The sequence below is a fragment of the Achroia grisella genome, unplaced genomic scaffold (assembly GCF_030625045.1).
Source record: "Achroia grisella isolate CSIRO2021 unplaced genomic scaffold, CSIRO_AGI_Agris_v1 utg8162, whole genome shotgun sequence".
NCBI lineage: Eukaryota > Metazoa > Arthropoda > Insecta > Lepidoptera > Pyralidae > Achroia > Achroia grisella.
In genome coordinates, this window is record NW_026713032.1 from 1,276 (window position 1) to 69,246 (window position 67,971).

Consider the following 67,971-nt stretch of genomic DNA (forward strand, 5'->3'; position numbering starts at 1 on the left):
ACAAACAGTTTTTTAACCAGCTGTTACCAGCGCTGTACTCTGCACATACTTTCATCCTCTATTTCACCCCTTCCCAGATTCTTTTTTTTTTCGATAAAATGAAGCCTATATCTATTATATTAAGATGCATTTGATTTTTTAGTTCTTAAGTGACAAAACAGTTTTTTTACCAGCTGTTACCAGCGATGTACTCTGCACATACTTTCATCCTCTATTTCACCCCTTCTCAGATTTTTCTTTTGATAAACTGAAGCCTATATCCAGTACCTTAAATTACATTTGACTTTTTATTCTTAAGTTGACAAAACTATTTTTAAGTGTCTGTTACCACCATACATACTTTGCATCCTCTATTTCACTCCCTGCAGATTCTTTCATTTCGTAAAATGGAAGCTTAGATTCTGTCATAATAAACTCTACTTTCACGTCTCATTTTATATAAAAGTAAAGTTTATTACATTACCAGTTACATTATCGTACACATAACCTTAAAAAAGAGCTTATTCCAATTATATAACACAACACAGAGGAATTTCCCCTGGTGTTGCGCGTGCTCATAGGCAGCGTCAATCACTTACCATCAGATGAGCCGCAAACACGTTTGTCTCCTATACTATAAAAAGATAGACATCTTTTTTCTTTTATATTATCAGTATAGAGTATCACGTGAGGAGAAAGACGATAGCTTATCATAAGTACTTCGACTATATACCTGTAAATTTCTACATTATGTAGATAAGCGAAATCTAAAATTGGAATTACTGTTCATCTGTCCTGTATAGTCTGTAACTTTATCATAACTTACCCTTTACGTTTAGGAGCGGACACTAAAATTTAATCAGTGCTATTCTACCGTGCGGGTCTTGAACATTGAGATATTATTCACTTACTTAATAGATATCAATACAATGCTGTAATAGCACCGCAATTCACAAAACTAGTTGTTAACAAATACATGTCTTCAAAAACTTACAAAAAGATAATCTAATCGAAACTAAATGACTATGTACCTAATACGGAAATAAACTCTGACGTTTTCAAAATGATCATGAATTACTGTGCGTATTGCACAACCTTTATACCCATTTGAAAAAGTAAGTCATCTTATTTTTAGTGTTTTTCACATAAATGCAATGGCAAACTTGTGGTCCAGCTGACGGAAAGTGACAATGTCACCTACGCAGAACACTAAAATTAATTCAATAAAATCTACAGCTTTTTTGAAATATAATTAGAAACACTATCCACACACATACATATATATAGCAAACTTTGTCTCCACAGATATCACCTGCCAAACAAGGGCGCGCATAGCTTTTTCTCCATATATATCACTGATGTTTTTAAACGTGCTCTAGTATTGTATGTACATAGTACCTCTATGATCCTAACTGCCGAGGCCGCAGTCCCCATAAATCAAAGCTGGCGAAAGTGCGCGATATTGCGGGCTCCGCGTTCAGACCTTCACTTCAGGCTTGAGGGATGTGCAAACATGCAGACACAGCAGTGGTAGACCTCCGCCAGATACATAAATTACGGCCTGTTTATTTATTAATGTGTAATATGCTGAGTATATGAGGATATTTTAAAGTAACGTTAGTGACAGAGAGGTTAAAAATGTTTATTTTGCCTTTTATGACCATGGGTTTGACGAGAGATTTAAATTATTTTTATAGAAAACTAGCCTAACTAATCTGCAACTGCTTCTAAATAAATAAATAAAAGCTGTCTATATTATCATTCTTGAAATACAATCTATTTTCAAGGCAAATATCATTAAGATCCATTCAGCCGTTCAGTCTTGAATAGATAACTGACAGACGTGTTTTGCATTTTTATATTTATATGAAAATTTGATAACACTTTTATTTTAATTATTAAAGAATGAAATTAATTTTATTTAGAGTATTTATCGCTAAACACGATAAAACATTTTGTTCCACAAAAAAACTACATATTATATAATATATCTTACTAATATTATAAACGCCGAAATTTGAGAGTGTGATGGATGAACTACTAAATGGATTTTGATGAAACTTTACGGTAATATAACTTATAAATACATCATAATAACAAATAGACTATATTTTAAAAAGGTAATGTAGATGGGACGAAATATAATGATAAATGTCAAGTAAATGTGATGCAGACAAAGTTGCGCGAGTAAACTAGTTATGTAATACTTTAATTAATTTGGTTGAAACTTTACCCTGACTATTATGAAACCTGTAAAAGAATAACATGTACATATTACAAAAAAGAATTTGCATTTGGTCTATTTCGGTCAAATGAGGACCTCTTCCTTTTTGAACTCGGTTGCAAAATGAGTATTAATTACATGGCTTACTCGAGCGTATATTTATTTCAATTATATAAGTAACACTTTCTTGAAACTTATTCGATCAGAGACACAAGTTTCCTCGTAGAACTTTTAAAACAGAATGTTAACAATCATTATATTGAAAGGAACTTATTCCAACGAGGATGTTGTTGCCAAGTCCTGTGAGATAGGATTGCCGATCGAGCGTTTCTAGATTCCTCGTATAAACGTGGAATTAGACTAATAGAAACACATAAAAGCACAGTTTCACAACAGGTCAATACCTTGGTACAGGGATAGGCATTGAGTAATGAAACTTCTTTATGTCTCGTGCCTCTTGTTTATTCCACTATATTCAATCTAATTCATATTTTGTTTCAGTGAACAGAACTATTCTGATGATGATGGAATGGTCATATTCTCTCGGATAATGATATACGCTGGCGAGACTCCAGTGTACGATATATTATATACTAGCTGTACCCACGACTTCGTCCGCGGAAAATAGTGGCCTTGACCAAATAATGAAAACATATTTAATGACCTAATACAATAAAGGCCAAATAAAAAAGTTTAATTAAAAATGACGATACTGATTTCCATACAATTCAATCAATAGCCTCAAAAATAAGTTCCAAGCGTCTAGCTTCAAAAATGACGATTCTAGTATACAACCTTTCATCCCCACTTTCAATCCCGTTACAACCCTTATCTCACAATAAAAAGTGGCCTATGTCTTTCTCAGGATCTAGACTATCTGTGTACCAAATTTCAATTAAATCGGTTTAGTAGTTTTGGCGTGAAAGCGAGACAGACAGAGTTACTTTCGTATTTATAACATTGTAAGGATTATATTAGTAGTTAAAGATTATCTCAAAATAATGATGATCATATATAATATGACAGCATGACGTCAGGTCATTCACCAGAAATTAACCATAATAAATAAATAACCCTCAACATTTAACACAGCACCATCTACGGTAAGTAGAGCTTGTGTTATAAGTACTAGACAACTGATATAAATAGTCATTGTTGATTTTTTTTAATACATACATAATATACATAGAAAACACCCAGACCAATACAACACACACTCAAACACTCACCAATACATACTCATGTGAGGAATCTCGCGACCAGAAGTGAAGTAAATCGATGTGGTTAACCGCTAATCCACAGAAGCCGGCAAATAAATAATGGTTTCTAGGAAGGACAAAATGGAGGATTAGAATGTACATTATTGAATACAATCACCTACACTCACAAAACCCACAAATATTGTTAACAGGTAAATTTTGTGAGTTTGTAGGCGATAATAACTGGATCTACCGAATTTGAAAATGCATTAAGTGTCGGATAGCTCATTTAACGAGGAAGGCTTATATGCTTATACATTGCGTTACGATTAGTGGATTTAGTGTAACAGACTGATGTAACAGCCATGTCATGTTGGTAGGTGCCAGCAGTTTTCTCTACTACTGTCACTAGATTTTCCAATGATAGTACGCGACACACAGTGCTGACGACATACAGTAAAAACTCGCAAAGTGAGTATTCGTACGGAAGCCGGTACTCCCCACTAGTATAGTTTATTTCCGCTGTTTCCAGTAGGCGGGTAAAACTGACCATTATTATTCAAATCCGAAGGGTGTGACACGTTTTTGTTTGTTTGTCGTTTAAAAACGCTATTACCAGGGTCGTCTTAGGGCCGGACTTGGGGCGAGCGTTTTCATACTTCCAGCGCCTTGATTTATCCTCACGCCTACCAACCTGCCCGTGAGTTATGAGTGATAATTTATTATTTATATATTCTTTGTTTTATTTTCACTCTGATTTATGTTGGATATATTATGTATGGGAATGCGAGGGTGCGGTCGAAGGTGGCCGCAGCGGTATGCATAGAATATTTGGAGATTGATGGGAGATGTGTAGTCGCAGGAAATGCGAAGGAATTTATTTTGACGTTGCTGTTTGAGATTCGTCTTTTCATCTAACATCATTCATATTAACTAGATGTACCCGCGGTTTCATCCTCATGAAATTTGTAGCCTAGGTGTACTATAAAGTTCATCAAAATCCGTTCAGTAGTTTTTGCATGGAAGAGTAATGAGGTTAAGTATGGATGCGTACAATGGCTAGCTTGCAAAAGGTAAAATAAGCAAACATCTTCACAGTTGATGGCTGGAGCGTGATCTCTTGAAGGCTTTAATTCCACCAGAACTGATGCAGAAGCTTGTCTCCAAAGCTTGACTACACTTGTCACTGCCTAAAGGCTAGCCCAGCACAAACTGTTATTAGATATTTAATTTAGTACAGTATCAGTAGAATTGAAACACTGCCACCATTACCGCATCTCGACGCAAAGAAGTTTTGTTGCGTATCGAAAGCGTCTGTGACGTGTAGAGCCGCTGTAAGTCGATGAGGGATCAACGTTTCTTGTAGCACATAGATAGCACCGCTAGTTAGAAATTAGAATACTTGGGAATAAGGAACGCAAGCCAGCACAAGTAACAAACTGGATATGGATGGATAGATGTATTCAGCCATACCTACAATTTTTCGCGTTTATAATACTAGTATGAAAGATACACATCGACGGCGTTGGTGGTCTTGCTGTTTAGCACACCACTCAGCAGAGCTTTTTTTATGGGTACTAGATAATTGATAAAATACTTATATATATATATATTTTTTGTAAACACAGACATAATATACATAGAAAACACATATTCTTCAAGATTGTTGTCGGTCTCGATACAAACAATCTAATTCATGAATACAAGTGGTAGTACCGTGCGACGAATCAAACCCGCGACCATTGGAAAGTAAAACAATATCCTAAACCACTAGACCACCGAGGCCGTCATAAATGGTTATTGATATTATAAAATTCCACATTTCCATTATGGGTATACCTATTTATTTCGGAAATCTAAAAATAAAGAAATAAACTTTTGTGTTAGGTACAGAAGCCAGAAAAGGCCTTAGTAGCTTCATCTCTGAATCATATTTATCCATTCTTGTTACATGATGCGTGGGCTTAAATATCAAACTGATATTCAGCAAGTATTCCTATATATAAGAAGCATTTCATACAATAGAGGAAAGTAAAGGATTAAATTGCGGTTTCACAAGGATTATCTGAGATATGTTTAATATTTATGACTTTAAATGGTCGCTGGATATATACTGTAACTATAGAGTACTAGTAAAGAATAACTCTATATATATATGTATCAAATTCTAGAGTCGCAGTGTTAGTTACCATATTTCTCGGATACGGCTTAACCGATTTTGATAAAATTTTACTTGTCTGCTTAGAAAATTGCTGGATCTTACCGCAGTTTATTTCTTCTAAATTAATTCCTTATATTTTGATAGATAGATAAAATTTTTATTCACGTTAATGGCACACACATACAAGGCATTGTAATAATAAGAACAAAAATAAAAACAGATATACACATTACATTAGTAAAGTCAAACAAAATACAATACACAACAAATATACAGATAAAATAAAATGCACTTTTGGTAGTGTCAGCGTTCGCAGCATAATAAGGGAGAAGATTTTCTGTATTGTATACATATGGACTTTTTACGCAATATATCTAGAGATCTATAACTCTAAATTATGTTTATTTTTTCATATATGATTATACAATGGTGCACCCGCCTGCGCTGACGGTTTGCGCTGACGGGGCACCAGTAGAGGATGTTTTTTTTTTATTTAAATACATTTTTCCACAGACATATTCGTCCGTGCCTTTTTTAATTTACTTTAATATTATAATATTTATTTAATTTCCACTTTTGTACAACTCCAGCCGAGATGTTACAATTTGCCTAACAGTGACACCGAGGCAGACCTTATCCGTCTGGCCCAGAACCACCGTTGGCCGGCCGGGTGAGTTGACAACATGCAGTGTCACCCATCTTTATTAGGAGGATTAGATTTACCAATATACAATTATATAAATCTTACACTACTACTAATTTCACAGTTTTCATTACATTGTGCAATGTAAGAATTCATAATGTAACAATACACATTATGAATTCTTACACTGCATATACAATTATATGAAATCTTATTTTAACACTATGTGCAAAGTTCACTATTTGTTATAGTCCAGGTTTTGTTTAATTATTGATTGTTTAATTTCACAGTTCAATTTTTGTCGTAATTCGGCAATTTTTTTTTCTGGTTCCCCTTCCCCCTTTTTTTCTTTTGCTTTTCTTTGCTTTTTTTTTTTTTTTTTATGTTATACATTTAGCGAGCATGTTCCGGCCTTTCCAGTCCAAAGCGCCCCGATGATGCATCAGCTGTTCCGGTTTTCTATGTGCTGATTATTTTAGCACAATCAGCGCATCAACGATCGCCCTGTCTCTATTTTAGTAGAGAATGTTAAGATGGACGTAGGGTCAGGTCAGTTCGCCCATCGTGGCGAATTGACCAGGAATTTATCAAGATGATTTCCAAGGGGAACCGCGTCGAGGTCAACCTGACATGGTACCATGCTAGCAATGGGGTTATTAGTCCCCATTACTGACAATCCCCTTTCCCCTATGTAATTAGATTACTAATCGTCATTTACTAACAATCTTGTAGGAGGTTTTTATGCTTTTACGTTATACATTTCTCATTTCTTTGCTAGTTTGGTAGAATATACTAGAAAACAATACATTTTTGTGTCTCAAAATAGCAGATATATTGGCAGCCGTAATTATTTACCTAGCACGCCGTACTCCTGTGGGATATCAGATTTATGTGTTAGTCTCTACTATACGAGTGTAGTTTCCAATCGACGATATTACTCTCAATCCATGTTCGGCCTATCGATACATAAAACAAAATTGGAACTAGCATATGTCTGTGTACATCACTTTTTTTAATTATATTTGATTCTCTTCTGTTATGTTTCACTTAAATTGGATATGATTATGTTTTTTACCCCTAGACAATTAACACAGCACCATATAGTCCTACGGTAAGCAGATCTTGTGTTATAGGTACTAGACAACTGATATACATACATAATTTTATTTTTTAAATACGTACATATTATGCATAGAAAACACCCAGACCGCTACAAACAATCATACTCATTAATACAAATACTTGCACCATGCGAGGAATCGAACTCGCGACCATCGGAAGTAAAGCGGTATGCTAAGCCGCTAGACGGCTAGACTACCAGCCGTCATCAACTATTTGAGCCACGATTTAATACGGCTGTACATTATAGATATTAAAAAAAACTAACAGTTGAGTTTCACGCCAGTTCTTCTCAATTCAATCTGTATCCTAAACTAAACAGAGAAAAAATATTAATACAAAAGATTTGACCGTCATGAGCAGCTAAAATGTACACAAGAATAAATGATTTTTGATTTAACTTGATTTGAAAATCTTTAGATAGATAGATAGAATATATGTATTTTATTTGTAACATACAGTAAAGAGAAGTAGAGATGTGTCAACTCGTGTTAACTCGAGTTGCGGTGAATTCGAGTTAACCTTTGAGTTGAATTTCTGCCAACTCGAGTTAGAAGTATTCAACTGGTAAATGAACGAATCAAGTGAAAGAGCGAGGGCATGATTCTGTCGTCGAACCGACAATGACATGAAATTTTCCGATCATTTTATATCATACAATTTTCACTCATCACAAATGTTTCAATATTGATTTGGAGGTCGCCATAATTTTTTTTCGCATATTCGTCCGGTTATGTTGCTAACATTAAAATGATTATGCGTTCTATAAATCCTTCCGCGGCTTTGAAGTGCCATTTCTACTCGCCCCCTATAGTTCGGTGAAGCTTTCAAGGCTAGCTGCGGCCAGAAACATTAGATTTCTTCGAAAAATTAAAAAAAAAACAAAAAAAAAACTGTTTATTCCAGGTAATTCCAGTTAACTCGAGTTATGTTTATTACGAGTTAGCACATCTCTAAAGAAAAGACATAAACAATATATTCAAGAAAACATGTATAAATACAATAAGGCGATATTATTATTAGTGTAACAGAACGCAAAATGACTGTCTGTCTGTATTTTTGTACACATATCACGCAATTTAATGTATGGTAATGAACGCTGTTTTCTGCAAAATAGAGGTATAACTAAACTATCTTATTCCATGACAATAGCCCAGACCAAATAAAACAAAAAAGGGCAGATTTTGTGTAGATATCTCTTAAGATACAACAAAAATTAATAGTTGATTTGAATAGGTTTTTTGAACTACAGAAACAATAAACCAACCGTAACCTTTAGCAATGTATCCGCTAACTCCTAACACGTACATTTCGCCTGATCAAAACTATATTGTAATAGGAAAACTGCGAAATTTGCCAAAACGTATCCCATCTAACTTTACAGCCCAGCGTTGAACTCCCGGGGATGCAAGTTGTACGTTACGGATCCCGGAAATTATGGTTGAAATCCCTCGTTTCACGGAATACTGTAGTATTGGGCAGCTTTCTTCGGTATTTTCGCAGTGTTTACTTGATACAAAATGGGTACTGGATTTAAAAAAAAACGCCACAACCTGTATCTAGAACTAGAAAATAAATAAATTTAAATGATAATAATATCCGTGGTCAATGTACAGAGCAGCATGTAGTAATATATAATATATGTATATGCCTAATATAAGAAAAACTTGTATTTTTTGAGAGATTTGCTTCGTAAAATCATAAATACAATCATGCACATATTATGTAGAAAATATCCAGTCCGATACGAACAATTACAGTCATGAAAAGAAATGTTAACATCGTGCGATGAATCAAAAGCAATTTACACCTCTTTAGTTATCCTACTTCTTACTTATCACAAGTAAAGATGTGTAAACTACTAGACAACCTATACTGTAAAAAATAAAAAAGTAAAAAAACCCTTCATATAATTTGTTAGTGCAATTATTTCTTCAACTATAAAGTAATTGGATAGGCTTTAACGCCTGAACAGATCTTCATAAATTATAGACTAAAGCCATCATGATAGCGTTAGCTTACGAAAAAGCCTCATCAAAGTCGGTCCATTCGTTTTAAAGCTATGAAGCCTCACAGCGGTGGCCGACGCTTGTATCAGCATCGAAATTTCAGGAGCATAAATAACATGATCACGGTAAATATAACATGTTCAATAATATACTATTCGATAGTTTAATTTACTATTTCTACTATGTACAATTTTTTTACGATTAGTTATATATAAAAATAAATAACTAATTAACACAGTTCTACGGTAATTAGAGCTTGTGTTATGGGTACTAGACAACTGATGTAAATACTTAGATATCTTCATGTAAATACATAGATAATTTACATAAAAAACACCCAACTGATAAACGATCATACTCATGAATACAAATGTTTGTACTGTTTGATAGACCGACAGTATGTTTAGTACTTCTTTAATAAAAATTGTTTAAGATTGTAAGATTGTAGTTAATTCAATTCAATCCTTAGCGACCGGGTTAATTCAACAATACACTCGACTTCAGTAGAATTGTGTATTTAAAACATAAAATGACGTTAATTTCATGGAGATTATAATTACAGCCCATTTAGTGTGTGAAACAGAGGTTTAATTAAACGAATGGACTAGCCAAATGACTTGTGCGTAATTTAACCCCGCGTCAACCCGAATATTAATACTTATATGAAAGGGTACAATGTACTCTGGTCTCTGATATTTATATTGATCTAACTGATAAGTCCAACTATAGGCCTCCGGGGGAAGGGATTGTGAATAATGTGGACTGTTGATCCTATTGCTAGCAATGTACCATGTTAGGTCAACCTCTACGGTTCCTCCTGGAAACCATCGTGATTCCTAGTGAATTTGTCATGATGGGCTAAGTGATCTGACCTCCTTTTCATACTATTCAAATTCAAAAACCGTTTATTCATGTAGGACATTTTAGCCGCTTATGAACGTCAATTTTTTTATTTTTTTATTTTTCCCTACCGTCCAGTTCAGTATATAGATCCTTGAGAAGAACTGGCAAGAAACTCAATTAAATTACTTTTTTTTTATTATCCTCTACAGGTGCCCCGCCACCGTAATCCGTTACGCAGGCAACATTCCATTATCATCAACATAACTATAGGCGTCCAAGCTATATCCGAACTCTATTCAATGCCTGATGATGCCTCATTCAGATGCGAAACACGTGTCGCAATATGGGTGTAAACTCAATAACGGCGGAGTTCGATCACCATTAGAGAAGATCGTAACGGCAGTCAAGTTTCCGCATTAAATATTTGTGATCTCATGTGTCATGCTAATTGTAGCGGAATTAAACAATATAATATAAATCCATTAAATAGTGAAATGAACTTCCGTAAAATAATACCTAATTCCATAAAATATCTAGTATGGATATTTACAATATGCAGATATTTATTTATTCTGTTTTTCGGCCAATTGTATAATTAACAAGAGTTATTTATTTACCCAATATTTAGCATGCTTAAACAACATTAAGTAAAGAATGCATTTTTAGTTATCCGACTTTAAACCTAAAACGTTAGAGTCGATGTTAGGAAATATATTTTTAGTAGAAAATACATTTATTTAATATCTGTTAGATAATAGTAAATTAGAAAAGAGATAGAAAAAATCGAACGAAACTTTTTTGTTATATCTAATGTTTTTTGCTAAAAAATGCAGATATGTATTATTTTTATATCTCTACTACTATTTGTCTTCGTTATCTAATCCTGTAAAGGGCCAAACCTTTCACATTTTTTTTCAGTTTCAGCATTAATTCTGCCGGATATTGACCACAATTCGTTCGTAATTGCGGCAATTATTTAAACGATAATAGTCATCGTTTGTTACATGTCGTTATGCAAATTCCAATGAAATGTGACTACTTTGTCAAAGATTCACTTGCTCTCCTTTCGACTCTGGATTTATTAAAAGGGAGGACATATAGTTATTGATACTACAGTTATCAATGTACCCGGTTAGGTTCAATCTATCTGAGATATATATTTATATTAGAACACCCGAGGAATTGTGAAACTGAAGTGGCAATGGCCAGGGCACAATAGCTCGTAGGATAGATGGCCATTTAGGCAGTAAAGTCCTCGAATGGCGACCGCGGATCTGAAGATGCAACGTGGGAATCCTTCCTATAAAGTGGACCGAAGATCTGGTTAAGATCGCTAGAAAGCATTGGATGTGAGTAGCGCAGGATTGATTGTCGTGGAGATTTGTGAGGGCGGCCTTTGTTTAGCAATGGACGTCTTCCGGGCTTAAATTATAATGATGATGACTGACATAATATATCAAAACTATTCATACTACTTCCATCATTGTGTTGTATTCGTTTTACAATGCAATTTTGGCTCAATTTTCTAACGTATACGGATGTACTCGATAAAAAAAATACCCTCCAACCCAATGGAGAAGCTATCTTCATTATAATGACTCCATTCGTTTTGTGTGTCTATGTCAACAATCATCAAATATGTACTCTACAAATATAAACACTTGTGCAGTAATGAGTAATGTAATATATTTTTTAGTTTCTTTAGAAATTTTTCGAAATACCTTTGTATTTCTACGTTCTCAAATCTAAATGGAAGCTATTTGTTTTATGTTATTATTAAATGACACATTCTTTTAGATATTTATAGACCAGCACTTTATAAATAGTAAGGTAAAACAGAACATAATCACACCCTTGAAATTTCCACCAAATGGAATTTTCACTCACGGAAAAAAGTTTTCCCTCACGAGCTAAGAAAGTGTGCAAGTTCCTAAAATTATACTGTCAATGTGGAAAACTGGCAAGTGGAGTCGGCCCTTGAACAACTTGTAACATTGCGCATTCTAACTTTGTAAATGCTCAAACACTTTTTTCTACTCACACATACGTAGAACTTAAGTTTTAGAGCTACGAAATTATGTATTTCGCCATTTTTTCGGGTTTTAACACTGAGTTAATAATTATTAAATATTATATATGCTTATATTATATTATTAAATATACGAGTTTCTTATCAGTTCTTCTCATCTTGAAATCATTCCGAACTGATGGTAGATTTGACATATCATAAGAGTAGATCTACATGAATAAAGATATTTTGAACTTGAATTTGAATTTATACAAATCTTTATGAAATGGAAATAATATTATTAATAAAACTAATAAATATAAAATTTTATCAACTTTTCAATACGCGCTGATAAACAATTGCAATAAGAACTCTTATTATATATGTATGTGCTTAACAAACAGCAGTCTTATCGCTTAAAGCAATCTTTTACAGGCAACGTGAATGCGAAGTGATGGACCACTTAATGGAGAATGTTAACTAGACATATACATAAACATAACTATGGACATCACGTAGTAATTGAAATGAAATAAATTAAATTAAATGTAACGGACAATTAAAAAAATAATTGATTTAGTTGAATAATTTCTTTACTTTTGATATATTGTATTAGACATTATTTTACCAAGAGATTATAAAAAAAAGTCGTCTACGTAGATACTTCTTTCTTTATTTCAGCACCCTAGCAGCTTGCTGTAAGCTGTGTTTCGCTTGAAGAGTGAGATAATGTCATCTTACTTTTTTGGAATTGCAACGCAGAAGTGATACTACATGTTGCATGATAATGTGATGTCCGTAGTGCTGTTCTATATATAGGCGACGGTTACCACTTACCATCAGATGAGTGGGTGACTTAATTTTCCCATTCCGTTTATATCAAAATGTAACATGGGCAGTAATCCGCGTCGATAGCCACATGGTAAATCTAATGATCAATAAAATTAAAAAACATTATACCTATTTAACAGCATTTCTGCGCGGTATTTATGTGACTTCACCTTAAATCCTTTATTCTTCTTAAACCTCAGTGAAATTTAGCAAAATATATTTGGTCAGATCAAGTTCGCTCACTTTATCCTCATTTCTTTATCCGACGACGGTCCTGCAGTGGCGCAACTTTTTCGTTACAAATGAATTCCTTTCTGAGACGCGCGTGACTGGCATCAGGCGGGGCAAATGCTCTATTGTGGCCCCGCCGACAATGTGTACCTACTCGTACCACCCTAACTGAGTATTGTACACCTTAAGACTCTTCCACATCTACGACTTTATAAGCGACTACAGTTAGATCTGCAAAGGGGTTCACTGACAGTTTTCATATGTATTCATATTGAAACTACCGTGTTTAATACACTTGTTACTAATATTATAAACGAGGAAGTTTGGGAGTATAGATGGATGGATGGATGCATGTATATTGGTTACACTTTCACGCAAAAACTGCATCAGAATAAACCGCGAAGGTTAAACCGCGAGCGCAGCAAGTTATTTATAATGTTAATCGATTCTTTACGCGAATAATTTTATGGTAAATAAATAATAAAATAAAAATAAATAAAATCGTGACCAGATGACAACTATCTATTTGACTATTTGTGTGTTAAGGTTTTACATAAAAACGAACGAGTTAACTTAAAAATTTCACACAGTATGTTGTCATCTATGGGTCAACATACAGACTTGGCTTGAAATTCTTAAAGATCGTAGCGGTTTCTCCAGAATTGGACTATCAAATACACACACAAACAAACTTGTACACAAAACTATTGTTGAATTTAAAATAGTTTACTAGTTGTTGCGCCGACTAATCGCATCGACTAATAGCTGCGATTAGTCGGCGCAACTCGTGCGAAATTGTATCGTTTGTGTATGCAGGACCTAATTGTCGCGATTTTACGCCTACACGTTTTGGAATAATGATGGTAATAAGATTTAACAGCAGTGCCGTTCCATCGGAAATCTGTGATATAATCTTATGCCAACTTTATTTGGTACCTACATAAAACTGGCCAATTTTAGAAAGTAACGATTATAGAGTTATTCCAAAGCGTTTTGAGACCGTTCAATCCCAATAGGACATTTGAAAGGTACTAGATTACCTGTAAACGTTTCGAGATCGTTCGATCTGAATAGAGCATTTGTAAGGCCCTAGATACTTGTAAACGCTGATTAAAACGCCTGAGTTAGAACTTCAGGCGCATTTGTACTAAATGTGTGGCCCAAATTGTATTTTTGAAATTGCAACACTGCAACGGCGGATTTTCACTGGGCCAGAGACAAATACGTTAACAGTTATACGTTTATATTCGAAATTCGCTAACGATTGCATATGTATAATACGCATCTATGGTAAACCATTTTCATTCAAATAAAAAACTAACCGAAAATCTCTCTTAATTACACAAGCAAGTCCTCATCTACAAGACGCAAACAAGAATCAATTATAATATTTGGAAAGATACTAGATTCACTAATTCACTTGTAACTGAATTTAAGATGTTTGAATAAAAAGTATATAGGACTCATGTTTTACTTTAAAACATGTTTAATTTTTTTTGCAACCTTTCGGCCGCCAAGTTTGCATGATTATATATATTGGATGTAAGGTCGTATAACTATAAGTATGTATTATATACATATATAGACCTTCCGGAAGAAATTATCTTAATAATAATGAAATTCGTTTCAAAATGAAAACTTAGAACAGATAGATTATAATAACTTTACTTAATACTATTATTTAAAGTTTTAGACATAAAAAATATGGTTTATCGTAATAATGACTCTCTTGCCCTTATTTCTCATGAACGGAAATTTCTTGTAAGTGGTCTGCTCTGATCATTACTAATAATTTATTTTGTTACTCAACAAATTGTACATTATTTTGAAAAGAGCATCGACTAAGTTTCTTATCGAAAGTTACAAGTTAGCAAGTCTTGAATAACTACTCCGTTTATCCGATATGTATATCCGTAATTCATGGATACGTTTCTGAGAAGGAATCCTTTATTATTAATATATTGCAACATATACATTTGAATTTATCATTTCACAATCAGAAACCACTTTTGTTTTAGGCTGACGTCATAAATCATTATATACAGCGGCCAAGTTTCAGTATAATACCGTTGATCAACAATACCAAGTAGATCTAACATAACATCTCACGAAATAATATAAGACTTGTATGTTTATTGTGTTATATATCCCATATCATATACCATATAATAAAATCCCATACCATATAATAAAAAAAAGCATGCCTACTGTAAAAAGGCATATTACAGCGCTGCCTGCTGGTATCATCACTGTGGCTTAATTGTTTATTTATATCTGTCTGTAATGCAAATAAACGACTTACCTACATAATTACTTACTATCAAGTTCATATATGGCCATAATATATTCATTTAGAATTAATTTTAGTGTCTACTTTAGAACCGACTAACAAAAAAGGAAATATAAAATAATTAATTCATTGTGTTGCTGACGTACTGGCCATATACTTTTATAGTTCATATATTGTATTTCTAAAGAATTTTATTATATATTTTTTGTATACAGAACTTTAATATTAAATAAACATTGTGACAGACAACAACGCATTGTAAATTACTTCATAACATATTTCTGTAACTTAAAAATAAAAATATATATTACTATTAAAATTAATACTAACTAAAACTAAAAAGCCTTAAAAAATAAAATATAATAGAACTGGAAATCATCATCATCTTTCGCTGACTCCTATATTTCGAGTCAGTCTTTATATTGAATCCGATATGACAGAAGGCGAACCTACCGCTGTCTCTCGGATTAATGTTATTTCTTCACCGGAGTCACCAGTCAGACAACAATGTAAATTGACACAAAGTTTATAATTCTTTTCATGAGTATGATTGTTTGTATCGGTCTGGGTATTTTCTATGTATAATATTTATGTTTTTACGAAAAAAAATTATCTATGTATTTTTGTCAGTTGTCTAGGACCTATAACACAAGCTTTAGGTAGCTTAACTTGGGTCTAGACGGCGCTGTGTGAATTATCTTGAGATTATTATTATTATTATTATTTTATAAAGATTTTAACTTCGAACGTTGGCCGTATTCTATTATATAATATTGGCCTCTTAGTGTATATCTGGGGTCGGTTCTCATGTACTTGTGTTACACACATACATTTGTGTTATATTACTTTATTTACCTCTTACGAGATCTTACATATGAAAATAATTGGGGACTGTTGACGACAGACCGCCTCGAACTCTTTTGACATTTATAAATTTATATTTTTAGAACTCTTCCTTTTTTATGTCATGTTCCTTTATTCGTAGCTGCATTGTGATATATTTTACCATCATAATCTACGTGTTTTCAACATTTAGACACAAATACAGTCCACTGATCCGTTACAGGTACACACTGCAATACTCCATCACTACCATGTCAGAAATTACTTAATTACGTAAATGTTGTTTAATAATAGAATAAAAATATAATTTCCTTAAAATACAAGCTCACTTTATAAGTGAGGCGCTATTCGCTTACTTGTCATTTTCGCTTCGAAGTCTTCGAGTCATCTAGTGGTATTGTTGATCAAAGAGTACACATCTAAATCCCAGTTAAACGGAATAATGCTCACAATCCGCATTAGTTCCGCGCGATTGCATCCTGGGATTCCTTCCGAGTCCGGAGTTACATCCAATAACCAAAGGCTTAGCTTATTAAACGCTATTCGGCTGAATCTGAATTTACACATCACCTGTTCATTCTACATGCCATGATTATTGGAAATAATGTTAACGGAAATTGTCTGGTTATAGAAAAGCACAGTTATTTTATACTACTATGATCGCAAACAAGCATCGGATGGTAAATGGTCACCGCAGCCTGAAACACCAGGGGTGTACTTGTTACGTGCATTTGGCGACCCTTAAGAAACCTTAATATATCCTTCTTGAAAAACCCCATGCTATAGTCTAGTAAGAAAACCTCGGCAGGTAGTTCATTCCATAATCCACTGATGGATATATTCGGATAGGCGACAGTAAATATATTTTAATCTGATTTTCATCACAGTTTCACGTTAGACATCATTGCATTGCCTTTATCCCATTATTTGGGGTCGGCGCAGTACGTCATTCTCTTCCACTGCTCTCTATCGGTCGTCATATCTGAACATACTCTTCTTTTATTCATATCATCTTTCACACAATCCATCCATCTTTTCTTAGGGCGTCCCCTCCCTTTACATCCATGCACATTCATATTATACACTTTCCATAAGACATGATCCTCGTTCCTCCGCATAACATGCCCATACCAGCTCAATCAGTCACGTTAGACATAATAATAATAACAAAGACACTTATTCAGCATTACAGTATTCTTATTTACTATACAACTTAAAAGCTAAAACATACTAGTAACGCTGAATATGACTCCCACTCAGCATTTATACTGTAGTATAGTTATACCACAGCGCTGATTTTCTGTTACTTAGTTTGTTACTTAATCTGTTTCTGTTACTGTTACTTAGCAACAAGAACACTATTATAAATTTCATAGATTATAATTTTTATTTCACAATCAATGTGCCTAATCAGCACAAGAATTTAACTAAGGTAAAACATGTCTATAATATGGGATGACTAGACGGGAACTGTGTAGTGTTGTATTGTAATATACTGTATTAACTGTGCTCTCGGTTTCACTCGCATTAAATTTCAATAAAAAATATAGCCTATTTGTAATTCTTATTATAAGCTATATTACTATAAAGTTTCAATAAAAGTCGTTCAGTCGCTCTATCCATCCATATTCTCAAACTTTTACGATTATTACAGTAAGATGCTGGACTCTGTTTACCGCAGTTAGCCTCTCTTATTTAGGCCGTTATGCGTGTAGAGCCGAGACTACTAAAGTACAGACAAACCCAGAAGTCCAGAAGCCTCCTGGTGTCTTTGTGATGTTTTCACAGGGTTCACGTAACCACCTCACCGTTCCGAGGATTTAAGTACGTCGATTGACCATTTCCACGCACTCCAGGATCACGTGAGCGGCCGTTGTTTTGGCTTCAAAGCAGCCACATAAAGAGAAATATATGTAGCACCTATTGTGTATAAATATTTGTTTGCTGTGCAGTACATGTGCAATACATGTGCAATAGTGGGCTCGTTCATACATGAACTATATTACTATTCAGAAATTTTAATGAAACCACTAGAAAAGTTACTAAATAATATTTTGCGTGTGTGTGAAATTACATTAGTGCATTAATTTGTATATACAATTTTATTACATTATAATATTGCAACATTATGCCAAAATTTCCGAGTTATTTTTATTGTATAGTATTATATATAAGTAATATAGTATGCGATTTCTTATATCAGATTTTTATTTTATAAACATCTACTTCAGAGATTTTCAGTAGAAAAAGTAGCTTAGTTAAACTTGCTAGCAATTCAAGGTATAATCCCCTTTTCCTATTACAACGTCCACAGATTAAATCTGATAAGCCGATTAAGCCTAAGAGAGACAAATACCTATAGAAGTTTTTATTAAAATTTATAAAGCATGTTCAACTAAATCAAAGGTAGTTATTTCACATAATATACGTATAGGGGGAGGACTGGTAATCGTAATGGAGGGCACTGGTAATTTTTTTTATACTACTACAGTGGCAAACAAGCATACGGCCCATCTGATGGTAAACGGTTACCGTAGCCATCGCCGACGCTAAGAGATCAGGGGTGTTACGTGCGCGTGCCCGACCCTTAAGAAACCCTAATATTCTTGAAAATCCTAGTCTCGTGAAAAAATCTTGTAAGTAATGTAGAATAGTAAACGCAAGCAACGTCCTCAAATTTAGTAATAATAAAATATATACATACCATGTATGACCTCATAATAATGTACCATGCCAGCGTGACTTCCACGCGGTTTCCCTTGAAACTATTATGTTAAATTCACGAGGAATTAAACATAATGGGTAATAACATATGTCTTCATATTTATAATATTAATTAGAGGAGGAGAAAATAGTCAGTTGGTTAATAATTTAATTATTTATTTATATAGATTAACATATATAAATAAATAATTAATTATCAATACCTGTTGAATTTGCTAAAAAGTGACCTGATATCATCTTATCATCCTCCACTGGTTCTCCTCTAGAGTAAACCATTGGCGCAGGCTAGTGCACCATTCCATTATTATCCACTAAAAAAATAAACGTAAATTTCAACCTTTGTTTATACCCCATTGCTCCAAAATTTGGTAAGTAGAATCCGTATAGCTACGATACTTTTGGTAATGGGTAATTTTCATTTTAAACATTTTCATCCTTATACGATTTAGTACGATATTTTGCCCTTCGGAAATCCGTCACATTAATTATAACATATGAGGTTATAGAGCCGAATTAACCCAATATACGATGTTTTTTTATTTTTCGTACAAAACTAAATTTTTTAAGTTTGGCAACCTTGAATAACAAGCTATAATCCACTGCTAAAACAAACAAGTCATGTTTCTTAACAATATCTACTTACACGCGGTGTACTCTTAAGCCTATTAAAATAACTCTCTAAAATATTTAACAAGCCTTAATTAACCAGATTTTCTTAATATGAGTAGGTAGGTAACACGTGTAAGTATGGATAAGGATTGGTTTGTTTTGTTTAGTTTTTGATTGAAGAGGAAAAAGTTTATATTGGATAACAAAGGAATGGTGCACCCGACTTAGCTAACAGTATACGCTGGCGGGCACCGATGGAGGATGATAAGATGAGTATGAGGTCAGGTCAGTTAGCCCATCGTGGTAAATTTACCAGGAATTTAACATGACGGTTTCTAGGGGGAACCGCGTGGAGGTTAACCTAGGGGGAATAAATTGAATTTATACATTCTTCTTAACTAAGTCTGTATAGACATAGAATCATAGAAAGCTACGACCTTAGTGTTTAGTATATAGTTTGATAAAGGATTGTTATTTTATTTTAATTGATTTTTTATATATTAATTAAAACAATATTTCTATTTATTTTTGTAATTAGATTACAGAATACTAATAAAAAAAATGTATAAGAATTCGAATTTCGCTGGAATCGAGTAGAAAGACTCATTATTAAGACGTCTTCATATCATAGATATTACACAATATGAACAATTTTGATCGGCAATTGAACAAAATTTTGAACTTTATATTTAGGAACCTAATACAAAGATGTGTTTATTGGCATCAATTTAAGTGCTTTTCTATCTGATATAATCATATACATTTAAAACAAAAGTTTATCTATCAAAGATCTAATATCTAATGCTGCTTAGTTTCCGACTATTTAGATATGTGTGACCATGTGAATTATCCAGTTAATAATTTAATAAAAAAAATAAGAACATGTATTTTGTTGTCCATACGAGGTTATCCGTCAGACATTAATTATATTTATTTATATAACTTCAATGCACAAAATACCAAGGTAAATATATATAAGTACATATGGCGGACTTAACGCCTTACGGCATTTTCTATCAGTCAACCACAGGTTGTGCAGAAAATAATTGTAGGTGGTGCATATACCTATAATCAATAAAAAAACAATAGTACAAAAAAAATATACATATACTAAAAGCAAACACATGTAAACACATGCATATACATACACAAGTACATATAATATATATCAATCTATAAATAAATATGAAATAAAACATATAAATCAAATATACCAATTATATATATTTAAATCCAAACTATATCTATCAGTGATCTAGTCTTTAACACTACTTAATTTCCATCTATTGAATTGTCACTTATTTATTAAAAAAAATATATAATAGTTGTATTTTGTTGTAAATGCGAGGCTATCATAACGTCAGACATTGTTGCGCGGGAAAGTTTTAATTCCGCATTTTTCATTGGCCATAAAAATACGAGTCAATTTCGAAGCAGAGAGTGATGGGCGCGAGGGGAACGATAATAAAGTGGTATATCGCTTATCGTTCCTAATAATATAATCGCCGTGAAGCCGAAATTACCTTTTGGCAAAACAGCGGCAAATATTCATGAACCGACGCGATTCAAACACCGTGAAGATTACGACTGTTGGAGAGTCTACACGTAAAGCAATGCTCAATAAGGACAACACATACATATCTAAACATGTATGTAAGAGAAAAGATTCATCGTCTTTTGTTTTGGATAAACTTACAGATTTCGACTTGAAAAATGTAAACTTACAACGATTATTTAAAAGAGCAACACACATGTTCTTCTTGTGATGAGACAGTTTTCCGAATGGGCGGTAGATTAAAAGAATTGTTATGACTATTAAAATAAAATTATGTAAAGTAGAATAAAGGATTTTCTATCTTCTTCATACATTTAACACTGTACTACGCAATAAGTTAAGGACGCCAAGGACATTATGTAGGTAATATTGAGACTTATAGAACATAAAGGACACATCGCATGTGTATAAAGTATATGTTATAAGTTAACTTATATAGTACAACAAAAAAAATTTAATTCTCCTAAGAAATATAATATTAATGATCCTATTATTTTCTAAATGTAATATGTTGTTTTTGTTTCGATGCAATAAATTTTATTTGATTACATTTAGGTACTATAAATAAACTATAGACAAAAATAAGTTTATTTTCTTTTCCTTTATATTCCTCGTTTATTTTATTATACCCAGTTTCAATCCTTTTCAATTCACTTCAGTTATGAATACCTTATAGACTAACAAATATATAATCTATATAATCATTTCATCGTGCGAGAAATCGAACCCGCGACTTTACGGTGTGCTAATCCACTAAACCACCGAGGTCCTCACAGTATGTTGTCTTAGTATATACTATTTACTAGGCTGCCTAATAGTTAAGTATATATTTGCAGACGTTACAAATGCATCTAAGTTTGTGAAAGTTTGCACAGGTAGGCACCCGAGAGCCTGACTTCCAAGTTCTCCAAGAGAAATGTTAGACAGTTTCGAGCCTTGAAAAATTATAGTCTTTTCCTTGTCTGACAATCTTGACAGAGTTTATATACTCTGATTTTCAAGTAAATAGTTATTTCTATCAAGTCAAAATCTTAACGTGTTTACTAGCGGAGAAGTTACCTGTTTGCCCGGAAAAATCGTTTTTATAATGAAATTTTTATTTATATATGTCACTTTTATGAGTAGTCTTAAGCTTCTGTTCTTAATAGTGGACCGTTTCACTAGTCATTTTACTTAAAATAAATAGTAGTCACCCTTATCCCTCGACTCACTCTGTCCGCAAAATTCTGGCTATCCCTACCGGTTACCCTTTTAGGTCGTCCAAATCAAAATCCAGTCTTTCTTTACGTACAAATATACACAGTTGTATATATTTAATATATATATTGTTGCTCACGACTTTACACGCGTGGTGTTTAATTAAATGTCTTCCTGCACATGGTTACGCAGTAAAATGAACTTGTATATCAAATGGTAACTTTCTACACGTTTAGTTTAGGCTGTGCGTGGACAGTTGGGATAAACGGTTTTATTGTATTTAAGTATACATATGTATTTATACATTTATATGTAACTATACATATGGTTGTCTGTGAAACTTGGACATTGCTTCAAAAGGAAAGGGACAAATTGGAAGCTTTTGAAATGTGGTGTTGAGAAGGGTGGAAAGAATTAGCCGTAAAGATAAAATAAAAAATGAATAAGTACTGCAAAGGGTTAAAGAAAATCTTGGGATACTTGATACTTACTATTCTACGAACTTATGAATAATCTTATCGAAGGAAAAATAGAAGGAGAGAGGGAAAGGGGAAGACCAAGAGACAGCTATAGTAAACAGATCAAGAAAAAAACCTGGAGTCGTGTTGTTGATGGAAAATCCTGGGAAATGCCAAAAGCTGCACCGACAAGAGCGCGGCTTATCAAATATGAACGAAAGAAGAACATATTAGCGACATACCTATGTTTTCTATATCATTACCTAATAATAGAATATTGTAAATATCGATTATTACTCAATTCGATATCGGTATAATCGGTTTGACACATCCTAACTGCGACACCTCATTTATAAAGTCTCGCCTCTGTATATATCTGACATATAAATATGATTTTCACATTATTATTTTCACATATATCTTCTTATCTTCCATTAGTTTTCCCCCGAAACCGTCACAATAAATGTCACGTTTTCTAAACCAATACAAAGCTTGCCGACTTCATTTATCATGTTTTTTTTCTCATTTCATTTGTGAATATTCGAAGACAGGTTTCCCTTGAGACAGTATGTAGGTAATCGCTTATTGGAGGTGTTATTCATGATTTTATTAATGTCTCGAAATTAATTTGAAACCAACCAGTCAGAATGATGGGGAGAAATGTTCTTTTAATGAGGTTATCTTTACATAACCTAAAACAAAGTCGCTATCGCTGTCTGTTCACTTACCTATACTTTTAAATTACGCGACGGATTTAAATGTAGTTTTCAGCAATAGATAGAGTGATTCAAGAGGAAGGTTTATATATATAATACATGCATATTTTAGTATAGTAGATGCTGAGAAATTCAAAAATGTGTAATGCATCCTTACGGAGCCTGTATAGGTCGCTAGTTTGTAATGAAATAATCAAGCACACCTCCAATAAAATATTTCTCGTGCCTGAAGCAATATACCCATTACATTATACACTGTGAACGTGTAAGAAAATCATATTCGGTAGTATGTCGTGAGAAAACCCAGTAAACCTTGAACTTTACAGTTAAATGTATTTTATAGTCGTCTAGCGTTCGTATCAGCCTCGTCCTTGTATACCTATACCTCTTACACAATCCACTTAATCGCCGAGTACTCCAATTGCTGTGGTTAATTGTTCTATATTTATTTGTGTCAATATACCCGCTGGTAATTGAACAAATACAATTAAAATTGTTATTTAAACCCACTTCAGAAAGAAGCAGGTTTTTAGATCATCTGTAATTTTTATGTTACAAGCATTCTTGACGATTTACATCAAGAATGCTTGTTATTTTTCTTTAAACGAAAATTATTTAATCTAATATCGATCCTGTATTCACTTTATGAATATTAAAGTCTATAATACAAAAAATCAAAAATATTTCTGTTGCATTGTAAGGGAATATAAACTTTACACATGTTATATATAGGAAAGTAATAATTTACTAACAAATACTTTATTTTTAAATTTTATATCTACAAATATACGACCAAATATAATTATTAGGCAAATACTTAATTACGTCTAAAGTACATATATTATTATTTAAGTATTAAATTACATTATACTGTTGAGAATAACATTACCAAAAAAATTTAAATAAATAAAGTCATACAATGATTTCATACAACAAAGCAGATAGCAAGAAATGATGATGATTTCACCATCATTATGTAAGTTCATTTATATTGTTAATATTTATAGCATTTAAAATTAAAAGTTACATTTGTATCATTAAGTAATTTTTACGCCTCATTAATATTACTATGTTAATTACTTATATTATCTTTTATTTTACATTCTTATATCTTTAACACAAAATTTTCTTCACAACAGTTCTTACCTATTAATGAAATATTACATGTACGTTATGGCAAATATATTATATATTTTTCTGTAGAGTTGAAATGGCCAACAAGCTGACGGTCCACCTGGTGGTAAGTGGTAACCGTCGCCTGTATATACGGACAGCACATACAATACGTTATCATGTCATATCCTTGCGTTGCCATTCTAAGGACTAAGATCTCATGCCTCGTAATCTGTAATATCACTGCCTTATCTTACCTTTCTACCGAAGCACATTTTACAAAGCATGCAGCTTTGAGGCTGAAATAGGCGAGACTCAGGTACCCAGACAACTTTTTACAAAGTTATATTAAGATCTAATACATTAACAAATAACTTACAAACAAGAACTAAATAATCGTTTCAACATTTCGTTATATTCGTTTCTGTCATTTTGAATACGCTCCTATCCGAGCTGAATATAATGTTATTATCGTTATCGAAAGTCAACGCTCCTATGCCAGGTATATCGGCCACTTTTACAATACTAGATTCGGCTAGATTCTTTTCAATAACAATTCTGTATATGCCGTCAATCCACCAAGCATAAACTGTGTCATCTAAATCAATAGTCAGACCTCTGAAGAAAGCATTTTTAGACAACCAAATGGTTTCGCCTTTTTTGTGCAAAAACAATCCGTAGTTACTTAAAAATACAATAACATCGTATTTTGTTATAACAAAATTCTTAATAGGCTCATACTCTAATACACTATTAAATTGATCGCCCTTTTTCGAAATGATTCTATTGTCATCTGATTTGACGAAATAAACGAATCCTTTATAGAAAAGACTTAATATTGTGTCCCCTCTAGAACTATACGGTGTTAATTTCTTAGTACCGCCATAAGTGAAAATACCATCATGGCCGCCCAAATAAACAATAGAATTGTCTTGATCAATATCAAACGTTCCGAAATTGAGTATCGGTATATGTTCATCGGAAATTTCTCCCTGAACATCTGGTTTGTCTAAATTAACGTAAGCAACCTTATAATATTCCTTATCGGCAATTTCCGGTTCGAAACTGTAGAAAAGTGTGTTCTCACTGCGTAGTAATCCCATTTTGTGAACAACAATATGTGTTCGGAAGGTAGCGTTCATGTCAAACAGGTAGGACACGTTGAAACACGTAGCGTTGACTTTGATGCACGATATGCAATCGATAGTGATGTTCTGCGTCACAACTGCACCAACAAGGAACATGGCCGTAAGGAAAAACATTTCTAATTCTGTAACAATGAAAGGTAGTGCCAATCAGTATATTATATGCATGGTAACTATTATGCTCAGTTGTAGAATAGTAGAAATTTGTGTTAACAGTACTTCTATTAACACAACGTTCTACCGTCCTACAATTGCTTTTAGCAAAACATCTATACTAAAAGTCCTCCACTGAGAATCAACGCCGCGGTGACACGCTAGAAGAAAAACTGATTAGAGGTAATGTTAACAAAAAGGATATTAGAAATAATCTTTATTGAAATAATCCTAATATAAGGATTTTGAATAGTCTCATTTTCTTTATTCTACCTCTCATTCGCAATGTTGACTGATCGCAAGAACAATGATCAAGAAATATTAGATATAACATTCCTTTATAAGTTCTTTTTTTCTTACATTATATTACTTTTATTATTATTTACTGCAAAACTTTAAGTATAAAATATTTACGTCCAGAAAAATGTTAATTAAATATATGTACGTATTTATTTAGGTATAAGAATATAAATACGGTATAAAAAACAAAATCGACGATTCAAACATTCAATACAAGATATTTGTTTGTGATGTTGTTGTTAATTGTATCGTTGTTTTCCTCAAATGTGCACGAAACGTATAACAATAAATAAAACAACAAAGTAAAAATTGTGTTCGTTTAGTAAAAATAAAAGTAACCAATGTAATAATCCGGAATGGAAACACCATAGTACTATCATGGGGGTCTCGTGATAACGTGATGTCCGCATTGCTCTTTATATATAAAGGAGACGTTTATCGGTATTGCCAATCATAAATTAAAAAAACCAGGATTTGAAGTTGGGTAATAACAGGACAATTCAATTAAAAAACAGAACGCAATGGAGTTGCAATAATTAAATTAATATGTAATAAAAACATGTGAAAAAATTTTAAGTAATTATAATATTATAAATTTTAATAAAATAATTTTTAATTAAATTTATAAACTCAGGATGCTGCTTAAAAACTACATAGGATGTATTGGGATGGGATTTTCCGAAAACTGGGACAAGTTCTGGGATAAAATTACGAGTGGCAACTCTATATAGAATGAATACAAATATTACTCGACACAAATACACAGTACTTACATTAATCTTGAAAAATAGCAATTCCGTATCTTGCAAATATCAAAACTTTAAACACAATATTAAACTTTTAAGTAACTGTGAATCATTAAAAAAATCACTTGATCTACTTCTAAACTCATATATAAACATAGAATTATTCAATATTTGTTAATATATTCAAGCATAATATTTATTTAGCTTAATTTTTATTTAATATCACTTTATTATTCCTATTATTATTATTGCAATACTTTATTTTTTTTATTGCTAGAAACAATATTAAATTAAATTAATTATCTAAGCACTTACTAACTACTACTAAGTGTAAAATAGGTAAGCTCACTAAAAACTATATAAGCTGACTAGGTAGGCTGCAAGTTCGAAACTTATGGAAGTAGGGCAGCGTAGCCATCGATCGGCACGCGACCATTTTTATAGTTGAATATTTAATAGGGTTTTTATGCACCTGCTAGTTATTGTCTTTGTTATGAGCAATCTTAAAACAAAAAGTTGTACCATAAAAGAAAATTAGGATAGGCACTTAACTGTATCACCGAATTTAAGACGACACATAAATATATAAAATTTGCTGTTTTTTATATAACTGGGTGGTATTATTTATTTATATACTCTTTATTGCATCAGATATATTACAAGAATTAAAATTAACATAGTACATACAAAAGGTGGTTTTATCACTTTTGAGATCTCTTCCAGACAACCTTTGCGTAGAGGAGAAACGATTAGCAGGGTGGTCGATGGTACTAGAATAGAATAGAAAATAATAATAATAATGGAATATGTAATTGCTTGCTTACGATAACACCGCTTTTTGTATATCAATATCTCTTGTTAACATAATTCTTGTAGATGTTTAATGTAATACAGAGTTTATATATAAGTAAAAATATATACAGTTATAAAATTTATTGTGGCAAGTTTCTGAACGATTTTTTGTTATGCCTCCTTGCACTGTAATTTGGCTGTAATATCTCTTTCTTCAAACCAAAACACATATGGGGGCGGCAGAATCAGGTTAAGCAAGTAACAGGTCGCAAGTAACTTTGTATAAATCCTTCCAATAGTAAATTATTATGAACAAAAATTTGTTCCATGGAATAAAGATAGGAAAGCATATAATTATATTACGTATTTGTAGACCAATATATAATATACTTACAATTTGCTTCTTCGTAATATAAAACTGTACAATTTATTTATATTTAATCTTTTCCGCCAAAGAGACGAAAGTTTCCTGACTTTTCCTTTTATTGACCTGACTTGCTAATAATGAAAATACTTTGAAATATTATTATTAATGAATATGTTTTATTTACAGTTTTCATAAATATAACAAAAACGAACAAAAAATATTATTCATAAACAAGAAAGAACAAAACTTTCTTGTTGAATTACAATGAACTTTGTGCGTAGCCACCAAGAGAAAATAAAAAAATATTTCGTTTCAAAATTTTACGAACTTTTATTTATTATCTATGTGATTTTTTTTATTTACTTTGTATTTATATAAAATACAATTTATATATAATCATGTTTTAATGTTTACATCATAGTTTATAACAAAGTAATAAACAAAACGAACCTTTTTTACGAAATTTGTCCATGATCTCGTAACGTCAATTTACATTCCAAAAACACGACCACAAATGATCACTGATTCACTGAGGTCACAGACTATAAAATCTAGAAAACGCGCGTATTTTTTTTTCTATACCTACAGATTTAAAAAGGCACGGAAGTTAGATGACAATGCGCGCGTGTTCGACATCCATCGTCTACCACAATGTATGGTGTGGGTGCCCCATTGCTGTTAAATATGAAATTACCACGTGTGTCCGAGAACATAAAATACATAGAGCTGTAGTAGATGTGTACAGGACTAAATACGGTATTTACTGTATGATGTAAAATAGCAGATTTTAATGAGATAGGGTTTGTAAATAGTCGTTTTCAGTCTTACCTATTTTAGGCGTCAAACAGTTGTGAGCTATGTTCAGGTCGAAGAGAAAAGGCAGAAAAGGCAGCGAATACATGTATTTCCAAAAAAATATATATTTAAGTATCTATTTATATATATTAAATTATCTAGTACCCATACCGCAAGCTTGGGACTAGATGACAACGTGTTAATTATCCTAGATAATTATCTTAGTCCTACGAAATGGCAACCCATTAGTTACGTATGACGGTCGGCATGTAATAACGTGTGTCTCATATTCAGAGTTTTTATATGATACATTATAATGTAGCCACAGAATCCTACTAATATTATAAACGCGAAAAAACATGCATGGATACATGATAGATGTTTGTTACTCTTTCATGCAAAAACTACTGAACGGATTTTCAGTAATATAGCTTATATAGCAAAATAATACATATGCTATAAATATGCCGCTAATACCGCGGGTACAGCTAGCACGTAAACGTATATAGAGGGAACATTTAACATCACATATTATTTTATGAACACCTACCTAATCATAATTATTATAATGTAAAGTTGTTTCATCTTATTTTTTTTAACAAAGACAGCTCTAAATATTTCTAGTCCATTTGCCACCCACCGATCCAGTACATGGACACGAATAAAGGTCCGCACCGAACTATGTTAAAATTGTCCTCACTCGTATTATTATTTAGGTAGTTACTAATAATACATTTCCCACATAAATGTAACCAAAATATTACAGTTGCTTGAACACACGAAAAAAATATTGTTGTCAAGTCTTTATTCGCAAGATCTTATATATAAAATTCTCGTGTCACAGTTTTCGTTCCCATATTCCTCCGAAACGGCTTGACCGATTCTCATGAAATTTTGTGAGCGTATTGAGTAGGTCTGAGAATCGGCCAACATCTATTTTTCATCCCCCTAAATGTTAGGGGTAGTCCACCCCTAATTTTTTTTTTTTATTTTAAGGCAAAACAACGTTTGCCGGGACAGCTAGTTTTTATATAACTGAAAAGCAAAACGTGCTGATGACCTATATGGTGCCATCTGAAAAAGTGATAAATCATGCTGATGTTTAATCGGGAATATACAACGGCATTCTCCGAGGTCCATTACGCAAGAGTTGCGGTTCGGTCGCTCCATAAGACCTTCCGAAGGCTTGAAATACCCTCTACACTTGTTTCTACTTTCATCCGGTGCAGATGCTAACACCATTGCAGTATTAAAAAGAAGACGGCTGATAAATAAAGAAGTACATCATAAATATTTCAAGTCGATCGATTGCGTCATTTAGAAGGACTATGATTGCACTCGTCCGCACTTAAATAAAGTACACGTACTTCCTGTAGTAGTCACCTAATACTACGCAACGCCCACATACAAATATTTAATGTAATCATTTCCTATCTGGACCAAGAACACGGGAGGCAAACTATTCACTTTGTCCAGCTACTGTTAATATACAGTAAATTGATAAAGGTTTTTTAATGGATGAACATAAAATACTATCAATATATTGCAGTTAATCGGGTTTAATATCTTATATATAAAGTTCTCACCACTTGTCCAGACTTATGGCGGCGTGGTGGGCCGGGTCATTGGGCTCCCTAAAATATGGTCGAGCGCAGTGATGGCTGGCTCATCCGTCATACTCGTGAACTGGTGCTGCTTGTAGGGACTGGTCTGCTCTAATCACTATGACTGATTTCTTTAATTAATTGTTTAACCAGTTGGTTATATATTCAATATTTTTCTATTTGAGTATTTAATTGAATTAGTGCTAATTGGTGGTATGTATTTACATACTTAAACTTAAAAATGTAAAGTAATAATAAAATTATTTAAAAGAGCAACACGCAAGTTTCTTGCTCGTTCTTCTTGTGATGAGACCGCTTTTCGAATGAGCGGTAGATTAAAAATATAGACATGACTATTCAAAAGTGCTTCAATGTAAGTTTATTTTAATAAATGATTTTCTATTCCATTCTATTCTATTCTCCTATCACAATGTTAGTTACCATACTCTTCCGAAACGTCTTGACCGATTTTTATGAAATTCTATATGCATATTCAGTAGGTCTGAGAATCGGCTACTATCTATTTATTCTATTCATTCCCCTAAGTGATAAGGGTTGTCCTAACATCCAACCTAACATTTTTATTTTATTTATTGGACAAAATTTTATATTTTTATGTTTTTATATTGTATGTATATGCAACCCTAAATTTTACCTAAACCCTTCTACCATCAACCCCTATTTAATACTAGCGATTTTAACTTATATGGCAAAACAATTTTTGGTAGGTGGATAGTAATTAACATAAAAATCTTAACACGAATAAGGTAATAAAGTGTTTACTACGTTACTAGCCGTTGTCAAGATCGCAAGATAGTGTGTGGGATTTATACCAATTAAAAACCCCCACAGAGCAGCATTAAAGCTGGTACAAGCTGATTGAAACGTCGAGAGGTAAATACCTTATTTCATCATCATCATCGCAGCCCGGAAGACGTCCACTGCTGGACATAGGCCTCCCTCAAAGATCTCCACGACGATCGGTCCTGCGCTGCTCGCATCCAATGCCTCCCCGCGATCTTGACCAGATCGTCGGTCCACCTAGCTGGAGGCCTTCCCACGCTGCGTCTTCCATACTTTATTTACCATAAGATTATTCGTGTTAATACCCAATTGACTATTTTAATAATATGTACTAAAGTAATAATTACTAACTACTGGTACCTATACTGATGATTTATGCTGGAGAGGCAATAGTGAATGATAATAGGATCACCAGATGAAACCAATATGATATAACAACGTATTTTAAAACTACTTTTGCCTGCGACTTCATGCAAATTAGTAAATACCATCTATTGCTGAAATATATAATATAATTTATAGACAAATGAAGCATATACACCGCTCTATATATTATTTTATTAATAAATTATTTAATAAAATTATATGGAACGCGTATGGAAAAATATATGCCAAATTATTAGACCTCTTATTTGCTTTCTTTAACCTAAAATTATGACTATTTAATTAATAAATAGTCTTATACTATACGACATAAACACTGAAAATTTCATACGTGAAACGATGAAACATTAATTCTAAAACAGATTGTTTCTCTTCTTGTCATGATTTTATTTTCTATACCTAAGAAAGTCTCGATTTGCAAAGCCACAATTCTTTCAACATTGATTATCAAGAATTACTTACCTATTAGAGAGTCTGTGGTATATAAGCCTCTTGTATTATAGTCGTCTTGTAACCGCTTAATTCCTCAAAGGAAGTACAGGCAAGATGCAATTGATTCCATCTCAAGCCGCTTACGTTTAGGCTTAGCATAATAAATAGTCCGCAATAGTGCAGGAAACGTCATGGCCTTGTGATGTACTACCTCCTAGTGCTTTAAATATCTTAGGATCGAATCTGGTAGTAAAAAATTCTGGTAACTTTCAATTTTTAACTCTATCCATGTAGATGAAGTCACCGAATTGGATTTAGCAAAACAAACGGATGGATGAAGGAAAATAACAATGATCGTATATATACATGAACAGGACCCATCACAACGTCATGTGAGGCCAATGATAATTTATGCGTTGTCATTCCTAAGGGCTAAGTTATCATGCCTTCATATAGTTTAGTTCCACTGCCACATCTCATCCTTTAACCCTGAGCACAGCTCACGACGTAAGAATTGGTATCGACAAGATATCGGCAGAAATCATTGAGACACGTAGAGAAATTCGGGGAGAGGGGATTATTAGTAATGGGGACTAAGACCCCATTAGCAGTGTGCTGTGGCAAGTCAACCTCCATGCGGTTCTCCCTGGAAACCATCGTGACAAATTCCTGGTGAATTAGTCACGATGGTCTAACTGACCTGACCTCATGTTCATCTTATCATCCTCCACTGGTGCCCCGCCAGCGTACACTGTTAGCGCAGGCGGGTGTACCATTACATTGTCATGCATTAAAAAAAACTGTATAAAATGGGGGGAAAGGGGATTGTTAGTAATGGTCTAGTGGATCCATTGCTAACAATGCACCATGTCAGGTTGATCTCCGCAGTTCCCTCCGGAACCCACCGTGACAAATACCAGGTGAAATGTCGCGATGGGCTAATTGTCCTGACCTTATGTTCATTTTATCATCCTCCTCTGGTGCCCCGCCAGCCATTAGCGCAGGCGGGTGCACCCTTCCATTATGATGATACTTTGTACAGTTTTTTTTAATGGATGCATTAAAAAAAACTGTATAAAGTCTCGTTACGAGACATACATCTTCAAAATAAAACTAAAAAAACAAGTATTTAATGTAAAAGCCTAGATATCTGAGATCCGCCTGCCGTCATAAAAGAAACGGGAACAGCTGGAAACTGAAAAGAGACCAATTAACACGTTTTACTCACGCAAATCCCCTTTTAATAGCATATAACCAACAAACTTCAATGTTGCCAAAGCTACGCTCTATCTCATTTCCTATTTCATGTAACCGTATTTAAAGAAAGAGATACGAGATCTAAAAGATTACATAATAACTTGTTTTGTAAGAAATTTGGTGAAGATGAACAAAGATATACATCTTTTCGACATTAGTAGATTAATGAAGCGAAAATGCAATGTAATTAGGCGCGGGTTTAATCTTTATATCTTAGGGAAAATAAGGAGTTTATGAATTCCAACCCTTAATGTAGAGCCCCTCAACAAGCGATAGTTCTCAGCTTATAACATTATTCTGTTTATAATAACTGCAATGGTATAAGGATTTTTGTATAAGATATGTTAAAAGTACTTACATTCCTTTCTGGATAAAGTACTGTTATCCATGATTTTGTACTATTAAAATACCTAAGTTAGCACTTATATAACAGCGACTCCTTTCTCGGTTTCTGGATATAGTAAAAGACCTGTGTTTTTTGATAAGAGATTCACTACCTTCTGTTCATGTATACATGACACACAATACATTGTGGAGATCTCGGTAACCTTCACGCGTTCATATTCGTATAGAGTAAAAGTTATCCGACTCTTTAACCAACTTGCATAGAAATGCACTGGCGTCGTATCTAAGTGAGACATACAATTATACATATATCGACATCGTCGGTGGTTTAGCGGTTTAGCACACCGCCTTATTTCTGATGGTCGCGGGTTCGATTCCTTTTTCATAACAAGGATTGATCTGGTTTGTTATGTGTGTATTTACAAAACAAAATGTATATATGTATTTGTATCAGTTGCCTAGTACCCGTAATACAAGCTCTGCTTAACTGGGGACTAAACGGCGCTGTGTAAATTGTCTTGGGATATTATTTTTATAGCATTCCGTTTTCCACAACGCTTCAATCATAAGCGTTTTACCTCCAACTTCGTGGACTTGAGAACACAAACAGAAGCTATGTCGCTCCCGCAGTGAGCCATTTAAATCTCTTTTGATGTACGCGCCCCACTTTCTCAATGTTTTTGCATTTTTCAACGTTCCCCTTCTCAAAAGTGTTTGTATTAGGTTGACAGGTACTCTGTGTGATCTACCGAAACTTTTCTAGTATGCCACTAAAACGTAAAGAATATTCTCGATGTTGGTCCATATTGCAGGTACTCGTACATCCGAGTGACAGGATAGGCTTGAGGGTAGAATTGGAACTAAGGTTGTTTTTAATTTTTTATGTTGTTAATATTACTTACGATATTACTTAGATATAGATATAAGAAAAAATATTTAAGTCAATAAAGGTACATCAGGTAAATGACTATTGAGATGACAACACAATGTTGGCAATACTTTACTTAATTATTACATTAATATGATTAAATATATAAGTATAAATATTTTAAGTTTTTATACTTTTCTAATACTAAAAATGTCTTTATTGTAAATAATTGTAGTAAGTAATTATTTGTGACAATGTAGACTACATTATCACAAATAATTAATAAATTCAGTATCTCACTAAAAACATCCATTGTTCTGACATTCAATCATTCAGATTCATATTCTTTGTACACATTTTACTGTCTTAATAAAAATATCGATAACACATGTGAAATTACAGGCATCTCAGTCCTCTCGAATGACAACGCATGAATGGTATCACGGGTGTCACATGATAACGATGTCGATTGTGCTGTTATGTGATGTTCATACACATAGGCGACGTTTACTGTTTACCATCAGGTAAGCTGTCAGCTTGTTTCCTATTACAATAATTTTAATTCAAATTTTCAACGATTTCTGATTACTCGTCCCTTTTTTCTATCTATTAAATCCTGGAAAATACATTTTTAGAGTTGGTCAGCGTAAATATGAGCCGTGTGTGAAGAATCTTGGCTAAAGTCAGTGAGCGGTTTTCCGGCTGCGACCGCAGTTTTGTGCGATTACGTAACAGCCGAGGTTGCCGGAAGTCTAGGAACGTTGCAGAGATTATCGCAAGTTATCTACTCTATGCCTGGGTAAGGCATAGTTTACACATAGAGTGTAATTTTGATAAATGCCGTAGAACAATTTCAATGTACCTATCTCTGAAGGCTACTTCTCCGGAATTAAGACTGCTATTGTCAATAATCAAAACTGTGACTTTCGAATTATTTATTGCATTATAATTAAGATATTACAATTGAGATACTCAGTAAGAGCACATTTTGTGAGTAATTTTTATTTTATTTCAAATCAGGCAAAATTATTTATATAATAGTCTATAAAATAAACATGTCTGTGTGTTTGGGTTTAGTACGCGTGTTTTTATACCATAGGGGCCTAACAAGCTAACTGCTAACCTGATGGTATGATGGTGAAATTCAACCTACGCCTAGTACTAATCCAAACAATTAGAGCTCAGAGCACTCTGTTTAATAGAATACGGACTTTATCTTGCGTGTTTGCGGGATGGGTAAGGATTAAAGTATATCGTGATATTAATTAGCGGTGGTGCATACTATACCTATCAGTTACATTGACGTTTCTCGTGCCCATGACTCTTAGTAAAACGCGTAATACCGGCACGCTCTAAACGATGTACGAATCTGTTAATTGTGGCTGTAATGATCAACTACACCAATTGAAAAGTCAACACGCAGTATCAATTAACAAGATCTTTTTCTTCTTTATTAATCGCACCGCGTTTTACAAGGTGACTCGCAATTTAATCTAAGGGTGCGCAGAACGTTAGTGTAGGCGCGTGTAAAGTTTCTAATCACAGGCTCAGGGATCTAGCGACATCATACCGCTTTACTTCCGATGATTGTGAGTTCGATTCCTCGCACGTAGATGGCGTATCGTGAATTGTCTTTTATTTTCAGTTATCCTTTTTTCAGACTACTCTAATGCTGTTGACCGGTGCTGGCCATTTACAGCTTTACCGGACGATAGGGGCGAGTGCAAATAGCACTAGCCCATCGTGACATATTCACCAAGAATTCATCAGGATTATTTCCAGAGGGAACAGCGTTAAGATATATCTGACATGGTACATTGCTAGCAATGAGTGCACAGTCTACATTACTAACAATCCCCTTCTGATAAATTCAGGATGGGCCATCATGGCGAATTCACCAAGAATAAATAATTATGAATCCCAGTATCCTATAGGGACTTACTATTTACAGATTAAATAATAATACTTATAATAATAAAATAGGTAATAAAATAAAACAATTCAAAGTTTAGCAAGAGTTTAATAAAAAAATGCAAAATAATAAAAATATCTCCAAATATTGAGCCTTACGCTAGGATATTTGTAGGTTGACTACATCCAAAATACATAAATATATACCCACTCACAAAGTCAGGTTATCTGCTCTGATGATTGGATCCACCTTTTACTAATATAAATGTATTTTTCGTTCATTAACTATTGCAAAAAAATTAGGAAAACTTGATAAAATCTTAGATCCAAGTCGTCAGACGAATGAAAGACCACAGAGCAATTCTTCAATTTTCGTATCAATAGTAAGCTAAACATTAGTACAGAGCAATGATACGAAACGTTTTTTAAGACTCGTCGCCACACTTATAAAAACAAAACTAAAATTGAATCTATGCCACCATTTTAAAACTTCTAAAAACGAGCTCGCACAATTCCATACTTTATATTATTTTTTTAATTAGGCTTCCACATATGGACAAACTTTTTCAAATAAATCAGTTGCAAATATGGACTGCTAAAACATTTCACAATTTCCTACGACGTTATTTTCTTCTAATACTGGCAAACTTATAAACATATTTTGTACCACGTGACCTGCGCACGTACATGCATATATACGTATAAATATTTCTGCGCAGATCACGTGGTCCCAAAAAGATTTCAAATCACATGCCCATATTTATACACTTAATTTGTATATATTGATTGTAAATTTACATTAGTAAAAGGTCGTTCTTTATGAATATACACAAACAACAAACGAAATAAATATATTGGCACTAGCTCCAATCTTAATAAAAGTTAAATACATACACGAATTACAATCATAATTACAATTTACAAAGGTGAATGTGAGATTATTCTGGAAGTTACAATTTCGTTACAATTTGTTTATTGTCATTTCACAACTTTGGTAGGTATTGAATTTAGTATAGAAACAGGGCGGAGTATATTTTGTGCAATTCAATGTGAAGATCCCCCTATTACATATCAAAAAGCAATAAATCCTTTCTCTTCATGAATTTCCATAAAACTGTAATCTATTTCACTGATAAATAACTTAAACAGACAATTAATAATCGTCCTTATTTTGATAGTGTCAGAAATCAGAATTACCCACTGTCCGCGCCCTGTACCAGACGCCGAACGGATGTCTCTTAGGAGATCTTCACTAAAACACTTTACGTGTGTTTACAACAATGTATATAATTTTACAAATATGATGGATATGCTTATACATATAATAATATATAATTGTTACTTAGATGATGAAATAACAAAAGGTTAGACTGTCACATGAATTTCGTATGATCTAATAACATATTACCGTATTGTCTATGGTTTTATATGTACATTACATATGTACATGTTCATACATTACACAATACATTATCCATCATACTTGTTTTGGATACCATAAGGTTATATTAATAATCTCTTATACCCAATTTCACCAAAGATGCATCAGACTTCTGATAGCTTTGAGCCGTTTTGATATGAATACAATAAATGCAGCCATAGTCTATTAAATTTGTATAGGAATGGAGTAATAAACCTATAGATTAATGTCAACAGTCATACATACACTGCTAGACATCAGTTGTCTTTGTCACACACCTCATAAAATCATACAGAAGAAAAGGACAACGCTAGCCGTGTTGGATGACCGATAAAAATAAGATAAACATCTTAATCATAAATTAATACATTTGAAAATACCTTTTAAAGAATAACTTGTTTGACTAGTGAATAAAATTACAACTATCCATAATATTTAAGTAATAAAAAAGCATTTGTATGAAACTCCCCAGTATTTTTTTATCTGCTCACACTTATGATGTGTAAGCGAGACGAGTATAAACGATGGAGCTCCAACCGTTCGGTTGCATATTGTTGCTTTTATACTTGTAATTTTGTTCGTACATAGAGTACGTTCCTTAGTGCGGGAGACAGATGATAGTTTTTAGGGTAAAACAATTTAATGACATTTACGGAGATAAAAAAAGAATCATTATAAATATTTTTCCATAATCAATTATTTTCAACACACTATTCACCACCCCCGCACTATGTTAAAAAACAAAGATATAGTGAATTTTCAATATGAATTTTACACAATAAGAATTAAAATTCTTAAAAATCATAACTACATTCTGAGTATCCCGTCCTTATATATAAATCTATAACTCATACGAGATTACCTTTAATACTAAGCCAACGGGCAAAATAACATATTAAATATATAATAATCCCAGTAAAAGAAATATTAACTACTCTAAATAAAAATAATACAAAATCATGAAGGGTACTGAAATGTAATTTTGAAATATGTGACCATATAGCTTTAAGACGCCAGACAGAGAAAAAAATAAATATATAGTATAGTTTATTAGAAGAAAGACAATGTTAGAAAATATATAAGTAACTTCTACTATACAAATATCTTAATTTATTTACACAAGGTAAATCGCAAATTATACATAACCGAAAGTCAGTAACAGTGTTCACGACACAAACAACTTTTACAAAGAAACAAAGTGTACAGTACACAAAGCGTGCTCGCATTATCAATTTAATATAATAATAGTGAAAACCCTGGTCAATTCACACAGCGCCATTTAGTACCAAACTAAACAGAACTTGTGTTATGGGTACTAGACAACTGATATAAATACTGGATACATTTTTATAAATACATACATAATATATGCAGTAAACACTCAGACATATACAAACAATCATACTCGTGAATATAAAAGTTTGTATTGAGCGAGGAATCGAACCTGCGACTCGAAAAGTAAGGCGATGTGCTAAACCGTTGCACCACCGAGGCCTTCCGTAATATGTAACCTAGAAAATTTCTATATGGTTCCCACTTTGTTTCTTGGTATAATTATTTCTGTTACATGAATATTCTACCTGACTTTTGACATCGTACACTTTACTACTAACCGTGTAAATAACCGCATCTTAAAGCGCAAACGATCACAAATAATACAAATACGTTCCCACAATATAAAATTTAATTCGTGTATTCTGTACATAATATAATATTAATGATACCTGAGCATTCCACGCAATTCCGAGTTTGTAGATTGGAGTAGACAAAAATATTCAACTCATCTAAAAACAAGACAGACAGAAAGTTTAATAATTTATTAATAATAATCTAGATAGGTGTCGCCCATACGAGCAAAAAGACAACTCCCTTAAATCTCATTCGTTAGTCAAACGTCTATCAACTACAAATTCCTCTGATAAATGCTAACTTTGATCTGTCAGACGGGAGTTAGCCTTTAGCCTCTCTATAAGTCCTTCGTTTGGTTTGAAGTGCCCTATGATCTGGTGAAGCTATAAAAGCCAACTGCGGCCAACATTACAAGACAAAAAATTACATATTATTTTTGCTTTGCAGGATATAAAATTACTGCTCATCTTGATCATATTATAGTATGTACATGTTAACATCTTGAGCGCGGACAGTGTCGAGGAATGTGTGTATATAAATATAAATTTGTATATAAATAAAGAATTTCAATGACCACATGAAAAAACCTAGTCTTTGGCGCTTTGAGCAAAACGTGATGTGTTATGGCATCAACTAGCGATACTAAACTCGCGCTTTATTATAATTTATTTCCTTTATTCATAAAAACTTTTATTCAATAAATGTATAATAGCCAACTGTTTTATCCCACTCTTTTCAGCTAGTTGCTTCATTTGATAGAAAGGAACGCAATTCATAGTTCTGTATGTATAACATCTCTTTATGTAACCACGTAAGTTTTACAAATACCGAATCTTGACTTTTGAATCAACATTTATAACTGGTTTGTTGAATACTTTAGTTTTTATGAATAAGGGCATATGTCTATAAGGATTATTGGAATCGTTGCGAAATTATTTGAATTACTACAATATATTAATTATAATAATTTGCATATTACGAAATAGACACTTAAAAGAAACATATTCCATTAAAAAAACTGAAAATATTACAATAAAAAATAGTCTTTCCGACAACTCTATCTGTATCTAACAAAAATAGAATATGTATATATCTATGTTAGGCATAATGTGCGGAAGAGGTTAAGTATAACGGATACACCAGTTTGAATCCTGGTAATTTAGCGTTTTCTAGAGTAAAATTAAAAGATCATTAATATTTTTAATATTACTGAGTGTATCAAAAAATATAAACAAATAGGACAGCCATTCTTTTGAAAATGTGTAAACAAACAAAGTAAAAATATCAACAACGATTCCAAAACCCCTGTACATTATTACTAATGAAATAATATAGATTATATAGCGTCAATTCCCTAATAAGTAAGTTAACCTATATTTACTTATATTACAAGAATCCATAAATCATACGAGTATATTTAGTACGTTACCATAATAAGTATAATATAATATAAATAAATGCATTTATATGGCGAATGTGCGAATAATCTGCGTGTTTATTGGACACTAACTTGTGCTGTCTAAAATAATTACAATTAACACTGCCGAAATATCGGGAACTCAATAAATATAAAACGTGGTAATATCCCGTGATTTACTATTATAATTATAAATGTATAATTACAATTAAGTTGTTAAAAATGCAAAAAATTAAGTTGTGGATAATCCCATTCTACGCAGTAAGTCAATGCTTCGGGGAGCCGGTCCAATTCTCAGACTCCTCGTATTTCTCCAAACACTCACGTAACTTAATATTATGGTACTGTTTGTAATGATATCCAATCGCATAACAATTTTTAATGATATCCAATCGCATTAATAAATGTAAAAAATACACGTTTGTGTAAGTAAACGTTACAAAAATTACACTAATACTATAGAGGTAATTTACGAGGTAATGTTCAAAATTACTAATTCGATTTTAACGTGATAAGATCACAAACAGACAGATACGCTTTCAAATTTATAATATTAATACGGAAGAATGGATTCACTATCAAATACATTTTTACAAATATAAATGTATATGTAAAATAATAGTACAAACACTAATATGTTATAAACTATATAACACAAATCACGTCACAATAAAAACGCATTTTTTACAAAAATAATAATGTGTGCATTGGAGCAATATAATGAGCATAGTTAAATGTCACAGATAAAGTTTGGTCGTATCCTGAGATCGAAATAACTCTTCTGGTTCTGATGTCGGAACAAACGGAATCCAGAGCCGTTACAAAAAAAACACACCTACCATACTGATATGGCGTATGATTATGACTATCAGCTAATATTAGAAAAATGTGTAAAAATATGTTAGGTGCATTTAAGGACCTTTTACAGTATCATATATACATAGATATGATCGTATATAGATGCGATTATATTCTAAATTTAATAGAATACATCACACAAGGTTTCAGAGAACAAATCGCATTTTTCCGCTCAAAAAATTTCCAGACTGTTCTACCATGCCACGTGCTCTGACGTCATTACTTGCTAACAAAACACAAGTGACTCAAAATACGTGACGCCACTTTATTTAACCAATTTGAAATATTACACTCCCCGTGATCATAATATTGGAAATATTACAGATAATGAACTAATACTAATTAGTACCACAATTCTGATATATTTTAATATTATATACTGACTCATTGTACATCGTTATGTTCATATATATGTGATAGTGTAATAGGCCCACATTTACGATACTTTGTATCCGTGTTGCAATAGGGACTAATCTTATACAGGTCGTATAAATTTAAAAAACCTTATACATTTATGTGTGAGTAAAGATGTATTCTCCTACACTAAAATTACTACTATTTTAGTAGAATATTTAAAGTAGTAGTGAACTATTTAAGTGAACTATTATATAGCGTAGGTTACTCGGGAAAAAGTTCTATAAAATATTGATGTTCCATTTTGTATCTGTATCTTTGTATCTCTCATTGTAGTATTTTCCATACAGCAATAATCAATTCCATTTTATTTCCAAAAAAAATGGAAAGTGGAATTCTGTGAGAGAAATATTTAGCTTACACCAAACTATATAAAGGCGAATATCGAATACATATCTTATTCAATAGTATTTCGATTTTAGTCCGATACGATCGCGTCAAAAGTCAACCTGCTCTTGTTTTTAAAATGTTTATAAAGTTCAGAGCCCTATCACTACATATATACAGGTACAGTATACACCAAAAATAGCATATTTTTTAATGAATAAATAAAAATACATTGAAATGAGTATAAAACAAAGAAAGGCTATATCTAAATACGTTACGGTTAATTATTGTTTTGCAATCGTGAGTACCACAGACAAAAATCACACGTATAAATGTCATATCCTTTTAGGACTTTAAATTTTTGTTACATGAAAGAAGTTACTTGGACATACAAAATCGTTTTTTTTTACATAATTTAGATATAACACAATACATATAAGCTAACTTGTGATATTAATAATAATAAAGAATCCAATCTGTATTATATGCTTGCTACTAGGACTTGTTAATAAGAGCAATTGACAGTGTGCTTTAGCTGTAAACAAATAAAGGTTGTTTTTACAAAACGTAAACGTATTTAGAAATTTGCCGTCTATTTCTTTGATATTTAAAGTATATGTCAGACAGTTAAGTTTAAAATTAAACAATTATATTACGAAAAAATAAGGACCTTCCCTCATTACCTTTATATAGTACAAAATATGATGATATATGTAGTTAGCAGTGTCAGGAGTTTTTTATAAATATTGGGCCTTATTCCATTTGAATAAAGCTCATATCCGCGCTTAAATAGATCTTAGAAATATATATTACACCCATTCAAACGATTTGAGTGTTAAGCTTACATAAACCAAAATGTTTTTTATCGCTCCATATATTAATCATTGAATTTTGCCGTATAATATTTGGGGTATAAACCAACCGTGTTGGGGAGCCTCGATACTAAGCTACAATTGCACTTCGGAGCCCTACTGGTCCCACTCGGCCTCTTCCACTCCCTCCATACTGTCTTGTTCCAATTTGAGATCCATTTGCAGTTTCGCGCTCATCGATTTCATTATCTATAACAAATGTCATTAACTGTAAATAGTAATTCTGGTCAAAAGTGTTTCCCAACCTTTTTTGAGCTTCTACTATCTACTTCATTTAAGAAGTGTTAGCAATTATAAATACGAAACCAATATGTGACATGTTAGAAAAGGACAAACAGCATGTATGTATGTACTGCTTACAAAATTTTTGTCTTGTAATCTATGAAGTTGTCTATACCATAAACAAAGGTTTTTGCTAATGCTGGAAACCGGATGTTGTTGGCTCTTATTCTTCTGACAAAATGTACTATGTGTATTGTAATATAACAAAAAAAATGGTTTAGGAATTAGTAATCTCCCTATAAATTGATTACCTCTACTAAGAAAATCTGGCAAAAAAATCAACTCCTACATTTCTCTATGTTATCTTATGTTTATTTATTATTATTTATAAGTGTATAACTTACACTGTCTTCCTTCTCTTTAGGATTCAACGGCACATGGGCCTTGATCAGGTCAGGTTTGGGTTTCTGCTGAGATTTCTCTGGTCGCGGCGTCGATGGTGTCGTATGGGCAGATACTGCAAGTATATTATGATTCTTAGTACTTATATCTTATACTTATCTTATATCGTAATAGAGAATCAGTCGTAAGGAGTGTACCAAGCCATAAAGCAAGAAATTAAATTATCATCAAGAAATCGGAGATATGAAAATATTTTTTAAATGTTTCATAACAAATATAATTACGTGAATGTGCAGTGTGTATGAAGTTTTAAAAAAATAGTTTTGAATGTCTTAGTTTTGAATCCGTGTATTTTTCTACAGGTTGCAGTTATACTGCTACAAAACCGGTCTGGGTAGATAGGTGTGTGGTGTGTGGTGTGTTGTGTGTTGTGTGCGGTGTGCGGTGTGCGGTGCGTGTACTGACGGGGCTCCATGCCGGGCGGCTGCAGGCTGGCCACCCGCGGTGGGACGGTGACGCCGCGGAGCCAATCGGCGGCGGCCTGCCACGGCTCCCACGTCACCGCCGTCGGCGGGAACAGGTCGTCTTGGAACAGCTCGCTCTGGTGACAACCGTTTATATAATACTACCTGCCACCCACATCGTTTATATTTTCTGAGATAAAAGGTAACCTATCCATATTCACGTCAAATATCATCAAATTTGGTTCAATCATTTAGTCGTGGGAAGGTAACTGATAGACAAACACACGAATTTGTATCTATAAAAAAATATTACAGTTTAGACAAATATTTCTTATGATTTTTTATTAATGTTCAAACACAATTGTATTATAAATAAATGACTATAATATTACTATATATTCAAATGTATTAAATATTCTATATCGTACTACTTTAGGTAGGTTATTCTATCACAAAACAGAATGATTAATTTTAGCAATAAAACCGCCTTATTGTAACGAAACATATATGTCCTTGTTATATTGTTTGTGCTTCTTCTATACGGTATGTTGCAAATAAAGTATATTCTATCTATCTATTCTAATAATCACCATAATAAACACCTGATAAAGTTTTTAGCTATTGAAATCTTTATACTAAGCAACAAAACACGTATTCAAATTAAAAATGTCAAAAATTAATTCAATTTCCTGATGTTTTAAATCATACTATTTACGTTTATAAAAAATAAATTTACCTTTATTCTGGGCACTGTGAACGACAACGGCTCGATATTACCGTTTGTAAGTCGCAACGCTCGCGCGAATTCCACCTACAAAAGCAATAATGATTAAATAGTTTACTATTTTCGTTAGTATTACTATTGTGGCGCTATGGAATGGATTCAAAAACTATATATCCATATAAATAATACAAATTAAATACAATTTTGAAAAGAGTAGTGAAACCATGAAATAAAAGAAAAATGGGCATACCGTTTTGGATATAACTTGACAGGAAGTAAAGTTATTGCTACTATAAAATCCATACACAAACAGAATTATAATATTATAGTGGCTCGATGCAGGTATTTTAGGCGTATTTGTGGACTCCTTTATTTGGGACTATTTACAAAATACATGCATAAAACGATTTGGTTGATGTATAATCTAATAATATTGAATGCAGTGTTTGAGACATGCAATGCAACATAAAAAGGTAATTTGGAGCACAAAAAGAATATCAATTTACAAAATAAAATTATCAAGTTCATTGTAGTCCCAACTTTGGAACCACTGTCAGCCGGGTGTACCTTTTCTACGGCGAGTAAGTTCTTGTGTAGGAAGCTGATCCCCTGGTGAAGAGTGGTCGCGCGGTGGTGAGACAGCGGGACCACGAATGGCGCCTCGCACGTCACCTCGTAGCAGTAGATCGTCGAATCGCCCTGACCAAACCACACATTCAGAAATATGTTTGATATGTTACTAGAGCCTGTATTTATATGTTCAAGTTTGTTGTGTATATAGGTATTTTATTATAATAAAAGTAAATTGCAGACATCACTACATAGTATAAAACTAAGTCGCTGTCGATGTCTGTCCCTTCCTAAGTATGCTTAAATCTTAAAACTACGCAACGGATTTTGAAGCGATTTTTTTTAATAGATACGAGTGATTCCAGAGGAAGATTTCTAAATATATATATTGTTATATATACTACATGAACACCTGTGCGAAGCCGGGGCGAGTAGCTAGTAAACAGTATAAATTTATAATGAAGAGGACAACAACTAATCAGTATATCTGAGAAGATATTTTGTGGTATTTTATGTTCCCGCGCAAACATAATGTGCCACAGATGCACAATATTGCACGGCGCACAGCCGCAGTAGGATGACGAGCGCGTCAAAGCTGTATGCGCGATGTTAATACTAGTATGTGTATTAACAACATCAAACTATTGCATTAACTCACAATGTGCCATTCGAGCGATTTAATTTCAGCCCAAGTCTTAGACGAGGGCGTAATAGAGCCGATTGTGTTAAATCGTACGTTTCTCAACACACTTGATTTTAAATTAACTCAACAATAAATATGTAATGCAGACTGTTGCTTTCCCGCGTTTAATTTTTTAAATAAGCGCGCGGCCTGCTGGCTGGCCAGGCGCGGCGGTCAGTTCAAAATTGATAAAAAATAGCAAATAAAGCGGTAGTAAATATTCCATATAACTTCACTATTTGGGTTTATAACTCACGTGTTTATGAGCTGCTTTATATATAGAAAACCAGTGAAATTAGATCCACTTTACGAGCAAGTGTGGTATTACATAGAAAATGTGTATTACCCGTCCAGTTAGAAACAGGGTCCCCGAATCATGGTCGATGTAGGTCTGCAATATGGCCGGAGACACGTCCAGCCCCACAGTACACAGCGGCGCGGACAGATCACTAGCGCAGTACAATAAGATCTGACGCTCTGACACTCTGTAACAAACCACATCACTATTACTACACACGACTATGATATACAGAGTAAGCTTTAACGCTTGTTCACTCGACAAATTGTACAAAGAAAAACATTAACAAAATAATAATTAATATTATCAATCAGTCTGGTAAATTATGAAACTTTATGGCTGCATAGAGTTTCTTAACTTGTGGTCCACAAGTGTATGGAGGTTCGTAACTCATCTCTGGACCATTTATGTAACTATAATAAAAAAAAAATGCTAAATGTAGTGACAGCTGTCACCATATCCTAAATGAATTAAACACCTCGAGCGTGTGAAACTACTTTATAATTACCCACAACACCAAAGTTTTAAAGGTCGATACAAGGTCGATTTGCGGGAGTCTCGGAACTCTGATATAACCTAGCATATTATTATATATCTAGAAATCCATTAGTTTTATTTAATTTACATCAAGTGTGTAATTTTTAAATTAGAATAATTTTAATTACGAGATTGGTAAAATTAAATCACTTTATATGGCAACAAATAATTCATTTTCTTCTGTTTTCGTTTTCAGCTGAAATGGTGATGACGACGATGATGATCGTCATCATCATCATCACCATGTACAATTACGTACTTGTCGAATCCGGTGACGACGAGGTGAGTGTCGCCGAGTGCCCACACGATGCGTGCGCCGCGACCTCCAGCTGGCCCTTTTCCGCTGCGTATTGCTTCCGTTGACGCTCGTGGCTCAAATACCTACATATATATATTATAATTTAAATCCTGTCATATATATACAAATAAATATACAAATTGTCCCGAAACCAAACTGCAAGGGGTGTATTTTAACGAAAACAAAATTGGTAGTTTCTGGATAGTTCAAAAAAAATTGGATGTTTATAAGATGGCAATAGTTCCACGTTTACATGCCACTACTTATTTTTAAATTTAGTCATAAATTTGAACAACAAATGTATGGTATGGTGGTACCATGTAGTGGAAAATTGGCTTCGAATTCCACTTTATGGGATTGTACTGCTAACCAATATGCTTCACTGTGAGTGATAGAACTCACAGTGAATCATATTGGTTCAGTAAGGAAGACTTTCCTGACTTTTTGCTGACATTTTACATGCCAGTTTATGGAAAATTGTTACATATAATATGAGCATACCCTGATCAGACCATCCTTGCAGACTGTAGCGAGGTATTCTCCACTTTGCGACCAGTCAATAGCAAAGATCTGATCTGTGTGGCCAGTGAGGGTGATGGCAGGTTTCGGTTCCTGCTCGCTAAGATCCCATATCTTAACGGTGAGATCGTGAGCGGCTGTGGTGAGCAGATCTGATGCGGTCGGGTGGAATCGGATGAGGTAGATCTTGTCGGGATGAGCGGAGAACGTGCGTGCAGGTTCGTTGGTTGATTCTTGTAGACCTGTGGGATACACCAAGAGAGGACAGTTTGTGCAATGCATATTTTTTTAATTATTACAGACTACCGACCACACATTCTTATATTTATTTAGTTACTTCTTAGGATTACCAAAATAAGATACAGTAATACAACATGTCGTGCTTCTATATATATTAATGGTCTTACAACTAACTGTTTTTAAGTAACCACAGCATGTTTTGTCTAGTTACGAGTACCTTATAAGAATACCATTATGAATTTTGTGTCGTCAACTTCATGTAGACGGCGTCAATAAATTGTAGTGATACATATGAAGTGTAAGTGAAATATATCGGTATATATGTAGGTAGTCGTCGAACGTAAGAATAGAGATATCCACGAAATGACTATTTACTATAGTAATCGTATAGTAAATTGTAGTTACTATACGGTACACAATTTTAGTTACGCTTTATATATATTATGTATAAAGCGTAACCAAAATTGTGTACCGTTGTTGAATATGGTCTATAGCACGAGGCCGTCGTCAAAAGTGACAATAGAGATATCCACGGAGACGACCATTTAGTATAGTAACTGTTGAGGAAATCGTAGTGATACATATAAAGCGTCATTGAAATACAGAGGTACTAGCTGTGCCCGCGGTTTCATCCGCATTAAATTTCAATAGAAAAAATATAGGCTACGTGTTATTCTACATATCAGCATATACATAAATAAATTTTCAACAAAATGTGCTCAGTAGTTTTCGCATGAAAGAGTAATAAACATCCATACTTACAAACTAATCACGTTTATAACGTTATTAAGTTCGAGACGTGTGCGTAGAGTGCGTACCGTGGTCGGGTATGATCCACTCGCGCACGAGTCCGTCGTCGCAGGCGACCAGCAGCCGGGTGTCGGTGAAGGGGTCCCAGGCCCAGTCCTGCAGCGGCGCGGGGTGCAGCAGCGCGGCGGGCTGGCGGGCGGCGGGCGGCGCGGGCGGCGCGGCGGCGCGCGGGGAGGCGCCGGCCGGCAGCTCCACCACGCCCACGCGCCCGCCGCCGCCGCCCAGCGGCACCGCGCACCGCACGCCGTTCGCTGCACACACCACACAGTATAGTTGATGAGTGCCTCTAGGTCTAGTCAGCGAGCAGAGGTTAACGTAGTTGATGAGTTCCTCTAGGTCAATGTTTTCTAACGTGGAGTCTACGCGCCACAGGGGAGCAATTCGAAAATGGACTCCATTAAAATCATGCGGAATGTAAATTTCAATTATTAGTCAAAGATGAGATATGGCACTAAAAAGATGAAAAACACTGCTCTAGGTCAAAAATTTGTAAAATGATAAAGATAATCTAGAAATGGACGTGTCCATTACATCTATACAGATCGCAGTGCTACTAATCTCTTTAACACTGAGTAACCCAAATCCCTTTATAAAAAAAATAAAATGGTTCTATCCTAAGCTACTAGTATTTAACACTTACCATAAAATCCATTGCACTCTCCAGAGATTTGTCTGCTTATATTCTTAATATTTTCAATATGTGTAGACTTGTGGCCTGGTGTCCCTTTTAAGTGGCGGAATTTCGACACTTTACCTATTGACAAAACAAAATATTTTAATTATAAATTATACAATAAAAACAGACAATTGAACTATATTAACCTTTTTTTGCAACCCACGATTAAGAGAATACCAATGTTTAATTGATGTGACTGAAGAGCTTCTAAACAAACTCGAACGCCTTTAAAATCTAACAAGTAAATTCGATCTATTTCTATATTCATCTTATATATAAAATTCTCGTGTCAAAATGTTAGTTACCATACTCCTTCGAAACGGTGATCGATTTTTATAAAATTTTTTATATGCATATTCAGTAGGTCTGATCGGTTACTATCTATTTTTCATACCCCTAAGTGTTTTTTTATATAATGTGGCATTAAAAAGTACGCTAGTAACGCTAAATTTCCAGCCGTCTATCACCAATCCCTATTTTTAATAGCGATTTTAGTTTATATGGCAAAACAGACTCCATATTCCTTTTCGACGTGATCCTTTCCTGGAGTTTGAAAAATAATTATCATATGCAATGTTAATTGTTTTATGTTTGTATATTTTTCGGCATATTTATGTATGATTCTGTTATTATATTATATTAATAATAAAATATTTATTTATGAAATACATATTATTAAAAAATGTAGGTAGGCATTTTTTGCATACCCACCGTTTTCCCTACCATGGTTACCAAAACCACATTTTACAAACAGACACGCGCGCGCGACGCTCCGAAATATAATTAAAAAGATGTGGTGAAATAAAGTGCATAACGAGTGAATTTATACAAGGACCCTGGTACGTGCCCAATAAAATTTAAACCCTCAGAGCATCAAAAGGTATGGACTGACAATAATCACGCACGCTTCCATTTTTTTCCCTAACTCATATATTCAATATGTATTGATATTCTCGCATTATTTATATATTTCATATACTGTTTTAAACTTGACGCGGTCATTATTTATACGTATAATTAGTAGGGATCTTACCACGTTTTATATTTATTTGCTGAGTTCCCGATATTTCGGTAGTGTTTCAACCACCATGATCACGGGTATAAAACGTGGTAAGATCCGTGATTTTTACTAATTATACGTATTTATATATTTAGTATTGTTTGTCTTTACAACACTCACGCATGAGTATTATTCGATGCCCGTCACCGTCACTGTCACAACGCCAACCTAGGGCTGGAAGAGATATCTTTCTATATTAAATACAAAGATACTTTCCATATTAGTATAAATTTTTAATATTTCTATAACATGTTATTTGTAACTCACCAAACACAGTGGAAGTGCGCTTCGTGGTGACATTTGGAACAGAGGCGCGCTTGTCTTCATTGGTCTGGACTCTTGCGGGACTTCAACGAGTCTCGGCGTCTGTAATAATAAGACATTTAGCACAAATAAAGAGAGCGTCTTGACCTAGTAATTATAGTGCTGACTAAAAGGGGCTAAGTTTGAATCTGGCCTATACCAGATATTTTGTTGGGACACTAATATCAAATTAAATTATTGTTATTCTGCCACTCCTTTTATTCCATAAATTATAAGTATGCGAAATTTCATACTTCTGTGTCTGGGCAAAAAGGGATACAAAGTTTTTGCTTCACGTATAAATACAATGATAGTCGAAAAGCTTCCATATGATGGCCCTGTGTGATATGAAAAAGATGAAAAATGTAACCTGAGGGGCGCGGGCGACGGGGGCGTGTCGGATTCAACGGCCACGCTCACCGACCGCGACTCGTACGCACGCCGCCGCTCAGCGATCGACTGGTTCCCGCTGCACACACGCGACACATACACATACACATACACAGAACAAACATTACCCAATGGGGGGAAGGGAATTGTTAGTAATGTGGACTAATAAATCCATTGCAAGCAATGAACCATGTCAGGTTGACCTCTTCATGGTTCCGCCTGGAAATCTGGTAAATGTAATTGCCATGTGCGAAAATGGACTAACTGACCGTTAGGCGGGTGTACCATTCCGTTCCAAAAAAACATTACCCAATGCACAAACAAATAGCGAAACGCACACATAACCAATGTTGTTTATACATTATAAGATACGATCCCACCACCACTTGTTTTTTATATGTTCTTTAGAAGCCATCCACTACGTCACACGCATTTCAAGATTTTCCACCATTTTGCCGTCTTTGTCACACTTATGAAAGGAGTTTCATAAGTGTGACGCAACATATTGTACACCTAAAAATTTTTAAATACAAACAGAGCGTTTAATACTTGCATTCGATCGTCTGGTGAAGCTATAAAAGTCAGCTGCGGCCAACAGTATTGGAATAGATCGAAGAAAATTAATTTAGAACCGTTCTTATCTTATCTATTACTATGTCATACTTTCACAACCCCTCTTCGTCTCCCCTAGTTTGTGGCATAATTTAAACTGTATATGTTATTATGCGAAAATAATCCATTTTAATCTGGTATATTAGTATTGTGAATTATTAGTAAGATTATATATTTTTTTCTTCAGTCTACAAAAATAGGCTAGGGAAATAATAGTAAGTACAGATTATTTGTTTCAAATAATTTAACTCACTCTGTAGTCTCGAACAGTTTTCGCCTCTCGGCCGTGCTTGGTGTCTTCGGTCTGTACCCAGAGTCTGAAGAATTCACTTCTTCTTCTAAGCTCGTATCTGATTTACCATTTGTGTATTCCTCTGTAACAAGTAAATCATAATAATGTTAGTTGTTGTACTATTTTTAATTAACATACATTAATTGGGACAAACTGAAAGCTTTTGAATTAGTTCAAAAGATGATATGAAAAATGAAGAAATATTTTGAAAAGGATTAAAAAAAAGAGACAGATCAGAAATATTATTGAAAACAGGCGGAAAAAAATGTTGTGTCACGAAATGGCGTTCTTATAGCGAAACCAAGAGATACATCAAGTAATTTTCTCTGCAACAATAGTCACTCATTATTGGAACATACTGAAAAGTAGTTCATAGTAATACAAAAATAATAATATTATCAAAGGAATAATAGAAGGAAAGAGGGAAGGAATATCAAGACAGCTATATCAAGCAGATCAACGAAGAAGTCCTAGTCGTGTAGTAACGACAACTAAAGAGGTTAAAATCGTTGCAAATGGCAAAACTCTACCGACGAGAACCCGGCTTAAATTGGGAATGGAATGTATTTTATTGTTAAGTGTTAGGGACTAACAACTGTAAACTCTATTCATATTTTCATTATTTTTAAATTTATATGTTTATTTTTTTTTAATTTATTTACTTTTAGAACTGTTCTTTTTATATGTTATGTTCTTTGATATTTCACTTATTGTCTCCTAGTTCGTAGCAGCATTGTAATAATATTGTACCATCCAAATCTACCATCTAACTAGACACCAACACAGTCCACCGATCTGTTACAAGTGGCTTACCTTTGGTAGCTACTTCCACGTCGCTAGTTGGAGATAGGGACTTATCCTTCTCATCTGTGGAATCCTTTGCGATGGGTGTTGACGTCACCGGAGTGGTTGCTGATGTAATTGGTGATGTCGCTGTAACAAACACATATACCATATGTATAATATATATAACAATACTGTATAAACGGGACATTTTTTTATGTAACTTGATTGGTAATCATGTTATTCTCCGTGTTGTTGTTCACGGTGGTCTAGCGGTTTAGCACACCGCTCTTTTTCCGATCCGGTCGGGGGTTCAATTGCTCGCACGGTGCATTTGTATTCATGAGAACGGTCTGGTGTTTTCTATGTATATTATGTTTGCACTTACAAAAAGCATTACTAAGTATTTATATCTAGTACCTATAAACCAAGTTCTGCTTAGCTTGGGACTAGAAGGCGCTGTGTGTATTGTGTAGGGTTATTATTATTCAAAATTGTATGGCTTACAATATATTGTGCATTAACTTATGGAAACACCTAAAGTGTCTCTAGTCTCCACCTCTAGACTTGAAGCTGACTACTCAGGGGCGGACTAAGGTCAATCGAGGCACGTGACTAAGGCCCGTATTTTATATTATTTGAAAATAAGCCCAGAATTATAATATTCTAAGTTCTAGGTAACCTGCTTTAGCCTTAGTCCGCCACTGTGGCTATTCCATGGATATGTATGTACTCACCAGAGTCAGACTTGGTCATGCCGGGCACGGCGGGTACTGAGAACACCTTGTCGAACGAGAAATCCTCACTGCCAGACGACGTGGAGAACGGCTTAGGGCCCAGACGAGGCTGTACGATGTTTCAAAAAACGATAATTATTAATAGATTTTCTAAGCTAGAAACTTAGAAAAATCATTATACTTATTTCTACATATGAAGAAATATTTGCCACATCTTTTTGTATAGCATACAATCAGAACACGAAAAAATTATTTATTATTATTGAGTTCCCAATATTTCGGTAGTAGCGTTACACGTGTAGTGTTACACGGGTAGCCCATTTAACAAGCCCGTAATCTTGGCGGTTATAACACTGCCGAAATATCAACCAAACCAAAGGCCGTCTGGAAGAGATTGCGTTACATATAAGACCGCCTTTTATACTTGCTTCTTTCCTCAAGATTTTATCTTATTTTCATTGTATCTACTTTTAATGTTTGTGCAATAAAGCATTACAAATTAATAAATAAAATCTACACAATAATCCCATTCATTTTGCCATATTAAGATTTTGCCTTTCATACTTGATAACTTCTCAACAGAACATGTATAGTATAAAAACATTATTAGTCATTTTAATATATTTTTCACTTTAAATCACATTTAAAATTAATAAAACCATGCATAATGTCTTTTAACAGATAAAACGCAAAATTAACAAACATATTCAAAATCAGTGGTAAAAAAATATAAACATTATTCGCGGCGATCTGACAAAGCCGCGACAAATAAAGCAATTATATGTTAAAATAAAAGACGTTTTAATGTAAATGTCAGAAATCAAATATTTGCAATATTTAACTGTATTAAACGACCATTTTTTTTATTATCTAGAAACACAAATATATAATTTATATTAACTAGAAACACAGATATACATTTCATTTTAAAATAATTAACTTATATTAAAAATTGTTGTGATTAAAAATTAAATAATAAAATATTGTTACCTTGCCCTCGCATTTATTATTAAAAAAATTGTAATATAAATATAATGATAGAACATAAAACAAAAGCATACTAAAACAGTATCTACTGCAATCACATCATAACAAATCTAAATAATACCTTATAACCAGAGATTGGTACTGTGGTCGTTCTAGGTTTAGGCTTGGGAGCTTCTGTATGCTCCTCTCCAGCTCCTGGCTCTGAAATCGAAGATCTTGGCAAGGGTTTTGGCACTTGTATAGGTATACCATTAATGAGACTATTACTTCTCGACAACGAAGTCTCATTAGAATCTGAGCTGTCGGTCTTTTCTATAACCTTTTCGGTCTTCTGCGCTATCCTCTCCGTATTATCTGTGGCCTTTTCAGTATTTTCGTCTGTCTTTTCAATATTTTCAGCCAATTCTTTTTCAGCATCAATAGCTTTTTTATCTATGAAGTTATCATGACCGTTATCAATGATCTTCTTATGAAATCCGTTGGTATCTTTTGAGTCTGTAATTTTTGGCTCCCTGTTTTTTTGCCGTTCCATATCTTTGATTAGGTCTTTAACGTTGACGAAATCTATGCGGTCTTCGTCTATGGGTTCGGGTTGAGGTTTGACGACTGGTTTCACTGGTTCGTCGACTTGAACTGGAGTAATGGGTTTCTTGTTGTCAACTTTCTTTGGAGGTGGCATCGCTAGGATAGTATTTACAAGCTCTTCTAAGTTTCCTCTATGCACCTGAAATTGAAATTTATATTACAGATGTAAATTGTGTAATACGAATTCAGCTTACTTCGTAAATTATTGTTCACTTTAGATGTGTAAACCTAATAACATTTATCGAGCTGTTTTATCTTATCCTTTCAAATTATACTTATACATCATTAAACGAGGATATATGCTATCTCAAAAAGCAGACGATACCGAAGGTAACAACTAGTTTATAGACAGTTTTCTATATTTGAAAGAAATGACAAGACACTCCAATTGTTAAAATGGTCTTGAGCATAGTTTGTTTTTTAAAATAAATTAAATTAAATTGTGGGATATTATTTAAAAACATACTGGAAACTATATAAATGTAGATATAGATTCTGTATAAATGACAAAAAAATCGGTTCTAGGCCTCATAACATATGAAGCAAATAAAATCTAGATACAGTAGTTTCGTTTTGCGTATCTAGATTACAGAATTTAAACTAGTTGCAAATCAGTTTATCTATAACATGATCGATTTCTTTCTCTATCTACTTTATATTAATAATAGTAATTATAGAATATAAAACTATACCTACCATAGACAATTAATATAATGATGGTCATTATATTAATTGTCTAATGAATTTAGCAGTCTATTTTTAAACAATATCCCAACATCATCAATCAAACAGTTTGATATAACTATTAGTATTAAGGGTGTATACTTGACCATAGATAATAAAAATAAAACAAGCAAAACAAACCACATCTAGTCAATGTTGGTAGCATTGACATTAATGCAATCATATATGAAAAAGAAGTACTTACGCTACACAAATAACCCCAGGCATTCAGATTCCAACTACATTCCATACTACACTAACACCAACTACAAAAAAAGAATTAAAAAAATAAAAACCGCATAATAAAACCACGAAAATAAAACGAACACAAAATAAAACAAAACATCACACACACAACTCAACTTACCTTTGTGAATTTAATAACGCAACGGTTAATATTTTTACAAAAAAACTTGATCAGAGCATGAATAACTTTTTTTTCAAGTTGTATAGTCTAAACAAAAATACATAATCACGTTGTAACTATTTAATGGTTTCCATAAATAAATAAAGTTTAATTATAAGCAAAATGACTTTTAAAGCAGACATAGATATAAAATTGCCAATCCCCACCATGCATAATAATATCTAATGTTTGGGCTCATGCGTTTGCGTATATTTCAAACAAATAATTATATTAACAAAGGTGTAATGTCAAATAAATCGAATCTAAATATTTCATACATGTTTAATACTGCACATAAAATAGAAAAAGAATATGTATGGCAACACAGCCAGCATCTGGTCAATGTGACCAATTTCCTTCCGGTTGGAAACTTCTATAAAAGTTAAGATTGTATAAAGCAGTAGACAACCTGTTAAAATAAATTTCCTAAATAATATGAACCTTAAAAGTTATAAAGCTATATCTAACTCTATAAAAAAACATTTGCGAGGGTCCTATTCGCCTACCCGCCCTTGGACCCGCAGCTGACTTTTACTAGGCTTCCTAACACAAATATCTTAACCATTTTAGAAATTTAGAGAGAGAAATGATTTACGAAATTAGGTCTTGTGTTTGGTTACTATACAATTATTTATTTATTATTGTAGTATATTTTTCGCCTGTATTTTATATTCTGTGCCAAATACATAATTTATCTATCTAATTAACATAGAGATCATAAGACGATGCAGTTACCTGTGAATTGTTGGCGTCAGGATGCATGGAGATGTTGGGCAACGGATGGTCTTGATTCTGCAGCCACATGGGTGCGCTGAGGTAAGTTACTGCGCCACTCGTCTCCGGGTACAGGTCCGCGTGGTAATCCCGATAACTCTGCAACACATAACCTCAAATATTAAAGCTTAAAATATATCAACGATCTGGAAATCAATTCCAATCAATATTGGAATTGGTTCCCATTTTCATTACGTAATTTTAGCACGTGGACAACTGAACTTTTCCCAAGACTAATAAAATAGACCTACATATACGTGCGTTAACTCTGAAACCCATGATCTCAAATATTCAAACTTAAGATAATTATATTCAGCCAGACGATCACGAAACCAATTCCGATAGAGATTGGAATTATGATGTAATCACATTTTCATTTAGTAAATATCACGTTTATACAAATTATAAAATACTTTAAAACTGTTATTTATCTTCCTCTTTTAAACAGTAGTTTGTTTTTAATCATGGCAACAAATACATGTAAAAAATAAATATGTTTAAGAATATACTGACCTTCCTGGGCACCTGATACATAATAGGCACCACAGTCGAGCTGGCGAGTTGCAGCACGCGGTTCACCTCGGCCTCCATCACACGCAGCGCTCGCTTTGGCACCAAACACGCGCCCTTCGTTTGTTCACCTATTTATTAAAAAAAGCAGAAAAAAGCTGTCACAGGGAGGGTCCCATTTTGATATTTATAAGAATAGATTTGGTCCCCGCCGTTAACTATAGGCTTCCAAGCTATATTCGAACTCCATTCAATGCCTGATGATGCCTCGTTTATAGGCGAAACACGTTGTAATATGGGTGTAAACGCAATAATGGTCGGAATTTGTTCACTATTAGAGAAGGTAGTAACGGTAGTCAATTTTGTGCACTGAATATTAGACTCTAGACTCTATTCAATGCCAGATGATGGCTCGTTCAGAGGCGAAACACGTCGCAATATGGGAGTAGACTCAATAACGGTCGGAATTTGTTCACCATCAGAGAAGGTCGTAACGGTAGTTAGGTTTCCGCACTGAATCTTTGAGATCTCATACATGCTAATTGTAGTAGAATTAAACAAAATAATATTAAGAAGTATACCATATGGTGTTAAGACTACCAAATGTACTATTACTTATTGTATTGTGTGCATTAAAGTTATAAATATATATACGAGTATATACACTCACCCGAGTGCCTCAACCCCTCTATAAGATATGGCTCCCGATCAGTCAACTCCATGTAGAGTATGGTGGTATCTCCCTTTCCAGCCAAGAACAGCATGTTCGTGTCCGGGTCGAACAAAGGCATCAGGATCCCAGTGGAGCAGTCCAGTTCCAACGTCTTCTGGGTTTGCGACAGGTTACGTACATCACGGATCATGATCTGACGAAGTCTGGCAGAATCAAAACCTGTTAAAGAATAATAAAAATAACTTATTTACAGAATTTCGTCCTCACAGACTTCCAAGATACATAGATGTTTATTTGCTTGTACATTGTATTTAGATCTTAAGGATAAATGTCACTTTTTGTATGGGCGGGGCCATATACCTTTATAGATAAACGAAAAAATCACTGTAATAATAGAGTAATCCGAGTAGAGCTTAAAGTAGATAGTTACGGCAAAATTTCGATTGAAAATATTGCTATCGCGCTTGGGTGAGAGGAGACGCGAGGTCTCTGAATAGAGATAGAATGAATACTGAAGAATAGCTACATCGTAATTTTATTCGTCTTAAAATAAAGATCGAATATAGTACCTATAGTAGCATATTCGCCTCACAATCAGTAGCTTGTTTGATATTTATTCTTAGATTTACAAATCTAGTGTAATAAATACACTCTTGTAGAGTGCCATCACCGAATGTCATTAAATTGCCATATGACGATTCAATTAGATGCAAGTGCTCAACAAATGTTCGCGACAATTTCAAAAACTACTGAACAGATTTAGATACGATCAACAGGGTAATTCTCAACGAAGGTACAAAGTTACTTGACGGCCTCGGTGGTCTAGTAGTTTAGTACACTGCCTTACTCCCGATCGCGGGTTCGATTCCCCTCACGGCACAAACATTATATTCATGAGTATGATTGTATCGTATTTGCAAAAAAAATAAATCAGTTGTGTAGTGCCCGTAACACAAACTATGCTTAGCTTGAAACTAGATAGCGATGTCTAAATTGTCCTGAGATATTATTATTACTAGGGGATTGTCCATTAATCACGTGAGGTTTGAAAGGGGAGTGAAAAAAATACACGTGATGTTGGGGGGAGGGGGGGGTGTAAAAATAATGTAGCATAGTGTTCTACCACCCGTGATAGGTTCGTGATAAAACTGAACAAATATAATAAAAACAGACCGGTAGTTAATATACGATCCTGATCTCCGAGCCACACGACCCTGCTGTCCTTGATATTCTGATGACTGTTGGCCACATCCACGACTGCAGTGGATGCTCTCGGATCAATGATGCGTACTTTCTTGTCCTTGCATGACGTCACGATCAGTCGTCCATCTTTCTTCCACGACGAGGACTGAATCACCTCACCGTGATCTCTATTAACTGTAAAATTTATGTGTTACAAGGCATTTGTTTACTGACATTGGATATTTATTTTAAAACATACTCATCTCAGCAAACTATACTCCTAGTGTCTTAACTACACTGAATACACTTTTATATTTGTTTTTGTTTAATAAAAATAAATAAAACGTAGTAAGCTCCGATATGATATTACAAATTTACATACAAATAATGACCACCAAATTAAAAAAATATATATTTTGTACCTTGGTTATTACTATTTGTTATAAAAAAGTTACCGAAAGCTTCCTTCTGCTTGGTCAAATCCCATAAAGCGAGTTCATGTCCGGACGCGACATGTATTAACCCATCAGCCACTGGGTGGAATCCAACATTCTCCACTCGCCGTTGCTTCTGCGAGAGTGTGCACTCAGCAGTGGACAGCGACTCCTTGAGACCCTCTGGTGGGATGTGCCAAACTTTCACCTACGACAAGACAGATTCTGATTAATGTAAATGTAGTTATATGTGGAAAAGAGATGGAAGTTATTTCCTCTCTAGCACACACTGCTGGTGTCATGGAGCCATTGCGTTGTAACCGGCAAGTGAAAAGAGTAATTGGGAAGACAAACGGTACGGTACGGTAATAGTAAATACTATAGCGGCAGGATTTGTTAGAACGCACTTATGTCTGGAACTGGATCAAAGGATTTTCGCCGTCGTAATTTCTATCCGCGTAAGTATAAAGTGATCCAGGTGGTATTTTAGTACCAAAGGTAATGCTATCAACAAATTGCTTTATTAATTTAAAAAACCGCTTATTTTTATACAATTCCAATTGGGGCATTTGCGTAGTGTTTTTTTATATTATATCTATGGTTCAGACAGAACATCCTTTAATAATATAGGTAGTCTAGTCCAGTTTATAGAGATCCTGCGAAAGGCATACAGGTAATCCCATTAGATAATAATTATTAACATAGGTCGATGTATTCAAGAGGAACGATAACTCCGTAAATACTGCTGTCCATTACCTCATAAATGTTATCTATATTGTTAATGTATCATATCTGACGTCTTTATGACTTCCTATCGTTATCGTACATCCACCATTACCTGACCAATAGGTCCAGTGACTAATTCACTAGGAATTAAGTAGGTGTGATAACCAAGGGAGACTGTGGAATTCGACTCGACATTACTAGCAAAACTACTTTAATGTATTGGAAATATATTGGAATATGGCAGTTTATTGTATAATATAGTATAATAGTCGTTTAATAGCTACTAAACTAAATTACTAACAATCACATTTCATTCATTAGCAGGTCATACAGACCAATTGTGATTATTACAATACAAATAAATAACCCTAGACAATTAACACAGCACCGTCTAGTCCCACGGTAGGCAGAGCTTGTGTTATGGGTACTGACAACTACAGACAACTAATATAAATACTTAGATACTTTTTTTTTAATAGATACATAATATAGTAAGATAACATCTAGACCATACACACAATCATAGTCATGAATAGAAATGTTTGCGCCGTGCGAGGAATCAAAACCACGACCGTCGGAGACAAAGCGTGCAAAACCTAGGCTTAACACACCGCTACCGTCAAACCACCACCGATGCCGTCAAAACGACGGAATATGAGACTTAAAAAATGAACCGATCGATCTAACGTATATTTGTTCACTCCACCAAAATTGTAATTTATCACAGTATTTACCAATTAAATTCAAGAAATCAAGCGCATTCTATCATTTTCTACAACCCGTAATCTACTGAAGCCAACATCACCTACCGTCTGAGCATTCGAGCCGCATCATCACGTACCATTTGGTATGTGATGATGCGGCTCGAATATTATATAATATAAAAGGACTTATGATGATGGTATATGCTAGTTGCTAAAACATAATATACATTCTATTAAAGCAAAACAATGTTATTTAAACCCGTGACTTTACCTATCTATATTTCAGATACTGTTATCAATGCATATTACGATTATATTGACTTCAAATAATAATATGATAAAAATGTAACATCTCAATATGATATTATTTAATATTGGAGACAAAACAAATGTTATATAAGTAAAATTAAGTAGTAAGAAATTTAGTACAGAAACAACACAGGAGTAAACTTTATTTTCACATTTGTTTCTTATTTCCTTTATTATTGTAAAAAAACTTCTTTACACATTGTATTCATTGAAAAGGAAACATCATGTTTAGTTAAAGTTAGTTAAAACATCAGTCAATTCATTGAGCAAATTTTATTTCTTTCCTTCTTTCTTTCTTTCAAAGCCTAATACTCAGTAATTGATTACTTAAATGACAAATATGCATGGGAATAGTTGTTCATGTACGGATTTTCACAGTGCAAATGATACAAAAAAAAAATTGTGAATTTCGTTTATCATCTTCCTCAAAGTTTCATAAATTGCCAATTTCCAAATGTTCAAACTATATAAAACGTTTACAAAGTCAATTGTTCTTTTAAACCATCATACAGTTTATAAGATTGATGCAAAATAATGATATTTTTTTTTAATCTAAATGACATGGCAACAATATGGTGGAATACCACCATGGAAATCACAACTCCATATCACATCTGTAGTACTCAAAGTATGTTATCATATTGGACTGGTTGCCATATCTAACACTTCAACTGAAACAAATCTCAAGTTAAACTATTGAACAAATTTGTCTGAATACCTTACTCAGACAAGTTTTATACATTTTATTAGCCTTTTTGTTATTTTTAATAGATAATCTATATATATATATCTATACATATAAATAAAATTGCAGTGTCTGTTTGTAATATTGAACCGTAATATTAACCGTTTTTTACTACATGCATATGAATATAAATACGGTACATACACCAAAATGACATTTTTTACAAATTTTGTCTGTCTGTCTGTTTGTTCTGGCTAATATCGGAAATGGCTGGACCGATTTTGACGGGACTTTTTTTGGCAGGTAGCTGATGTAATAAGGAGTAACTTAGGTTACTTTTATTTTAGAAAAATAAAGTTAAATTCCACACAGACGAAGTCGCGAGAACAGCTGGTCAATAATAAGAACAATACCTATAAAAAATAAAATAATATCTAGATAGAATGTATTCAGCATTCTATTAATATATTGTTATATATATATAAAATATTATTAACACTTTTTATTACTATAAATATAATAAATTATTATTGTTTCCCTATAGCCTCCCATTATCATAACAACATGATTAATTCACTTTAGCTTTAGTACAAACAGTGATTTATTACAGGGAACATTTCATACTTAATTCAAATTATCTGACCTTATAATTCTTCAATATATACAGACAAATTACAATAATATTTTCCAATAAAATAAACAAATATGTCTTCTCCATTTCCTAGGAGATAGAAGAAAATACTTTAACAAATAGAATAGAATAGTCATAGGTTTTTTTTTTAATTTATTGATCAGAAATTGTAATAGAATAGAATAGAATAGAAAATCATTTATTCAAATAAACTTAATTTATGCACTTTTGAATAGTCATAACAATTTTTTTTACTCGTTCGGAAAGCTGTCTCAGCACAAGAAGAACGAGCAAGAAACTTGTGTGTTGCTCTTTTAAATAATCCTTGTAAGTTTACATTTACAAGTTGAAAGGTGTGAATACAAACTCCAACAAGCACTAATTTTTTGGGTCAAATATAAATATGCAATAAGATTAAATCAGTCGTAGTGATAAGAGCAGACCAGTCCCTACAAGCACTCGTTCACGAGTATGACGGATGAGCCAGCCATCACTGCGCTCGACCATATTTTAGGGAGCCCAATGACCTGGCCCACCACGCTGCCACATGTCTGGACATTTTAGTGAGCATGACTACTCATTCCACTCGACCACGTCACAGCTACAAAAATTACTATATGGTAGTTACAGTATTCGCACTTTACATGAGGATGCATGCGGCAATCAATACAAAAGCCGCTACGTTATCATATATCAAGAAAGCAGTATGAAAAATAAATTATAATGTTGTCTGCAAATATACTTATTCTTGCTATATATTGCTATCATCTATAAATTCATCTATCTTATTATAGGTTTTTTTACATAACATCTAAGTTTTTTCCTTGTATACATAATATTTTCACAAAATGTACTGTGAGACAACGGTGCGGATATTTGATTCTTTAAAGCATTGACGTAATGACTCTTTAGAACCCATACCATAATATTCAGAACACTATCTCATCACAAGAAAAATGAGCAAGAAACTGCGAGGATAAGAACTAGGTTTCTTGTCAGTTCTTCTTAGCTCGAAAGCACTCTGAACTGACAGTAGATCTAACATATCATAAGTCTGCAATAGACCTATAGGAATAAACATATTTGGATTTCATTGATCTTTTTGATTTGATTTTATTCATAAATATTTTCTCACTAAACTATTGCATATCAAAAGATTTCTTGCAATGAAATAGAACATATTATTTAATCTGGTTTAAAAGTTATATTTAGAAATATGGATGTGCAATTAATGAATATTTCTGTACAAACTGTGTGTGGATTTCTAGGTCAATGTGACCTTGATACACTACCTCATTTTTCATTACAGTGCATAAATCTCAACTGAAATAAGTAACATATGAAAGGAACACTTCCAATGCTCCACTGACCAAGTAGGTTATACATGACACACACAAATTCTAAAACAATTTTTGCAACACAAAAAGTGCTCCTTCATATTTCTACCATCAAGCTACTGCTCTGAAAGAGGTTCTGGTTTGAAATAAGAGACTTGGCAATGAAATTACAGGGTAAAGAGACATCACTTGGATTCTTTAGAAATTGTAATATATGAAGTACACTAAGGGATTCCAAATGATTTGCAATGCTATCTATGCTAGTCTTTTTATATTATATATATACATAATGCAATTATTGGCAGTGTTGTATCAATTATATGGGGCTCTACTGTTGCCATTTAATATATAAAATAAACAATAAAACTCACCAATGAATCCTGTGAGCCTGTAAGTAGTAATCCATCATGGAATGGTGTGAAAACTCCATATCTGTAATAGTATCTGAATGGGCATGAAGCAATGGCATCGCTTTGCTTTTCCTCCCGCAGTCATCGAGTGTGGTAACACCAGCAAGACTGAGCCAACATGCTCCCAGTTGAATGCCATGAAAGCAGCCGATGCACAAATGTTGTTCCCATACGTCTGGTAGGAGCCTACACATATATCTCTGATACATGCTTCAGGCTTGGGTACTATAGGTGCAGCATTTTTATATTTCGAAGCTTTAAACCGCCACGCCATTTTTGTCCACTTTTAAATGTTAATCAGTCTTTTATCGGAATGTACGTGCAGGCGATGTAAGCTGAAACAAAGGCAACATATGAAATACACGAAAAAATTAAAATACATATTTATGTACTAATAAAAATTCTAAGTTAAATAACTTTTGCTAAATAAACTGTAGCAGAAAGGCTCTTTCTTAACACATACCTAATTAACAACTAGAATATTTACATAAAATAATGATTTCAGATTTAAACACAAATTCTGGACAAACAATAGGATTGTTCTATTTCAAGATAACAGAACGGTAGCACTGAGTATTAGACTTCCATTTCCAAAATATTATTTAATTTTCAATGACACACAAATTTAATTCAATACTAAACCAAACAGTACTATAGAAAATCGAAAAATTAATAAACACATCTTTGTTTTGAATAACTAGACCGGCTGTCCACCGGAAATGGCCTAAATTTTTATTATAGTAAGAGCAATTATATTGGAAAATATTACATAGGAAATGAATATTATTACAACAATATTTTTTTAATAATCCACCGACCTTTAGTGCGTATAAAATATCCTGTAATACGAATTTTTGCAAGACCTAAACGTCCGCTACTTCCCAAAGCGACAGTAGTGGTGGATCGATAATTTTTAGAAACGTCAATGTTTAGCTGTTTGTTTATTTTTGTATACGTTTTTAAAATATTGTGATATAAAATTAACAGTCCATTTATATTACAATAAAAAAATGTATTTTAATCAATATTAGATTTAATCATCGAAATCATTAAAGAACGAAAACTTGTTAAGATATATTAACGTATTTGTGACTTTTTTTATTAATTCATTAACCAACATTTTCACACATATAGCAATAACAACATATTTGTTATCGTTATTTTGCTTAGAGTGCGATATTTTTGATTTAAAATTCCCAAATAGGTTTTTTTTCTATTACTAAAAAAATTTATTTGATCGCAAATTATTGATGTACGACTGTATTGCAGTTTTATGAAAATGTTTGTTATTAGTACCATTATTAGTATTTACTAAAAGTACTACCTGAAATCCTTAAAAGTTGTTAATGCCGTAAAACTTTTTCATTGTATGTTTCTTTCACATCACTACAGCGGCGTTTAGTTTTACGCACGTATAGAAACATGTAAACAGAATAAATGGAATATAACAGATCATATATTGCCCACAACGGAATGTTTTAAGGTATTTTTTTAATAAACAACGTCCAGAAAAATGATCGTCAAATTTGACCACCATTTTGGCCAATTTTGTTGGTGTCCTTCAGTACTACCTGTATTACTTACTTAGTAAATAATCTCTATCCAGGTATTCATGGGACTAAGTTTTTGCTACTTACCCGGGCAAACTGCAAGGCAATCCACTGCGTCGTTCTTTTCGCCCTATAATATCCGTTTGACGATGATCATTTTAAATTAAAAAACAATATTGTCATTATTTGCCAGATTTGCTCAACCCGACGCCCTATCACGAATGACGGGACTCTTCGGTGGAGAGCGGGTAGCGCAGTTTTCGATGAGTTCGATGGAGCGTGAACCCTTAGGTTATGGACAATCAGGTCTATTGACGTAGTTCGAAATAGTATTGTATATCAATATATAGATCGGCACTACAATCCAGTAAAATCTGCAGTAGCAGTAGCGATCCCAGACATGGTAGATTATTCAATTTAACTTAATTTCCACAGAAAAAAAATATCCACTAACCGTAAACCAAGTGGGGAAGGTTGTTAGAAATGTCGACTACCTAATAACCCGATTGCTAACAATATACATGTCAGGTTACTTTCACCTGGTTTCTTCAGGAAACCATCGTGATAATTTCCTGGTGAATTTGCCTCGATAACTGACCTGACTTCATAGTCATCATATCAAATTCTACTGGTGCCCCGCCATCGCAAACGGAATACCAATGTATTCCGGTATGTATTTTTTAATGGATGACAAGATATTGGCGGGTGCGCCAATATCTTGTCATCGATTAAAAAATATGTAATCCCGAAAATTTGCTTTTGCACTGTAAATATTTATGTAGCAATTTTTTCTAAATATCATATAACAAATGTAAGAGAAATAAAAGAAAATTTCTGTATCGAAAGTGATCATTTATTTATGCGAGTATTACAATAATTCCGTTTCTTTGGTGAGAATTAATTCATTATCAAAAACATTTAAGTAGGTAGGAATGTATTTTTCAATGATGCCGTGTGGCACGTAATGTCCAAATATACTCAACACTGATTCTTATGCTGTTACAATACGGTATACATTGCCGTGACATAAACACGTAACGCCAGCACTCATTATTTGCAATTCTTGACAACAAAATTACATTCTAAGCACATTGGTACAGATTGCAAAATGCATTAACAGGATTTACGTTCTTG

General features: G+C 33.5%; 1 protein-coding gene and 1 pseudogene across 1 annotated transcript; both read right to left on the reverse strand.

Annotated features, from left to right (window-relative positions):
- Window positions 1-24,848: 24,848 nt before the first annotated feature.
- On the reverse strand, window positions 24,849-28,781 carry LOC131851926 (ommochrome-binding protein-like). The gene is made up of 2 exons (XM_059202478.1): window positions 28,706-28,781; window positions 24,849-26,022 (listed from the first exon to the last, which is right to left on the reverse strand). Exons 1-2 carry the CDS (start codon window positions 28,725-28,727, stop codon window positions 25,154-25,156), a joined length of 891 nt encoding a protein of 296 aa, XP_059058461.1. The 5' UTR covers window positions 28,728-28,781; the 3' UTR covers window positions 24,849-25,153.
- A 14,565-nt stretch (window positions 28,782-43,346) lies between these two features.
- LOC131851924 (coronin-7-like) lies at window positions 43,347-65,561 on the reverse strand (annotated as a pseudogene).
- Window positions 65,562-67,971: the final 2,410 nt, after the last annotated feature.

Excerpts from the sequence above, each read along its gene's own strand:
- LOC131851926 (XM_059202478.1), bottom strand. The coding sequence starts at position 28,727 with ATGGACAAATTTCGTAAAAAAG. Across the intron at positions 26,023-28,705 it reads GGACAAATTTCGTAAAAAAG|AATTAGAAATGTTTTTCCTT; the intron begins GTTCGTTTTGTT and ends TCATTGTTACAG.